Source organism: Episyrphus balteatus, chromosome 1, assembly GCF_945859705.1.
Source record: "Episyrphus balteatus chromosome 1, idEpiBalt1.1, whole genome shotgun sequence".
Taxonomy (NCBI): Eukaryota; Metazoa; Arthropoda; class Insecta; order Diptera; family Syrphidae; genus Episyrphus; species Episyrphus balteatus.
This window is the reverse complement of record NC_079134.1, coordinates 33,428,338-33,500,426: the sequence shown is the minus strand read 5'-3', so window position 1 is coordinate 33,500,426 and position 72,089 is coordinate 33,428,338. Positions and strand designations below refer to the sequence as shown.

The 72,089-nt window shown below is 28.8% G+C and overlaps 1 protein-coding gene across 1 annotated transcript; it reads right to left on the bottom strand.

Moving 5' to 3' along the window:
* Positions 1–26,271: 26,271 nt before the first annotated feature.
* Positions 26,272–64,922, bottom strand: LOC129907660 (uncharacterized). The gene is made up of 2 exons (XM_055983951.1): positions 63,935–64,922; positions 26,272–27,776 (listed from the first exon to the last, which is right to left on the bottom strand). The coding sequence occupies exons 1-2, from the start codon at positions 63,999–64,001 to the stop codon at positions 26,830–26,832; spliced, it is 1,014 nt and encodes a 337-aa protein (XP_055839926.1). The 5' UTR covers positions 64,002–64,922; the 3' UTR covers positions 26,272–26,829.
* Between the last annotated feature and the right edge of the window lie 7,167 nt (positions 64,923–72,089).

Here is a 72,089-nt window from a genome sequence, read left to right as displayed (position 1 = left end):
AATATAATATTCAATAAATTTTTGATTTATATTTTGTAAACCTAATTAAATTGTTGCAAATTATCACCAATGGTCTAATTAATTTAATGCCATAAGACCTCGATATAATTTTGAGTAGCCAACTTAGGTTAAATGTTTTAAAATATTATTATGAGAATTTCTTTTAATGTGTGGAATATGATGGTCTTGAAATACCACGAGGGGCATTTACCTTGACACTATGCATGCACAAGCTGATTCAATAAAAGTTAAAAATAAAAAAAGATTGGTAAAATATTAATTTAATATTTAACAGTTTTATGTTAATTTTTGATTATTAATTAACAATTCCAAGCTTGAGTGATTTAATGCGAAGAAAATTGGTGAATTATTTTTGGAATTAAAACTGTTATAGTGACAAATGTTTTTTTTTTAAGAGGATTTTTGAAAAATTTCATTGATAGGAATTATTTTAGAATTTTTTTCAAAATGTCAATTTTCCAATTTTAATAAATCTTAAAATACTTCATCCATATTTTCTTGACCTTCTAATGCAGACATAATAATTTTTAATCAATTTTGGTCTTGACTCAAACGTTTTTCTAAAAATAATTATCTTTCTATAGAAAGAATTTTGTCAACTAATAGAACACACAGAATGTAATCTATTTAATTCATTCATCAAAAACTACTACGCAACATTCAATATTTGTAGTTCACTATAAATTTTTTAGAGAGATTAAAATTCAAGGCGCAGATCTATCTTATCTTGTATATTTAACAAAAAAAAAAAAAAAATCTGCGCACGTTAGTTGTTTTATTTTTTTTTTTCTTAGGGCCAATTTTTCAACAGTCAGTTAAACAGTCAGTTAGTACTTATTCTCCTGATAGAGAAAAAATCATTTTTTCAACAGGCAGATATAGCTTATTCCTATGAATAAAACTATCTGCTTCTTTCAGAGAAGAATAAAAATTATTCTAAGGAATAATATCAATAAAAATACTGTGTGAATTGTCAAAGCTGCTTTGAAATAATTTTGACAAAGAATACAGAGGAACACAAGAAAACAAAAACAATTATAAATAAAAAAGACGTTTAGTTTTGAATATTATTGAATTTGACAATTTTTTTTTTGTTATTCTGTAGAATAAATTATTTTTGATTGAAAAATTCAATGTTGTTATCCGATTGTTTATGAGCCTAATAAATTTATTCGTCGAACAGTTAACTGACTGTTTATTAGAAGATGGAAAAATCGGCTCTTAGACAAATATTTCATGAGCATGTGTTTATTAAATCAACAACTCTACTACAACATGTCAACCTTAAACTCAAAGTGCAAGTTATAAAATTTTATTAAACAAATTCAACTTGACTGTCACACGAAACACAAGAAATTCTACAATTATTATGAGATTACATTTTTAAAAAAGAAATCTAATCTTAAATAGACAAAAAGATAAGTACAAATAGAAGAATGTTAATTTAAACTGGCTAAAATAAAATTTGCTGACTAATTTATTTTTTGTAGTATTATAGTTTCTGTATAAAGATCCTTCTTAACCCATTTCCGGCTAACGTTGCGTTTTCGCAACGTCATGTTTGAAGACTTCTGGAACATAACTGATTTTATTTTGAAATAAACTAAAAAATGATTTGGAAAGATAGTCAAATTATCTAATCGACCCGTTTTTGTAAAAAAGTTTTTTCGAGCTTTTTTGGGGCTATGAAAATTCGAGTTTTTGTAAATTTTGAGGTAAAATTTTTGAACTTTTGAAAAATATAGTCAAAATTATAAATTTTCTAAATAGTCTACAGGTAAATAAGGGTTCAAATTATATTCTAAAATAGTGCTGGAGTAATTTATTTGAGTTGCCTGCTTGTCAGGTAAGATGAAAGCACTAGGTTGCGTTTTCGCAACGCTCGCCGAAAGGGGTATCAAAATTTTTGAAATAATTTTTTTTTACATGGAGTATGAATAAATTTTATTTGAGTATTTTTATGAAGAAATGAACCAAATAAAGATACACTGGGTAATGAAAGATTGTTGAAAATAAAATAACAAAATTTTTAATAAGTTATACATTATATTTGGTAATTTTATGCTTTCAAAGAATGCGGTATTCGTCGAAGTATTTTTGATGAATCATGATATAACATTTATTGGAGGAAAAGCAGTTTGGCTAGAACACTTACAACGTCGCAATGGAGCACTTCATTGGGATTTCCTTCCCTTTGGATATCTGGTTCATTGTTTGTTTCTGATCGCAACAGGGAATCTACAACAAATATTCTAAATTCTAGTTTTGACATTGGTGTTTCCTTACCAAACTTTTTGCAAATGCCATATATTTTCAATACTTTTAGGAACGCTTCATCCAGCGCATTTGATAGTCAAATAGAATTGATCAGTTCGAATCCGATAATTTGCTTGTAGCGTTATCACATATATCAATTCCACCCATCGTTATGATGTTTTCACGAATTGAATTAGGCATTGGAATGTTGACAAGTTTTCCCTTTATTCGATCAAACCGTTTTGCCTGATTGATTGGTAGATCCATCAAATGATTTGATAAGACTGTTACAATTGTTGTTCCAGCGAACAGGTGCAATTTCATTTTCGTTATCGAATGCAAAATGAAACCATGACTTTTTCTCATTTGTTTGATTTGTTGTTTGTTTTGTTGTTCGGTCAACTCTGATTTACCACTTTTATTCTCACGAACTATGAATGTTAATACAACACAAGAGTTGGTTTTTTGCTCTGCATTGAGAATAAATAAAATTACCTGTTGGAAGGACGGTATTCTAGTTTGTGGGACTTAGAAAAATTGTTGATTGTTGGCGGGTGCTGATTTGGTTTATCGATTTTTGAAACGAATCAACTCACAAAAGTTATCACTAGATAATTGCACTACGATAAGAATTCAATGAAGTAGTCACTTTTATCATTTTTTTGACAATGTCAAACATGCTGTCATCAAAACGATGTCGCAAGTGTTTCAGACAATACGTTTTTTTCTGCAAGAAATGTAATATCTTGATTCATATCCAAAATGCATCGATGAGTACCACACAAAAAACCTTTCTTAGTAAGCATAAAATATCAAAATATACCTAATGTTTAACTTATTAGAAATTTTGTTATTTTATTTTCAACAACCTTTTATTACCCAGTATATCTTTATTTGGTTAATTTCTTCATAAAAATACTCAAATAAAATTGATTCATACTCCATGTAAAATTAAAATTATTTCAAAAATGTTGATACCCCTTTCGGCTAACGTTGCGAAAACGCAACGTGAATTTTCTGGAAAACCAAAAGCTTTCCCAAAATTTTTTTTTTCAGATTTCATCTAATTGGACCAAAAACAGATAGTGTGTAAAATTTTAAGTTTCTTAGTCAACTGGAACTGGTAGCCGCCGGAAATGAGTTAAAGTGAATTTTCATGAAGTCATTCACATTGGTACACTGTTATCAAAAGCTCCCAAAAAATATAAATATGTCACGGATTAGGTTAAGTTATCCTAAAAAAGAAACAAAATGGAATACTCTTTAATACAGGGAATACGTTTGTCATCAAATAAATCTCTTAAATCGAGGTTTAAAATAAATGATCTAAAAGTCATTTAATGAGTTTTCAACTTGGAATAAAATTGAGACACTTAGCATATAACTCTAGACTCTAGTGATTAAAATTAGTGCAAGCAACTAGTTTTAAACTTTACAAAATCATAAATTTTTAGGCTATGCTATTACAAATTTTAATAAAGTTCTCGATCGGTTGAAGCAAGTCTTAAAAAATTTATCTAAAAAAATTATTGAATCGGTAAATTAAGGTCAACCGACCAACAAAAATTGAAAATTCTTGCTTTTCTGCTACTTTATTTCAAAAAGGGTTAAAAAGGCTCCAGATGTTTTTATTTAAATTAAGGTATAAAAAAGGAATCAGTTTTTCAACAAGACCTTTATTTTGTTTTTAAATAAAATGCTTGACCATATGACACTAATAACGTTGTAGGTATATAAAAAATTCGAAAATGTAGCTACCTACGTTAGAAAAACAAATCGATCTTCAAAGGTAAAAAAAACATGAATTTTAACACAGAAAAATTGTTATCTGATTTATTTTATTAATTTGCATTTTTAGAAAAAAATAATTTAATCTTTAGAACGGTTTTGTTTTCAAAATATCTAGGTAAATGATTTTTTTATGAAAACTGAAATAAAATATATTGGTATGGTATGACATTTTATAATATAATAAACACTTAAAACAAAAATTTTAAAATAATTCAATGCCTCGTTTTAAAAAATCTGATTTTTCATTGCAATTGAAGAAGTCGTTTGGGAGAATTTAGAAAATTAAAAAAAAAAAACGTACCGTTTACTATTAATTTTTAAAGAAAAATATCTTTCATCAAATGATAGATATTCGCATTACATACAAATTATGACTGGATTTTTTTTACAAAACGGAGATGATAGTTTGTATGTAATTTTTTTTGTTCTTTATAACAAATAAAATTGTTTATTTATATTTATAAAATAATTTAGTCAGTAGAGATTTTTTCTAAAACTATTAATTACGCATTCTATAAGAAAAATAAAAAACTAAAATTAAAACAAATACCGTCGACTCCCTCTAAGTCGAAATTCCCTCTAACTCGAACAAATTCTTTAGATTCTTGGACTATTTTCAATCGCTCTTAGTCGAATTTTTACTTGCTCTATAGGACAGGTATTGGTTTCGTGTCAAAAAAAAAATTCGAGGTTAATCAAAACTAACATTTTTATGATAGAGAAGTCCAGAAAAGTAAGTTTGGTCATGAAATCCGTAGGTTTGTGCTTCGCGTCGGTGCGTCCATCTTTACAAGTATCTCCTCCAGCCTAAGTGATGAGGATTTACTTGATATTTAAAACAGATGCTTTTTCGTAATTTACAAAGTTTGTTTTTTTTTTTTCTTTCTTTTTTTGGTGGAGGTGGCGGTGGTGGTTCAAAAATGTGTTTGGAATTCTAAAATAAATACAATTTGAAACATTCCAATCCTTTAAGTTATAGTACAGGTAAAATAGTACCTACATAAAACCAAGAAATAATAAAAAAAAAATTGTTACACTCATGAAACTTGGCAAAAAGTTTGCTTTTGGCATAAAAACCAAGTACAAAAAAAGTCTATAAAAAAAGTTGGGTGGAAGGGTGTTTTTTTCGAAGAGACAGTAATGATTCGCGTAAAACGTGTAAGAACTTATCTATAAATGTTTAATTTGTCATCAAAACCAATTGCAGATTTTACTACTGTCTCTTCGAAAAAAAAACACCCTTTCACCAAAATTTTTTTTATGAAAACTCTTTATTCTTGTTTTCTATCCCAAAATCAATGTTTTTACCAAATTTCATTAGGGTGACCCATCATTTTTGTTTTCACTCAAAAAAAACACCCTAATAACCATGATATTTTTATAGACACTTTATATTCTTGTTTCTTATCTTAAAAGTAACATAATTGCTAAACTTTAATAGGGTACTACTAATATTACTCTAGTTATACACACTTTTTCAAATATACCCATATTTTTTTTATTTCTAAAAAAAAACACCCTTTCACATAAAAAAAATGTATTGACTTACATTATTCGTAATTCCCATGGGAAAGAGAACATATTTAATGAATTTCGTAAGGGTACCATTTATACCATTGATTTTATCGGACTTATCGCCGATTTTTCCCTATTTCCCAAAAAAAAAACACCCTTTAACCTAAAATATTTGTATAGACTGTTTGGGTTCTTGGTTTCTGTTATAAATGAAACATTTTTACCAATTTTCATTGGTGTAATAATTTTTTCCTAGTTTTTGTGGTACTAATTCCGAATTTCATCATTTCTTTAAAAAAAAAACACCCTTTCACTGAAGATAATTTTGTACACTTTATAGATTCTTAATTCTTATACCAACCAAAACATTTACACCAAGTTTTAAAAATTAATACAATTTAAGTCAGTTGTTATGATACCTTCCTCACACACACAGAGAAAAATATGACCCGCTAAAAACTAACAGATTGTCATATTGTTTTACCGTCCATACATTTCATAAGGAAATCTTATTAAAATCAACGTTTAATAACGTTTTTTTTAAGGAGATTTCTTATTATTTTTATAGAGAAAATCTTATTAAAATTTGACTGAAAAGTTGATTTTTTTTGCAACTTAGCACTAGAACAAAAATTGCAATCAATATTTTCATGGCAGGTTGGTTCAGGTGGTAAGGTGGGCGACTAACGATTTGAAGTCTCCAGTTCGATTCCCAGCCTGGTCATCGTTTTTTTTTTTTTTTTTTTGCAGATTTTAAAACAATAAGGAAAACCCGATTGTTTTAATAAGGTTTCCTTCTTGGATGAAAACCATAGAGAAATCTTATTGTTTTTGTTCTATTTTATGTGGTCTATTTTTCTCTGTGCACAACTTAACCTATCAAAAAAACACCCTTTCACCAAAAATAATTTTAAGAACTTTATGAATCCTTTGTCCCTGCTTTATCTTAAACCTTCATCCCGAATTTTATTAGTGTAGCATGTTTTTCACATGGGTTTCGGTTATATTTTACTTGTTTAAGTCAAAAAACAAGCACCCTTGTTTTTAATCGGCAATAACTTTTCTTAGAGCAATCGTATTGACTTTATTTTTATGTTATTGGATTCAGCATCAAAAAAATACCTTGAAAACATGTGTCATATGATGATATTCGACAAACAATTTTTTTCAGTATGTTTTTGATCTTCACCCCACCCTCTTGTCCGCGAAAAAACACCCTTCCACGCAACTTTTTTTTATAGACTTTTTTTTTACTTGGTACTTATCCCAAAAGCAAACTTTTTGCCAAGTCTCATGAGTGTAACAATTTTTTTTTTAAATCATAACTCGAATATTTAAAAAACTGCCTCTAACTCGAACTAATTATGACATCCCGTGAAATTCGACTTAAAGGGATTCGACTGTATGTTAAGTACGTACACAGTGAGCCTGAACAAGTTTAAGGTTGACCTAAAATGACGACAAAAACTAAAGATGAGGCTTTGTTCCTGAAGGCCTCAGCAATAATAATCCATTTTTACCAAAATCGGATTAGCTTCCTTTTTCGAGATACCCCCCGTAAATGTGTTTTTTTTTAGAGAAAAATGCATATCAACGCAATGCTCGAGTACGATAACTTAGTCCCGAGAATTGAAAACGGTCTTTAGTAGAGGTATTCAATATAATCGTTTTTTGTTTTGGGAGGGGGGGTCTATGTCCCCCCCCTTTAGGCGGGAGGGGCAATTTTCTAAGAAATCATACAAAAAATTATTATAAAACAATGCCAACACTTACAGTTATGAATGATACTTTTTTTAAAAGCTAGAATTGTACACTTAATTATAGTTTTCAAATCAAGTTATTTTAAACAGTTGTTTTCGAAATAATCGATTTCAAAGTCAACAATTGTGAAAAAGAAGTTTAAAAAAATACATTGAATACTATTTTTGTCAAGACTTTGGGTTTCATTACGGGATAAATTGATAAAGTAAACTACCTCAAAAAATTCCTTATCAAATACTGAAAACCATATGTTTCTATGCCCTCTAGTTTTTGAGAAAATTGAAAAATAGGAAAACTATTTTCTTTATCTTATTTTTATTTTCTTAGCTATTTTGCTCTGCCATAATCAAAAATCGAAAGCTAAAAAGTACTGTGCTTAAACTACTTCGATTCCATGAATTTGTTTTATTTCCATTTATTATTGGATCTTAAAAATAAAATTTACCAGTGTGGTACCAGAACGCTATTAGTGAGCCTGATAAAGAAAGTAGTTTTCCTATTTTTCAATTTTCTCAAAAACTAGAGGGCATAGAAACATATGGTTTTCAGTATTTGATAAGGAATTTTTTGAGGTAGTTTACTTTATCAATTTATCCCGTAATGAAACCCAAAGTCTTGACAAAAATAGTATTCAATGTATTTTTTTAAACTTCTTTTTCACAATTGTTGACTTTGAAATCGATTATTTCGAAAACAACTGTTTAAAATAACTTGATTTGAAAACTATAATTAAGTGTACAATTCTAGCTTTTAAAAAAAGTATCATTCATAACTGTAAGTGTTGGCATTGTTTTATAATAATTTTTTGTATGATTTCTTAGAAAATTGCCCCTCCCGCCTAAAGGGGGGGGACATAGACCCCCCCTCCCAAAACAAAAAACGATTATATTGAATACCTCTACTAAAGACCGTTTTCAATTCTCGGGACTAAGTTATCGTACTCGAGCATTGCGTTGATATGCATTTTTCTCTAAAAAAAAACACATTTACGGGGGGTATCTCGAAAAAGGAAGCTAATCCGATTTTGGTAAAAATGGATTATTATTGCTGAGGCCTTCAGGAACAAAGCCTCATCTTTAGTTTTTGTCGTCATTTTAGGTCAACCTTAAACTTGTTCAGGCTCACTGTGCGTATAGACACAATCATGTGCCAAATATTTTTTTCTACTACTTTTAAATCTTAAAGATAGGGAAATAAACTATCTCAATTTTTTACTCATTTCATAAAAAAATTAATCGATACTAAGCTGTGAATAAAAAGTCTACAAAATAATTGTAATCAATTTATCGCTTAGGAAATATCAATCCAATTTTAATTGGATACTTGAAAATTAAATAGAACAAATCAAGTACTTTGTAGTTAAAGTTTTGTTTTTTTTTTTACTATACCACCCAGTGTTTTATCAGGTAATAAGAGTTTTATATGAATATTTATTAAGATAATAAGAACAAATTATCCACCAAATTTAAATAGAATCTTGTTCAATATAATTGTCTAAATGACTTGTCGCACAGAACAATTTTACTATCAATAAATAAGAGCAATTCAAATATTTTTAGAAAACTATTTCTATATTTTTTTTAAAACTTGTTTTAAAATATGGAAGTTTTAATAAAACTGATACATTTTAATATGAAAATGAGCCCATGTGGTTAATAAATTGAATATAAAATTATTCTTTCATAAATGTATAATTGTTTCCAGTAAAAAAAATGCAGAATTTGTTACAAAATTCTTTACTAAGCTGACACTAAGGAGATTTAACTAAAGGTTTTATTAGAATTAATAATAATTTTCATATCAATTAACTTTGATTATCTTTACAAATTGTTGAACTTGAATAATTTTTGTTTGCTCTAAACTGGTATAATCGGTAATTGTCTAAAAAAAATGAAAAAAAAAAAATCATGTGTGCAATTCACACGTGGTAGAAGTGAAACCTTAAAAAATCATTTTTCTTGCAAAAAAAAAATAAAAAAAATCTACATATTTTTATTCTATCACCTTCAAATCCATGTTTTTTTTATGACAACCTAGATAAATTTTATATAATCTGAAAGCTTATTGTCTTAGCTCAAAATATATCTATCTAGTCTATGAGACATCTACAAAAAGAGCTAGAATTTTTGGAACTCGATCAATTTCCATCAAAAAAAGCGAAAAAACACGTATTTTTATCTTCTCACACTATTAAATCCATTTTTTCCCTTACAACCTATACAAATTTTTACACCGTCTGAAAGCTTATTGTCTTAGCTCAAAATATATATATCGATCAGGTGTATGAGACATCTACAAAAAGAGCTAGAATTTTTTAAACTCGATGAAATTTCATCCAAAAAGCAAAAAAAACATTTATTTTTATGTTCTCATGCTATTAAATCAATTTTTTTGTTAGACAACCCATAAAAAATTTTATACCATGTTCAAGCTTATTGTTTCACCTTGTATAATGATGCATAAATCTTATTTCAAAGATGTCTACAAGAGAAGTTAGAATTTTTTAAAGTCAACCATGTCGAATTTCCAGACTGATATTACGGTACTTCCTACACTGGTAGCTGGTCATCGCCAACAGATCTCCACAGGTGTTTTGAGGTATTTTTAATTTTTTTTCAATTTAAGATTGTGTTACTTTTAGAGCACGTAACGGTATGTGTGATATATCAAATAAAAGGTTATGTTATCAGCATGCGTATTAAAGTTTAACCAAATTTGTATGTGCACTAGATCAAAATATATAACGTGTGTTGGAAAAGAACATCTTTTTAAAGTTATCTCCGAATTTTGAATATGAAATTAATTGAAATTTTGTACAATTATAATTTATTTAATTACCTATCTACAGTACAAATTTCATTTATCTATCTATTAAAACAAAAAAAGTTATAACAAGTTGAAATCGTGTCGCGTTTTCGTTTCATCTTGTTTCAAATCACTACGATACTAAAGAAGTTTTCACTTCAATAAAATTGTTCAAAAATTAGTACACAATCATAAAAAAACATAGATTTGATGTTTTTTTTACCCAAATTATGCTACAGACGTGTTCTAAAATATCATTACATTATACCATCTGACAATTTGGACCAATTAATCGTATTCTCCAACTGTCACTTATCATGATAAGCCATCGAATACAAAAACTTTATTTGTGTATCATCTGTTTAATAACCTCTTTTAGCTTGAAGAATGAATAAAAGATACAATAATTATACCAATTTTTTGTTTACTTATTCGTTAATTGGTATAAAGACTCATATTTCATTTATTTTCTGCATAAAGAATGAAATTTTATAAAAAAAATTCATTTGTCATCCTTCATGATTTATGCCACTTACACTCAGTATTCCACCTAACCTTGAACTAATAAACAATTAAAGACACCTACTCGCTTAAGTTCATTGATAAGACTTGAAGTTTACATGCACCCAAGTACAAAATAGTATTCACTTTATTAAGAACTTACGTACTTTCAACTTCACACCTAACAACTCATAGATAGAATCAATTTTCTATTGGGTAAGTAATTTTATCATTTAATCAATTAAAGCAGTTTCGATTGTTTTTTTTTTTTCAGTTTATTTTTTTTTTTTTTTTAATAATATTTCTGATATTTACAAACGACCCTCCGCTTGTCTATAGATAACTTTTGTGTTTTTTGTGATTTTTATTTTGAGTCATTATATCAACACCTGTTGTGTTGTGACTTGTGAGTGCAAATGCCCTCTTATCTTGAACCAAAAAAAAAACAATATTATTAAATTGAAGCAAATAACGACACGAAAATAAACAAAAAAAAAAGAATATTTTAATAAATTACCAAGTACATTGGCATAAAATAAGTCCAAGTGCAATAAAAGTGAAACTTTTCTTATCATTACTTATCGGGCAAATTATTTTTTTATCAGATTTCAGATTATTACAAGAAACGATGAATATTTTTTGCAGTACCGAAAATGCGCACCTGTTTTTGTTATGTATAGAATGTGATAGTACTTTGGTTTCGTGTATTAATCACATTGACACTATAATGATTTATGGAAATCACTTAGGGCTACTTGCAATGCATCTATATAGGTAGGTTTTCTGTCAATTTATACGTTTGTTAAAAAAAAGAGGTTATCTGTAAAGCCGGTTTACGGACGATGATTTTACGTGATAACGTCGTAAGAAAACAGGTTGTATGCTTTTAAAATGAGCCATTTGAAGGGTTTATTTCAAACAAACATAATTTACAAGAAAAAGCTAAAAAAATACCTCAGCACAAAATTCCAAAGTGAAACAGTCAAATTGAAAAAACACTTCGATTTAAAAAGCTTAATTACTCGAATACGGCTCGTCTGACGAAAATTTTCAATTGGATCTTTTTTGTAGGAAATTTAATTTTATATAAGAAAAAATGAACAGAATTGTTTTTTACTTTGATTGTCTAGCAGTTCTGTTGTAAAACATCATATCATGTATAAAAATAAAAAACACCGATGATAGACCTCTTAAAATTTTTTTTAACGGCTCAAATTTTCACAAACGATGAAAATCGGTTAAAAACGGCCAAAAATCCTGTTTTTTTAAAACTTATTTTTCTCCGTATTCAGTCAAAACTCTCTTAACGATTCCAATTTTTTGCTCATGTATGCGCATTTATCAGCCCTACATGTCTCATATAACTTGAGATTTTTTGAACGCTCCAAAAAAAGCTAATAATCAAAAACTACCCAAAAATACCCCTAAAAAAGTAGGTATTTTTCAAAAATTCATATTTCGAAACGCAGAGTGTTGGAAAACAATCCGTATGAGACGCCTAATTTTTTTTTCCTTCATATTTTACCTGGCATCTTTAGAATTGTCAAAAAAAAAAATTCCCCTACCCATAATCAACATTTTGTCATACCCACAACACCTGATCAACGTTCAAACAAAACGTTATAGCGGAGTTCCAGAATTTTTTAGAATTTTTTCTTAAAATCCTTAAATCAGTCTCTTCTATCTATAACAAAAAAAATCAACTCTCTACGACCACGCGTTTAGATTTTAGCCCAAATTTCATCTTTCCGTTTTACCCCTGTTTACCCTATTAAATGACGGAATTTTTAAAAATCCTTCATTTGGATTAGGTTTTAGATTATTATCTTTCAAATAAGCTTTAGGAGATTTTTGTATCTCTAATAGTTTATTTTTAATTTTTAATTGAAATTTTTTGCCGCACTGCGAAAGTGCGAGAGTGTAACGCTAGAAAATGGCGTCACTTTTTTGTGGTGGCTGCCATGGTTCATCGATTTATAAGACGTTATCACGTCAAAATATAACAAAAGTAACCCTACGTTAGCGATGAAACTTTAATTTAAAAAAGCGTTTTTTTTAACTTACTTAACAAAACATAATCATCCAAGAAAACAGTTAAATCAAAGGAGTTTTCTTTGGTTTCAGGGTGAAGACCAAAGATAGTCATACAGGTACATTAATACATCTAAACAAAAAATAAAAGATTAGGTATGTACAGTTTGTTGTTTTATATACATTTTAACTACTTTTTTTATAGGCTTAGTTGTAAAATGACAATTAAATAAAATCTTTTCTAATCTAAATCTAATCTAAATCTATATAGTAGGTATTTTAATTGAATTTTATTTAAAAAAACTTAATTTCACAAATTTAATTATATAAATTTTTTATAAAATTTTATTGATATTTGCGACGCGTTTTGGAGTGTTGTTCCACCATGCACCGGGCAGAATACTTTTTCCCAGACAAATTCTCTAGCAACTTTGGCACTGCACCTTAATTTACAGGTAATGTATATTAGGTTGAATCATATTTTTGAAAGTTTGAATTTTTGTATGGAAAACGTATGGGGTTTCGGTCCTTGAACCGTAAATTTAAAAAACCGGTTAAACTATTTATTATAAAAAATTAAAACTTGACATACTTTAACTTTATGGTAGGAGCCCTAAATTTTTACAAATTCTTAGCTCTTACAGTTTTTGAGATTCTGATTGGCGAAAAAACTTTTGGGTTTAGGGTGTATCTGAACAAATATTAATACACATTATTTTACTTTTGATTTTAAAAAGCTAAGAAAGAAAAATCTGATGTCGATCTTTCAAGATTTGTCCTGATGGTGGTTTTAGTGGTTAAGAGTCAAACACTACTTGGTGTTCAGTACTGCCAAGTGTCTTTTGAAGATTTCCTCCTGTCAAAAAAAAAAAAAATGTTTTTACTTTAAAATTTTAAAAGTCCGTTTTCACTAGAGCCCAAAATGAGATAATACAAATTTTATGCGGGTTGGGCTCAAAATCCCGAAAACCCAAAAATCCAAATTTTTCATTTAAGGTACATACATATATAATTTTTAATATCGATTTTGTAAAAAAATCTTAGGTACCTATAAAATTATGAAGTAAACACATTTAAAAAACAATGACTGTTCAATTCCACCAATATCTTTTTGAACTCCATATAAAATTCTTATTGTGCTTTCAGAAGTGTTGTGTTGTAATTGAGTTAAGTGCGGAAAAAATCATTGAACCAAAATCAAAACAATTGTGAGTTTTAATATTTAAATTAAAGAAGTGTGTTTGGTTTTCGGCATCCTGGATTTTCGGGGTTCTGGGTTTTCTGGAATTTGGATTTTCGGGATTCTGGGTATTCTGGATTCAAAATTTTGGGATTATGTCCATTTCCCATTTTATGCATGTTTCAATTCAGTTGGTATATCCATCGTTATGAATCTACCTATAACATGAACGACAGGCCTCTACATTTTAATAAAGAAATATCTACAAAATTCAAATGGCCTCAAATAAAAATAAAATAATATACAAATATCGCACATACGCCACAGTGACCCTTTAAGTAATATTTGTAATATTGTCTAAATACACAATTTTCTGTCGTTTTCCTAAAAATTGTCTTAATATATCCCGATCTCAGACAGCAACTCAAACAAGTGGAGCTTCAAACTTATTTGGAGTTTCTCTATAAATTGTTCTTAAGAAAAATAATTTTTAAACTATTTTATCAATGGTGCCTACCATTTAAACTACAAGTTTTGAAACATTTTACAAAATAAAAAAAATAAAGAGATGCCATTCTTAAGAATCTATTCTGTAATAGGGCTGTAAAAGTAACGACAAAATGAGTACCCGTATGTATACGTGTCTTTTGATACTAGTACCCGCATCAATAATATCGTTACTCGTTACTTTCGTATGTTTCGTATTTTTCGTATATTTCGCATGTTTCGTATGTTTCGTTACTTTCGCATGCTTCGTAGTTTCGTACATTTCGTATATTTCATGTATTTGATACGTTTCGTATGTTTGGTTTTTTTAAGTATATTTCGTACGTTGGTAATGGGGTAAAAAATTGAAAAAAAAAAACAAACAAAAAACAAAAAGTATTTAAAATTAGTAGCGGCGTTCTCATGTAATAAGAGTTTGAAGGTGGCTATTGAATTTTTTTCGATTTTTTTTTTTAATCAAACATGGAAACTTTTTTGAATTTTTTCCTAATTTTTCGACAAAACATTGGTAAATTAATGTTTATATTGTTTCAGTAATCTTATCACAATTTTTTAAAGACCTTTTTTTGAAAAGTACATCTTGCAGATCTCGGAATATTAACACTTTCATACAACTATGTCGAACAATTTTTCATTTATTTTTTCTTCGAGAGTGATATTCAAACCTCGTTTTCTCTGCTTTTTTTTGTGTTGAAAATTTTGCACTGAAAATAAACAAATTTTTTGAAAAACCAACCATTAACACCAACGCCATAAACACATTGATTGCGCATGGGCATATTTTGGCCAGATTAAGTAAATACCAAAACGTCTCTCTTGATATTTCTATATATAAATTATAGATAACACAACGATTTATTGATCCTTGGCAATAATGTTTTTATCGAGACAAAAGTGAACTTCAGATAATTATCTGGAGTTAGCATTATATGACTACGGTAACGATACCGATACGAGATGCGAAATGCGACAAATTGTGTGAATCACTTTGTTTCGTATCTCATAAATCGGATTTATTATTGAAATTGGAATCGCGTCGTTACTCGTATGTTTCGTATCTCGTATGCTTCGTATATTTCGTTACTTCAGTGACCAGTAACGAAACATACGAGTAACGATACTGTTTAGAAAGTAACGTTTCGTTACTCGTTACTGAAGTGAATACCCGCATTTTAGTAACGAATACATACGATTTGCTACAGCTCTATTCTGTAACATATGAAATTTTTTTTTTTAAGTCATCGACCATTTCCGAAAATTGATTTTTGAAAAATCGCACTTCTTTATAAGAAATATCGTTGAAATCAGTTGTTAAGTCATTTAGAAGAAAGTCAGAAATCAACAAAGCGTTTCTATGACAGATACTGTGAATAATGATTATAAAAATATTTTTGTTCTTAAAAAAAAGGAGGATTTTATTTGGCGAAGCCTTGTGATTTTTAAGTTTTTGAACTATTTTTTTTCTTATTTTTCGAAATTTTCAAAAAAATCAATATTTTTTTTCGATTTCGTTCTTTAAAACTAAACCATCAGTAGATTAAATTTTTATTTTATTTAAATTGAATTGAAGATTAAATCTGCTTGAATATGCAAAGAAAATAATTTACAAATGCCGACAAATCCCTACCTACATTCCATTGAACAATACAAAAGTAAAAAAGTAAAAATCAAAATTCTACACAATATTCAATTAAAATGTAAATTCAATCAACTCGTCCGTCGTCGGTCGTCACAGGTCCCCCCCCCCCCCCCCCCCCCCAAATGACACTGATCACTGAACCTTGAACACAAATAACACTATACAACCGCTGTCAGTCATTGCACCCTAGCCTATAGTAGACACGAGGCATAAACAAATAATTGCATCAAATTAAACATTTACGCGAATATACACAATACACACATTTATTAGAGAGTGAATTAAAAATAGACGTCAGTCATCTAATTACCATCATAATAATTTCTCACTCAGTTTTTCAGTTGTTCTAAAAATGTTGAATAGGTAGGTACTAAATTATATTATTGACAGGGTAGTTATTATAGGTATAATCGGTGTATAGTCTGGTTTGCATTATTTTTTTGTTATACGAGTACAAGTTCATTGTTGATGTTGATAGGGCTGATGACATACCCAGCTGAGATTTCATTGATTGTTTTTTTTTTTTTGGTTTCATAATGAAAGATGTTACGCATAAACAACAAACATGATCTGATTTATACTCGTATAAAAATAAATTAAAAATAACTACATTTATAACAATCCTGTTGAACTGCTGCTGGCTGCCATTGGTCATAAACTTTTGAGCTTTAACCTGTGATAGGGAATAAATTATTGTTGAGGTTTTTTTGTTGTCTGACTGTGTGTGGGGTCTGGGGTGGCATCAGCTTATTTCATATAATATGATGATAGTTCAAGAGGTTTTGTTGAATCTATATATTGTAGAAGGAATTTTACTGGATGTGTTTTTGTTTACAAAATTAAATCATCATAGCAGGCTCTGGGCTCATGGAAAGACTAAACAACAATTTATTATTTCTAAGATATTTTAATAATCAATTTTGTTAGTAACAACTTTAAAAGTTTAAAAGCAAAAAATTCAGATAATTAATGAAATAACGAAAAGAAGTATATATTTCCAACCAAATGTTTTTTTTCCTTTTGTTATATTCCGAAGCTGATATCTTTTGACCATTTTGACGATTTTTTTTTTATTTCCTCCAAATGCATCGAATGAGACATCAAAAGAAAGGTCTCTTTAAGTTCTATTTGTAACTGAAAACTAAAAGTTTCTTCGAGGTCTGGTTCCTGAGATATGTATGTAATAGACAATTTAATAGAGTTTTTTTTTACTTTTAGTCCAAAATGCGTTTTGCCCAGGTACAACAGTATGTAATAGAAATAAAAAATTAATAAATAAAATGATGAAGAAAAATTTAAGGGATGATTTTTGCTTATGTTCTAAGAAAAAAGTTATTGTACAACAGCACTCTATCTTCAAAGTTTTGACGATAATTTATAAAAACCTTTACTTTGGTATTTTTGGCCTTTACTCATTTTAATTATAATTTCTCTCTTAATAATAAGAGTGGAAATTTGGTAAAATTCTTTATTTTTATTTATTTTTAGAATAAATGTTATTTCTTGTAAATTTTAATATATTTTTTGGTTGAAGTAGAGTAACTAAAGCTCAAAAAATGGCAATTTCTAAAGGAAAAAAAAAACTATATGGGAGTGAAGGAAAATCTTCCATTGTTTAGGCTTTAGGCGATAAATGCAATTTTCTCACAAATTGACTTCAAACACAAAAAAAAAAAATATTTGAACACAACGGCATACTTTTTTAAAAAGCTAAAAGCTTATTCATATTTGTAAAATTAAAATTAAGTATATTGAAGAAAGGGTTTTTGAAAAAATGGTAATTATACTCCGTTTTTTGGGAAAAAAAAATTTTTTTTAAATTTTAACATGTCCTTTTTAAAACTATTCCGTAATATAAAATAAATTTATTTTTCAAATTTTTTTTGCTACATTTGTTATGATTTGAAATTATACAACGAAAAGTCAATATGTATTACATTTTATGAAAAAAAAAAAAAATAAATAAAAAGCATTTAATTTTCAAAGAATTTTTTTTTTTTTAAGTTCAACATTTAAATATAAATTTATTTTTTCTTCATTCAATATCCCTTATTGTTGAAAGTTAAATAGCAAAAGTTTAAAGTTCTTATTTGCCAAAGTCTTTGAGAAAATCAATTATGGAATTTAATGGAAAAATTCAGTTTTTATCAAAAAAATCCAATGAAATTGAAGTAATTTTTATATTTTTTTTTTTTTCAAAACTTCAATAAAAATTACCTTTTCCTTTTCGGAATTCATCTGATAATATCTATTTTTTTTTTTTTTTAATTTCATATTTTACTACGAAAAAATTTGAAAAAAAGTCAGCGTTATTTTTCCAAAATTCAGAGTTGAGGACCATTGATTCAAATTTTACAGATAGAACTGAGATTCTTGCTTTTTAAAAACGTGTATTCAACATCGGCAATTTTTAAACTATAGACTTTAGAGTATTTTTAATTACCCATGTTTAAAAAAAAGATCATCAAAATCAGAGCCGTTCGGCTTACCTAATAAAATTTGCTTTGGTTACTCCACTATTGGCCAGGTATTAATTTTTAAAGCTGTTCATTTTTTCTTTCTCATGATAATTTTTTACTTTGATCCCAATTTTCTTTGAAAAATGTGTGATGAACAAAGTGTTTTATTTATTAATTTATTTTTATGAAGAAAGAAATAATAAACTAAAAAAGCATACACAAGCTAAGCAGAAAATTCATACATTTTATTATTTATGATTAACATGAAAAATTCTCTAAAAACTGCTTTTTTCCTTTAGTCTTAAAAAGCTTATAGATGAAATTTTTTTTTTTTTTCAATGTAATTTTTTTGTTGATTATACCCTTTCTACTGAAGATGATTCGGAAGACTTTTTTTATTAAATTTTGGAGTTTAGAGTTTTTTTTTTCAAAAATGCGAAAAAGGACTCTGTTGATCCATTTTTCATGTTGAAAATTTGGCAAATTTCATGCCAATAAAAACTTTATGTAATATTTTTGATTTGTAATATTTTGGATCTTATGAAAAATCAAAAACAATCATTTTCTTATAAAATGTTGTCAACTTGTGTGTCATCAAACAAAAAATGTCACGGTTCCACTCCAACCAAAACTTTGTAAGACTTTCAAATGCAGATATTTTATAATGTTTGTGCAATGTACACATATCTAATTTTACAACATTTAACGAAATATTAAACCAAATCTTGGACTATAATGAACTTCAACGCAACTAACTAGACTATTTAAAAGCTAGGAACTCTTTTATTATTATTATTATTATTTTTTTTTTCTCTTGAAGTACAAACCTGAATTCAGGTTGAACGGGGGTGTTAAAATAACTTACCTATATAACATTTCTAGAAATAAAATGAGATGAGTGAAACTGGTTCAATTTCTGCAAAGATAAAAATATCTCGTTTTTTTTTCAACGAGACGACTATAAATAAATTTTATTAGATTTCAGATAAAAAGTCATATTAAATTGGTATTTTATGGAATATTTTTTTTTATGTAATTTTATTGCACAATAGAAAAAAAAAACTTAATAAGCAATCCTTTCATATAATTCTACATTAATTAATGACATAATAATATGTGTAACAACTTAATAGTTTACGTAAGGGTACTACAAGCAAACTACATATTAACATATGCCTTTATTCAAAACAAAAAGGTATTTATTAAATATTGAAATTGAAAAGTTTTACCATTGCTATTGGTTTATTAGGTTTTTTCACTTATTACTTTTGTTGATTTGCAAGATATAAGCGTTACATAAACGCATTTTTTATTTCATTAAATTTTCACCAATCAACTTATCGTTTGAGGCTATGTAAAAGTCGAAAGCGTTACACACAAAAAAAAACTGACTTTTCAGATCAAAAATTAACTACCTATAAGGTTTGAAAATTTTTGTTTTTAGTAACAATTGCGTTACTTCGCTACAAATTTCAGTTTAACTAATCAAACTCAAACCGATAAGCTCTCTAATATGCGGCAAATTGAGACTGTAGTACTAACGTAAATCTCCCATGAAATAAACTCATTAAAATTAATTTCAACAAAATATTCTTTTTATTTTGTTACCGTTACCAATGTTTATCTTAAAAAATTTCGAGTTTACTAAGAATGGATTGAAAAAAAACCGAAACATAATTCAAATTAGGTTTAAAGACATTTGCAAGTAGTCTCAGAAGCCCTTATATTATCAATAATGCTAACAAAACTTGGGACGAAAAGTAACGCAGTGGAATGAAGCGTGCATGTTACACATCACAATAAGAAAAATTTAATTAATTCATATGGAGTTTGAAAATATAATAACTTACATATATAACAACTTAGAAATAGGTCTTAAAGAACTGCGTTACCAATATAACAACTGAGTTATTCCCTTTAAGTAACGCAGTGGAGAAGTAGATAACGTGGTTGTAAATTATCTAATTAATCAAATTCTAAATTTCTTATAGCCAATCATAATTTATTTTAAGAGTAACTCCAAATCTAACTAAATCAGGTACACCGTTTACTCAATTAAAGTAACGCATAGTTATTAATATTTGATTCTTTTACTGGAATTATTTATTTAAATATTGTGTGAAATTAATTTATTTCAACTACAATGTTTTAAATTATGACACTGATATTCTGGGATAGAAAAAAAATTATATGAAAAACAAATGCGTTACTATAAGATAGACCACAATGTTACAGTGTTACAATAAACGAAAAAGGTTTTACTGTTAAAATCAAATTTACTTCCAGTCATACAAAATGCAATTATAAATAATTTCTGATGAAATAATTTTAACAACTTATGGAATTCAAAAAATCTCATGGGATCAATGGATTTCTTGGAATGATAAATCAGAGGCGTTGAGATTATTCAATTAATTCCTTTTTAAAATTTCTTGATTATTTTCGAACATAATCCTCCAATATCATCTGAATTAAATTACATTTAATATATTTTTTTTTTAATTTCAAATCCATTGTTGTTGTTTTTCGAACTTCCTGAAGCAAAACAAAACAGAATATTTTTGAAAAATTTGTCTTGGCCATTAGCATTATGGCCGCACCCGCCCGCCATTGTTATTTATTCTCAATTACAATAAGAATACAACAAAAAAAATATTATGTCTGCCCTTGTACAACACACACAGGTGGTGAATTTGTTTCAAACTCGTATCGATAAAAAATGTTATTTTAAAAAATATGTAAAACTATAATAAAAAATATAAAAAAAAAACATCAAATAAAGAATAAAAATACGCTAATTAGCGTTCAAAGAGCTTCCACGAAATCAATCGACAATATTGCATCAGGCTTATTATCAATGGAAGAAGAGATAGTGCTGGCAGCCGGGGGCTTAACGACTTGAATTCTCCCAACTGGGAATTTTCTTTTAGTTGCAACTGTTGCTCTAGATATTTTAATTTTTTTTTAATGTAGGTTTGACTTTTACTTAATACAAAAAAAAAAAAAAATTATGATTAATTATTATTTTTATTACGCTGCTTTGAAATTAATCTCGAATAAATGAAAAAAAAAAACAAAAATCAAATCTATAAGATGCAGATGTTAAAATAAACAAATTTGCTCCTTGAAAAAACAGCGTCGTCGTTATTATATTTTTAGATTCAATACGAATATTTAATGAAAAAAAGTATGTTTACTTTGTAATCAATGCCTAACATTTAAAAATGCATGTTTTTATAACGCATGCAGTCATGCACCTATGAATACATAAAGCAAATTGATTTTTTTTCCACTCAATTAATTTGGTGACAAATATCATGCTGTGCGACTTATAAGTCGACATAATTATTTAAACGATATATTTTGTCTGCTTTTTTTTATTAATTTTAATTTTTTTTAATTAATGCAAAGTCAAATTGAAACAAGAGTGACGAGGTAATTTTCTTAATAGGTTGAGTTCAAATACGATTTATTATGGCTAAGGCCAAGAGTTTAACATAATTAATAAAAGATTAATTGTGAAGAAAAGCTTTATTGAAATACAATTTACTAATATAGCCTTAAATACTTTTGTTGTTGTTATTGAAAGAGCCTTCAGCAAAAGGTGACGGGAAATACTGCCAAATGTTAAATGAGGCTTGAGATTTTCCGTCTGTAACCCATCATTGGCAAAAGAGCTTTGGTTAAACAAAGGTTGTGTTCCTGCATTTGTGTAACCTACTTACTATAGCAACGAACGCTTTAGGCCCGGTGCAAATACCCGATTAAATACTAGACTTTAATTTGTATAAGGAGCTACACAGCCTAGACGGATGGGCCGATCTACTTTAAACTTGGTATATATCAGTTTTTAGATTCTTTACGGAGAGATTTTGGGAATTTATTTTTTTTTTGGACCAAAAATAGCGGTACCTGGCATATACCAATTTTGGGAGAGTTTAATTTTCTCAAAAACGGCTCCTACGATTTTTATAAAAAAACAAAATCAAGTATTAGGTCTACCTTTTCATGAAAAAAGTTTTTTTTTTTCAAAAATCGTACCTCCCATAGAACCGTTTTTTTTTTTTTAATCTGTTTTCTCCCAAACGATTTGCTTATTTTCAACAAATTTTTTTTTAACAAAAGCACTTTTATAATTTTCATATAAATTAAAAAATTAAAAGAAAGAAATAATTTTTAGGTTTTTAAAAAAATTTTGAAAATTTTTTTTTCTGGGTTTTTCGAATTTTGAATTTGAAATATTTTGAACGATAAAAGAAAGAAAAAAAAAACTCTAGGAGCACAACCCACGTCGCACCATGGGAAAATTTGTATGGGAGTAGAGTAGAATAGATTTGGATGACATTTTCAGGAATGACAGCTTAAGTCGTAAGAAATCATTATTATTCATTTGCACCCACTGCCACGCCCTTTTAAAAATATTGTCAGAGTAATAAAGGATCCAGATATTGTTCACAGAAAATCTAAAAACTGCTATTTACAATTTATTTGTTTGTGTTATTGGAACCACCTTACCGGTTTTAATTACATTAAATGGAAACGAATAACTCATTATACTGTTCTCTAGGTCTACGTCCACGCAAAATGAAAAACCCGAATTATAGTTAAAAAATACTAAAAAAAACCACTTCTATCACATTTTATACAATTTAAAATATATTTTTCAAGAGTTTATTCTGTTAGGAGAGCGAATTACTCACTTAAATGACTCTGATTCTTCTTAGTAAAGGCAGGGCGAAGGATTCAGATGATCTGTATTTTTCAATAATAATGTCAATTTTAATCTATTCTGTGAAATTTCATGAGCTTTCTGCTTAGATCTTCGTATTAAATGCTAAAAACTGCCATTATTATAAAACATTTAAGCTACATACCTATGTATAACGAAAATTCATTTTTCTGAAGCAAGGTCAGAAAATCAAATGTAATTTTATTGAAGTAGATTTATAAAAAAAAAAGTGTTGCGAATTAATTTTACTTTCTCCATTTGTCTTTTCGGATAAGGATCTCTAGCTTGCAGCAAAAAAAAAATAAAAATCTGACAAAAAGCAGATTTTCTACTTTTCAATCAATCTCGAAAACTAGAACCCATAGAAACATATGGTTTTCAGTGTTTGGTAAGGAATCAATTAAGGCAGTTTTCTTCATCATTCAATCTTGTATTCGAATCCCCAGTTTTGACAAAAATAGTATTGGATGTGTTTTTTTTAATTTTTTTTTTTTTCAAAATTTTGACATTGAAATCGATTATTTAAAAAACAATTAACTTAATGAACTCAATTGAAAAGCTCGAATTAAGCGTAATATTCTGGCTTTTAAAAAAGGTATCATTTATAACTGTAAGTGTTACCATTGATTTTTAATATTTTTTTTTTTTTGTTATCTTAACCCTCTACTGCATGAATTAATATTAGCCTACGAAAAAATTAAAAAATGCTTTACATGGGTTCTTTGGGTTGTTTCAAAACGGTTTACATTTAAAAAATTTGTTTAAATTAATTTGTTTAAAAAATTTGTTTATAAGCCAAATTTGGCTTCGTATGCATTAAGGGGTAAGAAATTTTACTAATTTTATTTATTCAGATTATGTAAAGAATAAAATTTAAAAAATCAAAAGATAAATATTCATCATTTAAAAACAAAATAAAGTAAAATAAATACATTGCATTACAAAAGGTTAAGAATTAATTCAAATTTGGCTCATTTTAAGCCATGGAACCGAGAAAAGCAATTTGTTTTTTCCGTTATATATATTTTTTTCTGGTTCACATTCTTTCCACTGTCAAAGTAAGTCTTGCTCCAACATTTTCACCCACTCCCAGATCTTAAAAAAACTAAAAAGTAATAAAATGATTGAAAAATATTATAGGTAAGCCTCCCTCCACCTAAATTTTTTGTGGTTACGCCCCTGGAAATGGGGTTAACGTAAAAAAAATGTCTCTAAAAGTGAAGGGGCTCCATTTCTGAAGCTTCCAAGCAAAAAAAATGTAAAGGAACAAAATTTTCCAACAAAAAAATTTAACAAATTGTGTAGATTTAAAACCCCTTAATGCATACGAAGCCAAATATGGCTTCCGTACTTTTTGCCCTCCCAAGACCACGCCAATAATTTTTTTTCAATAAAAATTGGTTCATAGCATACATAATAAGACAATCGATCAAAAATAAATTTTTAATTCCACTTTTCTTACCAAACAAACGCAGTATTAACACTTAAAGTATGAATATATTCTACACTTTCGATTTCAATGCACACGACTGATCGACTCACCTGTGATCATAAAATACACCTTTATTTTGTGTCGGACACACGAAAAAACTATCTCTATGGGTTCTCAGAAACACAAAGAAGAGGATTGTATTTAATCTTTACCATTTTTTTGTGACAGAGAAGAGAAAAGTGCATAAAAACAGACAAAACCATATTTGGCTTCGTATGCAGTAGAGGGTTAAGTAATTTTTAAGAAAATGATTTTTGCGATCAAATGAAGTTTTCAATTGCCAATCAAAAACGCAGTGGCACCTGGTGGCACCCTAATTTGGCCTCTATCGAAAGGTAATTTTATAAGGAAAATGTTTTTAATAGTCTCTAACTGTAGGCAAGTGTAGCTAAAATAATATATACAAAAATATGAAAAATTCAAGTCATTTTTTTCTTTTTTCTTTAAATAATTATATAAAATAATTAACATCTTTAAAATTAATAATTTCTTCGATTTACAATAGACAAATGATGGCATCTTTACGGAAAAATAAAAGTGTATGAGTCGGCTCAAGCAAAAAAAAAATTACACAACTTTAATTTCAGGGTATTTTCACTTCGTGTTTTATACTTTCAACAACTTGTCCCTTTACAAAGCTCTAAAAAGTAAACTACAAGTCCGATTTTAGTAATGTATTCTGATTTTGATTCAGATTTTATTCTAGAATATAGAAATACTATTGAAAATGTTCTCCGAGGTACTTAAAGTTTTGGACTTTTTTCCGCAAAATCCCCAGTGTGCGTCGTGTTGTTAGAAAACAGTACCTGCCGTAAACAACCGCAACTTAATTTAAAGTTCCTGTTATGAAGATACATTCCCATTTAACTCAAATTGTAAGCTTTTTCTATAGTTTGTGCTGAAAAGTGTCTTCAATTTTTTTTTTTTTTATTCCAAATAAAAAACCAAGTTGATTTAATTTAATTTAGTAAATACAGCGATAATAATAAAATCACCGCTATATTAATTTATTTTGTATGATTTTAATGCGTTTGCTTCTTTTCTTAAAAACTATTGTTTCACATATAAATTAATTAATTATTATTATGTATACATATAATATATATATATATTTTGTATGGCACTTTTTTCAAAAAAAAAAAAAAAAACTAAACATTATTATTAAGATTTTTTAAATTATATATATAATTTACAGAAAATAGTTTGAGATTTTTTGTATTCATTTTTAAACTGAATTGGTTTTTATTTAAGCCTTTTTTTAATTTATAATTTTACATGATTTTATTTAAAATTCTCCTGAAATTAAATAATTAGAAATTGAATTTGTGCTTTTTTTTTCTTATTTAAATCATATTTATTGTCAATAAAAGTGTTTTTTTTATAGCAAATATATAAATATTTTTAATTTTATGTTTTTAATTTTAATTGTAATTTCTTTTAATTTTAATTATTGTTTTATTGTCATTTAACATTTTGAATGGTAGCTTTGCTGCATTTGTTTTGTAGTTTGTTTTTCTTTACTTTTTATATTCTTTGTACTATAAAAATTGTGACTTTATTTTTAAATTTAAATTTTTAATTGAATTTTTTGTTTTTTTTTTTCTTTAATAAATAGACTTATCGGGTGGGCTATGATTTTTTTTTTCTTTTTGTTTGTTGAAATTGATGTTAATAATTTTTTTTAATGAATACAAGCGTAGGATTTTTAATTTTTTAAAAATTTTTAAATTTACTTGCAATTTTTGTAGAGCTTTTCAAAAGTCGAATATTGCGATGCAAGTAACATATAAAATTTAGTTTTTATTTTTATTTTAAGTTTTTAAGAAACATTTCAAGATAATTAAAGCTTAAACAATTTTTCAAGATCACTTCAAAAATTAAGAGAAAATTGAGATTTTTGATCAGATTTGAGATTCAGATTGTTTCCTCTCGATGTGATTTTGAAAAAATTGATTTTTGTTGTTTTTTTTTCTCATAAAAGTCTTATAGCCTTGTTTTTTTTTGAGATCTTTTGAATGAAACCTTTCAACTACGCTTTTTTTATAATTTTTTCAGCAAAAAAAAATCCACACAGAAATCTTTAAAAAAAATCTCCATGTTCAAATAGGCGGGTGATGATGCGTATAACAATTTTGTGGAGACTTATTCATCTTTCTTTTTGCGAATTTTACCCTCTGTCTGAATTGTTGCCGTCACTTGCTCCATACACGATGCAATCGAAGGTTCACTTTGATCTTCACTATAATCTTCACCAGCCATTCGACTTAGTGTCAAAATATACGAACAGGCAACCCTCAAAACTGACAATTTGGAGAGTTTTTGACTATTCGAATATGAAGGAACTGCTTTGCGGAGAGTTTCATAAGCTGCTGAAATAGTATGAACACGAGTTCTTTCTCGGGCATTTGCTTCGATTCGCCTCTCTCGAGTCATGTTCTTGTAATTCCTTTGCTGAGGTCGACCTTCATGGTTAAAACTTCCTCCACTTATACTGCCACTTGATGACGCCACTGAAGGTGTGATGTTATGACTATGAAGTTCTTTATGTTGAAAGAGGTCATCTTGAGCACGAAAATCGTCTTCTTCCGATGACGAGGGTTTCTTCAACACCAACGCTAAAGGTTCATCTTGAATATCATCATCTTGCTGAATTGGCAATCGATGGAGAGTTGTCACACCCGGATGTCGTATTAAGACCTCAGCTGGATTTGGCATCAATTCGTGAGGCAGTTGTTGGCTGGAATCCCATGAGGTACGATGATGATGGTGATTTCTATTTGTTGATGTGTTGAGTGTTGTAGTTGGTGTTGTTGGTGTTGTTGGTTCATAGGAAGCAGCATTCAAAGAATATCGAATGCGTTTCTTTAGAGGTCCAGTTTCTTCACGATCACATATCACTTTTGAGGGTTCTGTACTTTTTCGTTTATTTCGAATCAGTGTAATGGGTGTGACTTTAACTTCCACCGAATCTTCAGAGGCATCTGTTGGACTACTTGGATCGAGTCTTGAATGATCCATGGAGAGATCATCGCCACCTTCTGATCCTCCTGAACAAAAACCAGCATCACGATCATTGGATTGTTGTGATCCTGAAAATAAAAGAAGAAAAAATATTTATTAGTATTTTGCAAAAAAAGTGTTATAAAAAAATCATGAAATTTAAAATTTTGTTGCACAACATTAAAAACTGATGAGATGTGACAAAAAATTTGCAAGATGCATAATAAAGTTAAATAATCTACAAAAAAATAAAGACGAGTTATTCCACTTTAAATTTCGCCCACATAAATAGCTGATACAAAAAAATAAAATTGCCATCAACAGACATTCACTTTATTACCAACTACCTGATTTTTATGAATAATTTTGTCTGTCTGTGTTCGTAGTTCAGATAAATGATGATCCACTATTGAAGATCGTAAAATTTTATTCTCAAGATCATGGATATCTCTATACAGGTTGTGGGATAAAATTTATGCAAGCATTTTTTTTTTGTTTAAATTTTAAAAGTGTCATTTAGAGTTTTTGACATTTATAAGAGTTTTATGATGAATTTCTTTAATAGATTGATGATACTTTCTCCCAGTTAAAATTGCTGTGATAAAAAAAAGTTGGTAATTGGGGCTTTGAAAAGGCCAAAAAATCGGGTAATTAAGTATTTTGTTTGCATAGAAAACCAGATTTTAAGACGAAAGGTTCATTAAATGGGTCATAATCACTATACACTAATTTTTTGAAAATAAATGAAATGGGACACTCAAAATTTTTGATAGACAAGTTTTTTTTTTATAAAAATGGTAAAAATTAATTAGGTACTAAGCCAAAATTTTGAAAATAAAATTGAACAAAAGAAAAAAGTTTAAAAACAATTGTTAATATTGACCTAAGGCTCATTTAATTTTACATAAAATAACGTAACGTAACGCCACGTAAGGAAACGTAACATTATGTAACGTAAGAAAAATGATACAAAATTTCCAAAAGTACGAAAAATTGCTAAAACTTTATTTTTTTTTATCAGACAAAAAGAACGGACAAAGTTTACGAATAGTTTTACGGATAGTAAGATCTTGGTAGCAAATACGGTACCATTTACGTGATATGCATCCAAGAATTCCTTCCACTGACATTTTGTGTTCGCCATATTGAATTCATCACATATCTTAAAACCTACAGACAAGCAAGGCGTTTTCTATGATACCTCATTTTTCAAATAACAATAAGTAGTTTAGAAGTTATAATGGAACAGATGAACATGTTTACCTGTCAAACATAAATAACTCTTTGTCGAGTGAAAAAACAATTCTACAGTAAAGAACATAAGGAAAAACATGACCAAGTTGAGAGTTAAGAATTTTAATAAACTTACCCCCATTTTTTCTATACCTACCAACTACATTAACTTATTAACCTTTCAACAAGACCATTTATCTTGATGCAAAAAAAAAAAAAAAAACGAACAACAATAGAAAACATTTAAGCAAATTAATTTACCCGCATTATGCATCAAAGTCTAGTCTAGTCTTATAAATTCAACAACTTATAAATCACCTGTAATAACATCGCTAACACCCATATGTTGTATACTTGTAAAGTCTGAACTGGACAATAGTACTTAATAAAATTTTCCATATTTTTTTCATCATGTTCACAAAACAGTTGAAATTATAACTTAATCGAATACAAACAATATGATTGTTATGATCTTGATAAAAATGAAAAAACATATAACAACAGTAAAGCCCCCATGTCAATCTTTGTCAGCACCCTGAAGGCCAACATATTATTATTCTAGGAGAAAAAAAAATGACAATATAATCACTAACCACAACTCCACCCATTATAATAAAAAAAAAATATATAAAAAAGTGGAAAACATTTTTCCGCCTTCCATCAATTTATTTATTGTTAAAGTACCTACTTCGGGACATACTTCCAAGTACTAACTATATTAATGTGCTAACAAGGTGTTTATGTTTTTGATTGATTCTTAAATATTCCGAAACAACAACAAAAAGGAAAAAACAATCAAAGAAAATCATAAAACAGTCAAACTGGATAACCTGCATTCTTCTTAAGTTTTTTTTTTCTGTTTTTTTTTTTTTTTTTTAAACTCAGTTTGATTAACCACTTCCTGAGAATTGTTTTATGTTGACATTCGTTTTCATATTATTGTGTCTTGTTTGGCGTTGGTGTTGTGGTAAAATTTCTGTCATTTACACCTGATAAATGCCGAGCAATTAATGTCGCTACATGAAGCGAGTTATAATTTGATATCCAACTTGGCGCCACATAAATTTTTTGTGTCTCTCCCATTCACTCTCTGCATGCACAGACAAATTATTTTTATGCGAGGAATTGAGTTATGTTTCCTTTTTATCCATTGTCACTCTGTTTTTGGATTTAAATTAAAAAAAAAAAAAAAATAACGTCTTTTTGAACAAATATGGCGGCATACATCCGCTAAATTGATAGTTTCTACTAAAACTAATCTATGTTTCCAATTAAAAAAAAGTAATTTGTTTAAACAATAGTTTAACTAATTAGTTTTTTTTGTTAACAAATTAAAAAAAATGCTAATTTTTGGTTTTTGAAAAAAACCCACCCACGATCAAAAGATTTCATCAGGAAACCCTCAACTTGGCTAAGTTTAATTTGTATCATCGCGTATCATGACTGTGACAAAATTTTAATGACGATTGACTTTGTGGTATTTTTTTTTAATGAAAAAAATAACATATAACAGTATCTAGCTGTAGGTATGCGATTATAGTGATGAATTTGCATATCTGGAAGTTTTAATTTGTTTTGCTTTGATAGACGAAAATTGATTTGTATTTTCGATTAGGCAAATAAAAATAAATTTTTTTAAAAAAAAAAAAAAAAAAAAAAAAAAAAACAAACAAAAGAAATTAATTTATAACTTGAGACATTTGAAAGTCATTTGTGTGGTTTTGAATAACTAAACTGGTGGCGCCTCTTTAGCCAACACGTAAGGTATAGTTTTCTTTGTTGTTTTTTTTTTTTTTTTTTTTTAAATTTAATAAATTCGACTCGTTTTGGTTATTTTTTGTCTTTGATTAAGATTAGGATCGAAAATTAGATTTAGTATTTTGGTTAAGTGAAACAAAAAATAATAATAATTAGTTACAGTAGTTAACTTATTAAATTTATGTAGATTTGTACTACGATAACTTTTTGTAGAAAATAAATTTTCCATTCGATTGAATTAATTTTTTAAGATAATATTTAAATATTATAGAAAAAATCAATTCGTAAATTTTGACCTGGAATAAATTTTATTTTATTTCTAATAACTTCAAAAGATAAAGAAAAATCAAAATAAAAAATTTTATTGTTAATTTGGCTAACGTTGTTATTTAAAAAAAAAAAAAAAATTTTTGACTCGTTTTATTTTACACAAAATAACGTAACGTAACGTAAAATAAAGTAAGTGATAAAATTTTCTAATATTCTTAAACTTTGGAAATTTGTTCAAAATTGTTTGTCGGGGTGAACTACGGACATATTTAATCCTAACAGAATACTGTCATTTTAAATTAATAGGATTTAGAAGATTTTCTTCGATTTTTTTTTTTTGAAGTCACTTAAATCATTCAAGAGTTATTCAAGAGTGAAATAAAATTATTGAAAAGATTTAGAATTGATTTAATATTTTGTAAATATGTTTTCATTAAGATTAATCATTCTCTTTTTGAATAATAATTTTTTTTGAAAAAATAAAAAAAAAATACCTACATCAAATTATTTAAGCTAAATTTTCAACTTCAAATTTTTAAGTTATTTCACACACAAATCCTCGTTTTTTAATTTTCTATATTTTACAATTTTTTTTTTTTTTTGTCTAATCATTCTGAAAAAGTGACTCTATTTATTGATTTCATTATTTCGTTTTATTTATGAACACATGTCATTCTGGTTTTATGTCATTCATACAAAGTATTAATTGAGTGCCAAATATGGGTCAGATAACAACAATCAACTATCCCTTTAGAGACCAACAACAACAACAAAAAATATAAAATCACCTTTAATTGTATATAGCAAGTAGATATAACCCACCTCAATTTACCAAAATGTATCTACTAGAGAAACCCCGCATTTGTACCCTATAATAATATATGTATTCCATCAAAAAAAAAAAAAACACCACTAAAAGGTCTCCCTCTCGGGCGATAATTGTCCACTCGAAACAGCAAGACTATTATCACACATTTCCGTCAAACCCCTTTTTATTCCCGCACATACATAATTTAATAGTAGATAAATACACGAGATATATCTACGCCAAAAGTGCACCCAAACGTGTGTATAAAGGTGTATAAACTACCCACCACAATTCGTGGCGCTGTCATCGTTCGTTCGCTTGCTCCTTCAATTAACTATCACTTTACCCAACCGCGAAACCACCAATTATATTTATTTTTTTTTTTTTTAGTAACACACTTTTTTTTTTGGTCTGTCGCACAAGACCGCACCTTTATGTATCTAGATACACTCTCATACATATCTCTGATGACGATCATAGATCAAAGGTAAGAGATATAAACAATCGAAAAGTGGGTATCATTATGATATGTTGTTTATATGGTTTTGTGTTGTCACCACAACAGGTGGTAAAAAAAATAACACAATTTTAATGGCTAAAAAGAACACAACCAAATAAGGTCATCTGGCAACACTATATGATTAAATTAAATTGAAAATTGAGAAGGTGTTGTTTTGTGAGATCCTTTTTAAGAACAAAGAAATCCACTCTCATCCATTTGATTAGAAATAATTGATTTTAAACGACAAATAGCTTGTTGTGTAGCTTTTAGAAGAAGAATGATAAAAATAAACATGTTTAAAAGTAAAAAACGAAAAATGCTTATGATTGATTAAGTAATTTCTATGCAAATTGATGTCTCTTGAATTCATATTTGAAAGATAGGTACTCAATTATGCATGTTTAGATACTCTTATGGAATTAATGATTTTTGTATTTGGTTTCTAGAGTTTAAGTATTGGTTTTGAAAAAAAAAAAATATTTTTTCATTGAAAAAGATATATTTTTTTTTTTTTTCATTAAAAATTGTTTTCCATTTAACCATTTTTTTTTTTTATTAAAAAAACATTTTTCAAAAAAAAATTTTCTTTTCTTAGTGAAAAAACAAAAAATCAATAAAAAATGTTCTTATTTAAAAAAAAGTCTATGGCAAAAAAATTTTTCTATAAAAAAATGTTTTTGAGTTAAAAAATTCTTTTATTTTAGTAATTTTTTTTTTATTAAAAAGCTTTTTCAATAAAAAAAAAAATACAGAAAACCTCAGAATAATATAAATAATAATATTAATAATATTTTTTTTTCATAATTTGTTTTACATTAAACAAATTTTTTTTTAATAGAAAAAATTTTTTCAATAAAAATAATTCTTTTACAATTTTTTTATTCATTAAATTTTTTTCTCAGTTTAAAAACAAAAATTAAAAAAAAAAATATCTTTTTCTCATTAAAAAAAAAAATTTTCTTATTGAAAAAAGTCTATGATAAAAAATTTTTCTTATAAAAAATGCTTTTGAGTTAAAAGATTCATTTTTTTATAAATTTTTTTTTCATTAATTTTTTTTTCTCAGAAATTCAAAATAAAATAATTTTTTTTTCAATTTAAAACAAAATTCCAATAAAAAAATTTCATATTTAAAAAAAAGCCTATGATAAAAAAAATTTTCTATAAAAAATGTTTTTAAGTTAAAAAATTCTTTTTTTACCAATTTTTTTTTATAAAAAAAGCTTTTTCTTAACAAAAAAAAAAAATACAGAAAACCTAAGAATATTTTTTTTCCCGTAAAATTAGAGGTTTTGGTTATATTGATTTCACTAAGCACCCCTTAGAACAGATTTTATTTATGGTTTTGAGTTATTATTATTGATACAAAATATTTTAAGTGCTAATTTAATAGTTTTTTGATTAATTCAATTAAAATACTAAATGATTTCCCTATCAATTTAATTTTAAAGACCAGTTCAGTAGTTTTTTTTTTACGACGAATTATTATTGACGATCCAATCCATTAGAAATAGTGGCGCCATTGAGGTCGTATTAAATTGTTTCGTTTTTTTTTTCTGTCAACCATTTTCATGGTTGGGTTAGCAAAAATTTTCCTTTCATTTGAAAAAAAAAAAAAAAAACGGGGACGGGAAGTTATTTATTTCTAATCACACACATTGTACACCTCTAGGACAAAAATAATAAAAAATAAATGGTTAACGCGAATAAACAAGGTGCAGGTGAAATGTTAATTAAATAATTGGATGGACATACAAACACATGTAAGGGGGTATTACAATGACTATCAGGAAGTTAATTTATTATGCAAAAAAAAGGAACTTGAGGGAAAGTGTGAGGTCATCAAGTGTGCTAGCCGCATGAAAATGAGAAAAAAAAAATTATTATCATTTAAAGGGAAGTTTGAAATAGGGTCAAAAGTGTTTAAAAAAATGGTATTTTAACAATTATTTTAATAAAAGGTTTGACACCTAATAAAATCAAGACTTATGAAAGAAAATATGGCATTTAGCTTCCGAAAGAACACAAGGAATCAAGCTAACGATTTTAACGCACCTGAAGTGTAAATATTTTGGCACATTTCTCTCCAAATCTACACTTTTCAACGTTGAGTGCAAGAAAAATCCATATAAACCACTAATAACAGCATTTCCATCACCTCCTCTAACTATCTAATTAATTGGAAATAATCGCACAAGCCGGCATTTCGCTAATTACAGTTTGTGCTGGTGTACGGTAATTTGCCACTATTACTATAGCCATATGGATAGTCTCACATCGTGCCAGATAGTCACAGCAACCAGTGTAGGTAACTCAATCTATATAAATTAGTCACCTCTTACCTACCTACAGCTAACTATAATATCTTACTTAACAAATTTCCCGTAATAGATTGCATATAATACCTACTTGCAATTTTTGCAGCAGCAAAACGCCGCGACACGAGACGTGATAAAAAAAATTAGTTTTTTTTTTTTTTTTTTGGCCCACTAAATAGTCAGCTGCCCTGGCGACTTCCTTTAAGCCAACAACCTCTTTTTCTCTCTTTAGACTATTAGAGCCGATTTGTAGACTCGTTGATGGTTATTACCTGTTGTGTATATATGCAAATGACAAATCACCTGTAGAAATCTTTTTCGTTCACTAATATGGTTTTGGTGTTAGAAAGTGTTACGCGAGTTTGCTTGCCATCAACTTCGTCACTGTCGTTATCGTAGTCGTCGCCATGGCCTTACTTAATAGGACGACACCACGACGACGACACAATACGAGATAGTACAAAAAAAAAAAGATGTGATGTGAATTTTTGATGCCGGTGGATGTGTATCTTTTTGACACTCTCTTAGCCATCTGAGATAATTGTATCTTTTGTCCAAATTTTGTGTGTTACCTGTAACACCTGTGTAGCATTTAAATCTTCCTCCCTGTCTCGATCTGTCTTTGAACAAATGAGACTAAAAAATGTGTGACTTTTTTCTTCCCCTTCTCGTTTTTTTTTTCTTAATTTATCTCTCGTTAAGTTGTCAGTTCATTTATTCCAATTTTTTTTTATCCATCTTTTATTGAAGCAAAAAAAAGTAGCCCATATCAAGGGATTTTATGTCATGTACCAAAGTGTGTGGGTACAACTACTGCATCAAAAATGAGATCAACCAGAAAACGAAAAAAAAAAAAAAAAGATTACAAGTAGTGCAGCAAGGTATCGAGAAAAACATGCATCCCCAATATACGCGAGACAACACAAAACTCGATCGAGACCAAAAGCCGAACATGATGATGATGATGATGATAAAAACCCTTGGGATTTTGTATCCTAAAGATGAACAAAAAATACAAAATTTAAAAAGAAACAAAAGCCAACAACCAAAAATGGTTAAGAAAAAAAAGGGACAAAAAAAAAAAAACAGGGAAACAAAAATCAATGTCCACTCTACCAGAGAGTAGACTTTCCTTTTATAGGCCACGTTAAAGTATAACCTGTGTGTGATGTGGATGCAACAACAATCTCTAAAAAAAAAGAAGATACCTTCCGCCGACACACCATCCCAGCATCAGAGCTAACCATCCAACCAAAAAGCCAGGCAGTCAAAAGGAACATTAAACAAAAACAAAAAAAAAACTTCGAATGCCAGAAGTCCAAGAAGAAGCCACTATATTCCTACACTTTACTCCTGGACCTATGGAAAAGACACAGCAGCATACACACAAGAGGATCATCAAAGGAGTCCGATTCAATGAGTTGGGTCATTTTTTTTTTTTTTTTTTTTTTGACATGTTCTTTTGGTTTTTTTTTTAACCGAGACCAGTTCAAGTCTAAAAATGCGAAGAAATATAGAAACAAAAAAATAAATAAAAAAGGGAAATATACGCGATATTCTCCCCACACAAAAAAAAAAAAAAATAAACAAGGATACACACAGTTTTTCATTTTTACAGTCAATGGGTTTTCTTTTCCCTCAGTTAAATTTTATTTTATTTTTTTGTATTTTTGTTCCACTGTGGAATTCCTTGAAATCTAAATATTTTTTTTTTTTTATAAACATACATTTTTGTCTACCGATCTAGTACAATTTTTAAAGTTATAATATTGATGAGAACCAAGCTTGAATTCAGAAAAAAATATTAATGCTCTTTAAATGGCTAAACTTCAACTATAAATGCATTTCTCTTGAGCGTTGGGCGCCATTTTTAACTTCATGTAAATTTGTTCTTATTGATTATCTCTGGAACTATCAACCTTAGACTAAAATTTACAAAACATAAATTGTTGTAAATTTAATTTTCTACAACTTTTATTATTGCTATTTTTTCTCTAGGATCGATATTTTTCAACTTAATCATGATAAAAGGATAAGAGCATAAATTTGTATGGTAATTATATTCAGCAGATTTTCTTTAAACATTTTGTAAAAACAAAAATTCCTCTCATTTCTCAAAACCACATGGTGAATGTATTTCAAAAATGTTGTTTAATTTCTAAAAATGTCAACCATAACAAAAATGTACAGAAAAAACAAAAAAATCCTGTTCATGCCAAAAATATGAATCAAGTATCTGGTCTCTCATAACATCCTAAATTTAGCCAATCCTTTTAATGCATATTCATAAAAAAAAAAATAACAACAACCTGTGCGGGACATTTTCATCATAAATTATATGAATATTCATGAATATTCATTTTTTTTTTTCAACATTCAACAAAACAATATTGAACATTACCAGAGTTGAAGTATCCTACAACTGCAGAGATTTTTTTAATTAACATCATATTGAATTGTGTTAGTGTGTGGTTGAAGTTCCATATTAGTTTATATGGAACTTTTAACCATTTTTAAAAAATGAGTCTTATTTTATTCCAATTCATATAAATTGTCATCTTTATAAAATGACAAAAGGGAGAAAAAAAAAATAAAGAAAAAATTCCTAAAAATACTTTAACGTTTATTCCATTACCACCCATCAAGGTATTATTAACATGCCAGACGGAGCATTTAATGTTTTATTACCATAAATTCAAAGTACATACACGCATACCAACGTATACATAATAAAAAAAAAATAAAAAGCGTAAAAATGTATTAATTTATGCATACCGCAAGTAACGCATAGCATTTATTATGCACCATATATGCGAATGTGTACAAATTGATGAGAGCATCATTGAAAGTGAAGGGAAAAGAGAGAATAGGGATACCTTGAAAAATCAATCCTTTTTGACCAAAAGCCAATTAAAATAATTAATTAATTTCATTAATACAAAAATCATCATCATCATCAATTCTAAAAAGACGCATACTCTGAAAGTTACAAGTCTTGAAGATGATGTTACAAATTATAAGAAAATGAAAAAAAAAAAAAAAACTGATGACAACTAGTTTAGACTTTTGAGTGAAATGCAGTCAAGTTGCTTTATTTCTGGACAGAAATGATGACATTACTAGACTATGTTACAACACATACTCGGCTTATAGACTCGTTACAGGAGTGACTTGATATGGAAAAAAAACATCTGTTAATCGATTTTTATTTCTTGGAATGTACTATTTTTTTTTTATTTATTAGAGTTCTATCTACGATTTATCAAGAAAGATATACGTTTTAAAAATCAAGTTCAGCTATGATTGTAATTAGAATAGTTTATGGTGTCTATTTTTTTTCCAAGTTTTTATGCGCTTTGAAGATTACTTTAGAATGTACAAAAAATTTGCATTCAATTCATATCGTTCTGGATATTTTTTTTTTTTAATGAGAAAAATCAATAAAGTTTGTAAACAAGTTGTCCAATAGTGTTAAAATAGATAACAAGTGATTGAAGTTATTTGATTGGGTGATTTTTTATATTTCTTAATTAATTAGTAATGAAGTGTAATGATTTGAGTCATTTGATTTATGAATTATAAAATTTTCTATGAAAAAAAAACTTGTTTTCTAAGTAACTTTTAAGATAAGAATTATTATAACACTTTAAGGTTAAACAAATGTTATTAAATTCTAAAAAAAAAAGTACATTATTTTATATTTGTGTTCATAGATGGCACTGTATTCAATTTAATGTAAAAAAATAAAAGTCTATAACCAGCTTTCAACGATACTTCATTTGTCAAATTACGATAAGTAGTTTAAAAGTTATAATGAAACAAATGAAAATATTTACAAACACTCAAGCATACATACATAAATACACATATAGTGGTCAAATATAATCGTTCTTTTAAGTTTAAGATATTTGGGTAAAAAAGAATAAGCATCCTAGCATAAATAACTAATTCATGAGCGTTGGGCGCCATTTTAAGTTTTATGCAATTTATTTTTATTGATTATCTCTGGAACTATCTACTTTAGAGTGAAAATTGCCAGACAACAATTGTTTGAAATTTGATTTTCTATATTTTTGATAAAGAATGTTTTTATCTTCAATGCATATTTTTTAATTTGTTCATGTTTAAAAGAAAATGTAAGTAACGTGATGGGTGCGTTACCCTTGTTTTTAATCAATTTTTGTTTATGTTTAACAAAAAATCATTGATTTTCTTATAAATCGTTTTCTTATTTATCAATTTGGAGCAATATAAAGCAATATAATCGAAATGTCAGTACCATGATGAATGCAGTTTGGTGCGTTACCATTGTTTTTAGTCAATTTTTGTTTATGTACAAGAAAGCATTCATTTTTTTGTAAATCGTTTACTTATTTATCAGTTTGGAGCTAAATTAAGCTACATAATGGAAATGTCATTCAATGCAATTTGGTGCGTTATTATTGTTTTTACTAAATTTTGATGCGTTACTATTGTTTTTAATCAATTTTTGTTTATTTTTTAACATAAAATCATTCATTTCTTGTAAATCGTTTTCTAATTCATCAATTTGGAGCAAGATTAAGCTGTATAATCGAAATTTCAGTACCGTGACATGTGCAATTTGATGCGTTACCGTCATTTTTATTCTTTTTTTTTTTTAATTTTTAACACAATTTTCTTGTGAATCGTTTTCTAATTCATCAGGTAAGAGCAAAATTAAGTTATATAATAGAAATGTCAGTACCGTTTTGCGTTAGATTTGATGCGTTACATCATTAAAATGATATTCCCATTTAGAGAATTTCTCTTGTTTAAAAATCAAATTACAAAATATTTTGCTGTAAACAAAAATAGTTTTTTTGTATGTAATTTTATTTATTTGAATGAATATTATTATTGCTCACTCCCGTGTCACAATTTACTTCTAAGTTTTATTACTATCGTCATACAAACAGTTTTGTTTACTTATCCTACATGCGAAAACAATTGCGATTTATTTGTGTCAATTACAGACTCCGACTCCGCACCTAAAATGTATTTTTGTATTTTTTTCGTTTGTTTTTTATTTCAAAAGAGTAAACATCTGTACACACTCTCATCACAAAATTTTAATCTCAAAGCAATAATTTTTCCATATATTATAATGGTGTGACATACCCCTATTAAATACCACCTTCACTCACCTATATCTCACTACCCCCCAACCAACTCCCGTGCGGCTTTCATTAGAAAAAAAAAAAAAAGACAACAGTGAACCAGTATAGCGCATGTTATCCATGCGAATGATTTTTTATAATACAAATCGTAAACAATATGAACAGGTGTTTAGTATTTTCATAATGTCACCTTTATTGTATTGTTTTGTTACGTATTTTCTCCGCAGTGCAGCGTTAGTTGTTGTCTTCAACACATTTGCCGACGACGCCATCATATCTGATCGTCACATCATCAAATATTATTAAACATGGTATTCTAATCAGACAAACAAACGTTAGACACTTGATTGAACTCGTGGTGGCCTCTGTTTTTTCTCTCGGTATTTTTTTTTTTTTTTTTTTTGTTAGGAATTCAAAAAATAAAAAAAAATATTTATCACATCTGTACTAGGTAGAAAATAAACTTGGGGATTTTTTGTTCTGTGTTTGAATTGAGATCTAATATTTGGAGCGCGTGTGGTTAAACCATCTGGGCACACGTTAAACTTTGTGTGTGAATTTTTTTTTTTTTTTTGTTCTAAACATTTTTTTTTTTTTTTTTTCATAATTCCAATGACAATGACTGACTGACTGACACAACAACTGTATCTACGACAGACAAATATAGAATTATAGAGAATAATATGAAGCTTGACAAGGCGTTAGTAATTACTTTATTTTCAGCATGAAAGCAAGGTACACGTTTAGAAAATTAAACAAAAATTTATTTGTATTGTTTTGCGATGCATATAAATCTTTCTTATTTTATTTGGATAAATAATATAATTTCAAGAGTATTGTTAGTACAAATGACTTTGGAGAATTCTTGATTTTTTTTTTTGTATTCAGGGTTATTAAGAATTCTTATCTATGGGCTACAAAAATACATATCTAAATCAGTTGATGTGTTTATCCGAGACATTATTTTCATCAAAAAATATCAAATAGACAAAGAATATGTGAAAATAAGTATAAAATGTATTCGGATAAAGATATTTCTTTTATCCGTGACATTATATTAGATTGAAAGTAACGAAAAATCAAAGATTTCATAGAAATGTTTACTTTCATGATCCAAAATGTCTTCGGATAAAAATTAACTTTTTATCCGAGAACATATTTATGTAAATTTGGTTCGGATTAGAGTAAATCTTCATCCATTTAACAGTTAAGAGACGCAATTCAGCCTCGGATAAAAGATTCTAGCCTTAAAAACATAACATAACATGGATAACTAAGGATAAAAGTCTTTTTGATGTAACATATTGTTTGAACTCTTATATATGAATATTTTATGAGTTCTTCATCCATTTTCATTTGATATTAAACCGGATAAGCGGAAAAATTTTCTATATGAATGTTTTAAAGCTTTTGAGGCTTTCATAAAATCGTTTGGAATATAGAAACAGCTCTGGATAACTAAAAACAAGAGAGTTTTTAATCAAACTAAGCAATTTAAGTGATTTATTTGAATATTGTATGTATTTTTTATTTCTTTTCTTTCGGATAACCTTTTTAATGCAATATTTTCAAGTTTTAAGCGTAGTAAACATTTATACAATAAATTTAAAGTCAAAAACCAGTCCGGATAATCACGGATAACAGTATTTCCTATTTAACTAGACGTTTTGAGTCATACTTGCAAGTATTTCATGAGTTCTTCATCAAATTTAACTTGATATTCTCCCGGATAACTGTCTTTCGAGTCGTCTCAGACATATTTATGAAAATGTATGCTAAAAAAAAACTACAAAAATAAAATCATCTTCCTAATTGCAGCATAATTTAAAATCACCCGCAGCTATACAATCATCTAATATTCGCATAAAGATAAATGCTTAAAAATTTATTTAAAAATGTGCGAAGAAATTTGATCTCTTCTACCAAGCAATCATCATCATTCTCCACCATAAACCAAAAAAAAAAAAAACATACAACATTCACACTTCGCATATACTCGTATATATCCACCAAAACAAGAGTGTGACGTTGCGCGCAAATTGGCACAAGTAATAGTTGTTAATTATCATCACTTCTATTGACAGATAGTTTGACGATCATTCGACTCGACAATATGTTATATTGAGACGCCGGCCGCCACCACAGCGCCGCCACACGATGTGGCATTTCAAAATAAATACAAAAAAATAAAATACTAAACTCTGGGGCAAGTGCCAGACAATGATTATAGATACAATCCCTGATGATGATGATGATGTACGTCGGTCGGTCGTTTGGTCGTGTACCTCTACTACGTGCACTTAGATTTTTGCGATAGAGTGCGAATAACAACGCGAGTGAGGATGAGGAGCTTCCCGCCCGCCAGCTTCATCAGCCTCCTCTTGGGTTATATATCTTTACCTCATGCGCGAAGCAACAAACGTTAATTATGTGTGGCGCTATGCAGGCAGGCTTGAAACCAGCCAAACAAGCGGGAGGGCCGAGGGTATAGAGCGGTGGTGTGGTATGACGGTGGTGGCAGCAATCAACCTGGCTTGGAACAGACACAAAACATTCATTCACTTGTCATGTGTGATGGTGGCATAGGAGCACCTCTAACCACCATGATGGTTGGTCTTGGTCTTGCTCTTGGTCTCTCTCTGGGGCTCCTCTTCTGCTGCTTCATCGACATTTTTAACGTCTTCGATGGCAGTGAGCAGAGGCGGCGGGCGGGAAGCGGCGCAGGTATGTAGATATATATCTCGACTCCACAAGAGGTGATTGATGATGATGGTGCGATGAAGAAGCAAAACGTTGTTCAACACACACCAAAGTGGATAGGATACCTGATGGAGGATGGTGTGGCTGTAAACTTGGGTACCTCTTTCTTCTCCCTTTCTCTGTGACAGGAAGACACGGTTGATTTGCGTGTAGAAAAAAACATATCTACTTTAGGCACCAATTTGTATCTAAATACAGACAAAACGCGTGTATATGCATATTTTGTTCAAGTTGGCAATTTTTTCAAATGAATTTCATTACTTTCTCGTTGATGTTAAAAAAAATATGCTGGCTGAATTGTGCGCACACGCGGGACACGAACAAACAGAGACACATTATATAGACAGACAGACAGACACACGACATTTGTTGCATAAATCGCATTTTGCATTACGAATGTTAATGTGACACTCTGTCACCCACAAAGAGGTAACTAGTCGTCATCATCATCATCACCATCAAAACATAATAGTCAGCAATTCAGCAACACCACCGCACCATTACCATTGATTGTATATGGTTTAAACGTTAAGCGTTAAGCTATTCACATATTCACGAATGCAATCACCATAAATGAGTTTTGAAGTCAACCTACCTACCAACCATAACTATGTGTCTTGTCTATCTGTATTTGAGCTGCGCTTCACTCGAAGGTGTATCTTATTGCCGCTTGATTGATTTGCGTCAATTATGAGCATTTTATTTATTCACAATTGCTCATAGTCATAGTCAGAGTCACTATCATCATAAGGCTTCAGGACGACTTTAAGGTTTTTTTTTTTAATGTTTTCATCGTCATCATCATTGTCACAATCACAATTACCATCACCATATCCGATGTTTGGTGGCGCCAAAAGAATTAAACTGTCATTTTATTGTGTTTTTTTTTTTGTATTAAACTTAGCATTCTACACGAGTAAATGTCTAAATGGTATGGCATGGAATGGAATGGAATGCAGCTGTCATTTTAATAGCCACGGCTATTAAATGATAATAAATGTCTTTAAAGGAGGTGTTTAATGGCTGAATATTTGAATTGGTGATTAAAAATTATTAAAAAAGAGGAAACAAAAATAAATATAAATCACCCAAGAAGCAGAAAATAAAAAAATGAATTATTTGATTTTGTTTTATTTTTCATATTGTTCCTAGCATTTTTTATTTTTTATTTTTTTAATGAAATTTTTTTTTTTTATGTTCTCATATTTTTTTTTTCTTGAAGCTAATTTTCTGTCAGACGTCTTTATTAAATCCAATCAAGAGTTGGTTATTAAACCTAAAAAGAAACCGCAGTCTCAGAGACATCTCATGAATGATATTTTATAGACATTTTTTTTTTTTGTGGTTGTGAAGTGACTTGACGAGTGAGACAAAAACCTATGAGATGAAAGATAGATTTTTATTTTATTATTTTTTTTATTGGACTTTGGAGTGATACATTTGATTGCTGAATAAAAAAAAAAAAATTATGACTTTGTTTAACTAAATAATTGACAATTTATGTGGAATTGATTTAATTCAATTATGAGAAATGTCCAATGTCCATTAATATATCAAAATTTATGTCATAACGAATCAATCAGGAAAAAATAATAATGTTTTTGACTGGAATATAATGATAAAGTGCATCTGGCAATGATTTCATACTTTTGGGAAAGTATTTAAGTTTTTTTTTTCTAGGAATTTAAGGATTTTTAAAAAGTTTCATATTGAATTTGTAGATTGCAGCAGATTTTGGTACTGGTTTAAGCTTCTTTCTATTAGAATATATCTTCGGATAAAGTAAAACCTTTATCCGAAAAGATATTTATATGTTAACCTAATGTAGACATAAGAATATGGATATATCCATAAAAATTCCTTCGGATAAACAGTATTTTTCTATCCGCGACCATATTTATAAAAAATGAAACGCAGATAAAAAGAAAAAGCTATTATCAACTTCTGTTAGAGCAAAAATGTCCTCGGATAAAAGATAACTTTTATCCGAAGTGATATTTTCGAGTACATATAATGCAGACATAAGAAACTGTTGATATACAAAAAATTATTGGAAAAAAATGAGTTTGGATAAAAAGTTTTGTTTTATCCGAGAACAAATAAACTAGTAAGTAGAACACAAATATACAAAATTTTGACTAATCATCTTTTGTTTGAGTAAAAACGTCTTTAACTACTTTAAAATGCCTTCGGATTAAAGGTATCTTCTATGCAAAACCATATTAATACTAAGCTCTTAAAATTCTCACCCACCCTACTTGTATTTTTTTTTTAGTCTTATCTAATATAAAATATATTTTTTCTTAATCAAACCACAAATTACCCGTCAAACTTGGACACTACTCAAAAATCTCCTCAGCTAAAAAAAAACATAAAACGCCAAATAACAAATTTCACAACACAACATTATACAAGGATTTTATTGCTCGTTTAAACTCAAAAAAAATATATATTTAAGTTTATTGATGCCAACCATGTCCAACATCACCCCCAAAAACCTAACCCCACCCCAAAAAAAAAAAAAAAAAAACAGATACTTATCAATGAAAAGAATAAAATATTTTCTACCCCCTTTACTACCGCACAACAAAATACCATCTAACCTACCCTTGGTAATTAAATTCGTCGTCGCAATTCAGTATTCATCGCTGTTGGTGGTACATATTTTTGTTGAATTCACTCCCCCGCAGCAGCCCTCATCCTGGTGCAATCAATTAAAATCCCATAAAACCAAATAACAGCACGAATAAAATCAACCCCACTCCACCACCCCATTTCCTATGATCCCCCCAAACATAGCCACCCAAAAACAATAAGGCAAAGTAGATACCTACATTCTCGAGACACAGACAAGAGAGACAAATTTGTGTTTTTTTTGTCTTCTTGTTTTGTTGTTTTTCCTTCAAGAGACACAACGGACGACAATAATAATTATTTAGAACAAACCAACTATAGATCTCGTTTCGAGTAAGAACTATGGCGCCTCAATTCAATTTTCTATTTCCGACAAAAAAAAAACAATGTTTTTCAGATCGAAGGGAAGGGAAAGGTTGTTTTTTGGGGACAGAGGAAAATAACCCCCTTTCTGCACTCTTTCAGATCACCCATATACGAATTTTGTAAAACAGACAGCGCCAAGTAAAAGTTTTGTATATCAAGAAAAATGTTTAGATACATAAACAACCCCCAACCCCCTCCCAATTTGTATCTGAAAATGCATCTTTTCTTATCTCTATCTCAGTCTTTCATGGTAAAAATAATAAATAGCATTTAAATTGATGCCAATAAACAAACAAATAGGTCAGCCAACAGGGTTAAGATAGTAATTTGACTGTCAACAGAATGAAACAAGTAAATGTAAAAAAATGAGAGCCAGAGGCTACGTGTTAGAAAAAAACAAAATTTGGCATCTTAAGCAACAATTTCAAAAAAAAAAAAAAGATAAAAAAATATATCTCATTCTCAAATAAAAAATAACTCAATGAAATTTGTAAAATCTCGTACAATTGGGGGAGGAGTTTTTTTTTTTCTTTGATAGACAGAAGAGTACAAAGTTCATTTAAACTATAAGTACAAAGTTCACTTTTTCATTCATTTGATTTTGCTGAATTTAGTTTTTTTTTTATTGAAAATATTTAAAAAATGTTAAAAATTTGTTCTTGATAAGTTTAGTTGTGGTATTTTGTGCCTCATTGGTAAAATTTTTTGACACATGCGACAACATTTAATTTTGCACAATGTTATTTTAAGGTTATAAATATTACATCTAACTGGTTATGTAAATATGTGTAAATTACTTATTACTTGAAATTTGTATCTCCGGATAAAAAGTCACTTTTATCCGAAACCATTTTAACCTAAAAATAAGTTGAAATAATTTATGATATGAGCGAAAATACTTTTGGATAAAAAGTAATATTTATAACTGCAACAAAAAAGTACAGATTCACTTAAATTAACACTTTACAGGTTAAAATGCCTTCGGATAAAAAGTTTCCCGTTATCCGAGGCCATATTAAGAAGTATATGTAATGTAGATATAAAGAGAAAGTTGAAATATTGAATAATATAAGCAAACATGCCTTCGGATAGAACAAAACCTTTTATCCGAGAGAGTAACTGTCACAAAAACGTAAAGAAAAACTAGAAATAATCTATTTTCTGTGTAGAAATGTCTTCGGATAATGAATTACTTATTATCCGAAGCCATATTTTAAAGTTCAAATGATGCAAGCATAAAAAATACCTTGAAAAGTCCATCCTTATGAAGTAAAATGCGTTCGGAAAAAAGATGTCACTTATCCAAAAACATATTATGATACTAAAGATTAATTTATTCCCAAAAAATATTAATCCTTTTCCAAATCTTAAGTATTTTAATATTCTTTATACAATTGATTGTAGTTTAGGATTTTCTGTGATTGTTTTTTTTTTAAATAAATGAAAAATATAAGGCAAACTGATAAGATGTTGCGTCATCCATGAATGGTAAATGAAATACCAATTTTACGATGAAAAAGAATAATTATTTTAGTATTTTTTTTTTTTTTTTATTTCAATTTTTTAAAGATAACCTTTTGAAAGTAATGATATGATAATGACATATGGTCAAGGGATTTCCGTATATATTTTTGATTTTTTTTTAACGACTTGGAAAATTCTATTCAAAGAACAAAAAAAATGTTTCCATATGGAATTTTTATTTTTTTATTTGGTTATCATCAAACACTAAATGTCTGGTTAGTTTTGAAGACAATTCTTTTGGATGATGATAAGTGATGATTTTATTGGTGATGACACGTGAACGAGATATTTTGAATAATTATATTCTTTTTGAATGACAAAGATTGATAAGAAAACTGTCAAATTATTTCAAATATTCCATAAATCAATAAAGTCATGGTTTAAAATACCATTTTTTTTTTTATCAATTCAGCAGTATTTAAAAAGACATTATTTTCAAAAAAAAAAGTAAGCTTTGTTCTTCTCCGTTCTTTAATTTAAACCTTCACGAAGTTTTAATAAAACCAGATAAGTTGTGTAGACTATACGTTCCCGCAAACCGACATAAATTTTGTTTTTTTATTTGTATTAAGAATTCTTCCTGTAGCAGGTACCCACAAAACGACGTCATTTTGTATTTAATTAAACAAAGTACTACTTATGTACCTGCCTTAAATAGAATGCAAAAACACAAGTGAAAAATCATAAATCTATGCATTAACATAGATCAAATTAAATGACACGGAGGCCATCATACTGACTGTGTTTCCATAATTCTACTTCCGCTTGAATTTAAATTTTGTTTACTATTATTTCACTGAAACGGTTTTTTTTTAAGGCACGTACCAAATATATTAATAACTAATTTTTAACAATATTCAATTACTTGTACAAGATATTAATTTATTCTTTGAATGTTAAGTAATATTTCTTGATACATGAGTCATATTAAATTTTTTAAAGGTATCACATAGTGTAATAAAAATCAAGATTTAATTATGTCTGAAATTCGTAGGCACAAATACGTAGTAAATTGACAAGACTAAATGAATGATATTGCTTACAATATTTGAAAAAAGAAAACCGAGCTGAATTGATTTTAATATTGCTGAATTTGATTATATTGTGCTGAATATTATTTTAAATTATTTAAACTTCAATCATTATTTTCCTGTGTACTCGAAAAAGTATAATTTTTGTATTTATTTTTGTTTTTTGCTGAATGTCTGTTAGAGTTTATTCAGCATCAGATAAGGTATTTGGAATCCATTTATTCATTGAATTTTTTTTTCCAAATTGACGGTGAAGTTTTGTATTAAATTTTTCATTTAAGCTGAGTTGAGGTAAATGTTGCTGACTTAATTGATTTTAACATGGAATGATGTAGAATTTTTTTTTACGTTAGGTAAATTAAATTGAGTTTATGTCCATTCCCTTGAACTTCGGGGAATGTTGCTCCAACAAACGGCGCTGATTTTCATTTGAATTTAATTCAATAGATAGCTGGAATTTATTAAAGATAACTGAATTAAGGCTGAAGATAACCCTTCAAAATAGATAGAGATTCATTACTTTTTTCTTGTGCATTGTTATACAGTTAATTTATAATTGCAAGAAAAAAAATCGAAACCAGGGATAAATTTTGCTGAATAGTGCTAGTTTTTTAAATTATCTAAAAAAACAATAAATCACATTTCATTCAATATTCTAAAATTCATTCTGAAAACTCATAAAACCTTTGCTGAATTCGAACCAACTTAGCTGAATAAAGCTGAATTTAAACAGAAACATAAGAAAAAAGCTGTGTTTATCGGTTAACTGAAACCATTGTCTGCTGAATATATCATACATGAAAAAAAAAGGTCGAGATAGGGTCTTTCAAGCCAATCTTTGAGTTTTATATAATTTTATTTTGTCTTTAGTGGAATAAATATGAATTCGACTTATCGAAAGCTAAACTTAATTGAATTAATATGAGTTCATTTGAATTGACTTCTGCTGAATTGAGCTGAACATAGGAAAAAACGTGAAAACTGGTGTTGTTTATAGTAAAATTGTGAACTAGGTAGTTAAGCAGCATTTCCTTACAAAGCAACATAATTATTTACACTTTGCCTTTATCTCCAATGTTCACCAAAAATTTCGCACTTGATTTGATTTGCACAATAAAAAAACCATTTCAGCAAAAAAATCACCTTCCGGACACACACAAAAAGTCTTTGCCTTTTTATTTTTCAGTTAACTACCTATAGGTTGTTATCAACAAAAAAAAATTTCTCAATCAGCTTAAAATCCTAAACGACCGATGACTTGTAAAACCTTTGAAAGGATAAAAAAACAAAAAACAAAAAAAAAACTCTTGATAATCCCACACAAATCCCTTATCTGTCGAAAAAATCATTTCACATATCTCATTCTCAAGTCAAAATCTAAAAAAAGAACCAACTTAAAAAAAAAAGAAAAAATCTACTCCAACCACTCTAAGAATTGTACTAAACAAAATCACAACCACTCTTCACATAGTTTCTCAGTCCATAAAAATAAAACTCTCCCAAAGTGGTGCGGCGGGTAGGGTATAGATTTTGAATCCCCCCAGAAATCCCTATAAAACCAGATATGAAATTAAAACAACAACAAAAAACCACCACCATCACCAAGAGGGTAAGTGAGGAAATCATCCGCACAATAAAAAAAAAGAAATCTGAAAAAAAAAAAATATTAAAAGAAGCAGAGGCCACATGAACCCATTATCGTGGGCCAATATGTTCCCGATGTCAAGCACGTCGGGCATGCTGAAGATATGTACCAAAAGATAAACGCATCCCATAAGCTCTTTGGATATGTGTGTTGTGTATGTGTGTTGTGTTCAGATAGATGGAAATAATTCCAGAAACCATTCTCCATCTGGTGGAGTGGCCGAAGCACAGATTTTTACTCCGTGCCGCACATTAAAAATAAAAGACCAATAAAACTGAACAGCATCTCCAAAAAAAAAAAAAAAAAAAACTGTATAACCAAGAACCATGAAATCAATAAAACTGGCGACCAAAAAGGATGTTCTTTTTATGTCGTCGTCGTCGGATAGTCATCGTTGTTGTTGTTTGCTCCTTTTCCGCCAAGCAAAAGGCGATAAGGAAGATCTATTCGGTCCACACACTGTTTTTCTGTTTTTTTTTTTTTTTTTGGGGGTGTGCGTGTATATCTTCACTCTTCTTCTTTTTTTCATCTTATTTTTTTTTTTTTCTTATGCGACTCTGGGGTATGTAAATCCCATTTTTAACCAAGTGGCAATTCCTCAGCTGGTTTTTGGATTTATATGTATATTTTGCGAACTTCGTCGCGTCTTGTAGTCGTTTGCGGATCCCCAATCCCAACCAAACAACATCCCACACAGGGCCAGTGTTTCATCATCCAGGACAAAAGCAAGCAAGCAAGCAAACAAACAGCAAACTGTGTGGTTCTTAGCGCGCCACACGATATCTCTTGAGTACATCTCTATTCCCCCAAATCCCACTCAGATGAAACCGAAAACACAGCATCACACAATCACACACAGAGTGAGAGAGGTTAACAAAAAAAAAAAAGGAAATAAAACTTTACCATGGCAGAAAAAAAAACAATAAAGGACTCTCTCCTTCTTTTTCCACAATAAACATAAAACTTCCATCCATTGACTTTTATATGGAACAGATGGCGCCAAACCAATACTCCCCAATTGCTAAGCCAGCCAGCCGCAGCAGCAGCAGCCACTCTCACTGTGTTCGCTGGTGATGTTACAATCCTCTTGCTGGCTGGCCTCGCTGTTCGAGGAGATGATGATGATGATGCTGGATAGTTGGCCATCGTGGCTGGTTCTCTGTGAATGCCAATACGACACCGATTCACGCAAAAATTGTACCCCGCCTTCCAGTCCCCCGCTATTTCATATCTTATTCGAGAGTAATTCTGCCTGCGTGTCTCTTCGATATTCTCCCCAGAGATATTCATTCTACCTATATATAATATACAAATATAAAACGAACTTCTGCATCATCGACAAGATGACTCTGCATCTTTGTGTTGTTATTTTTGTGTGATGTGCGCTCAGTGTGTGCTGAATTGGATTGTGTGGTACTCCCCATGGTGAAGACGATTATTCAGGGGTTTTTCGATGTGTCTTTAATGACAATTATTGGGTTCTTTGAAAAAATAATTGAATATAACAAATTGAAGAATAGAATTAAGTAATAGAATTTTTGCTGAATAGTGCTGAATAACTCAAATATTAAGAAAAACAATAAAAACTGATATAATTTTCTGATATTCATTCAGAAAACCTTTGCTGAATTGTATTTAACCTAGCTGAATTGAGCTTAATTTTTATAAAACAGAAGAATATATTTGTGTTCTTCAATTAAGCATCCCATATTGAGCGCTGAATATGGATTATTTGAAAAGGGACTTCTTCAGTTAATTTAACTAATTCTTCTGCTTAAAAATGCTAAATTACTTTATTATCTTCAAAAACTAGAAAAATCTAATTAGTTATTCTGATATTTATTAGAGAACCTTTGCTGAAATAAAATGAATTTTTGTAGAAACAGAAGAAAACATTTGTGCTCTTCAATTAAGTTTCTTATATTGTGTGCTGAATATGGATTACTTGAATAAAGAACCTTTTCAAGATCTAAAACAATATTTTTTATTCAAAAAGTATCTGGATTGCCTAGTTATTCTACAAAAAAGAAAAAAAATTCATAATAATCTGATATTTATTTCGAAAAACTTTGCTGAATTCAATGTAACTCCGCTGAATAAAATTGAATTTCCACTAAACCACAAAAGAACAGTTTTGTGTTTCAAATAATTGTAAGATGTTATGTGCTGAATATCGCTTACTTGAAAAAGGACCATTTCAAAAGATTGAAAAAATTATAGATTTATAAAATTTTGCTGAGTTAATCAAAAAATAAAGCTGAATTCACTGCTAATATTATGAATTGAATAACATTTTGCTGAATTAAGATTTGTAAACCTTGCTGAATTCGATAAAACTATATTCAGCAAGACTATACAACACATTGGGGCTCTTTAAACCTATATTTTTTTAGCTTCTAGTGTATATTCGTTTATCCACTGTGTGTCTGAGTCCCAATTGGCAATCCATAACTTTTCAGAAGCAGAGCAGAAGCAGCAAAGAGTCAGTCGGCCGTTTGGGGTCGTCATTGTCTTCGTCATCAGCAAGCAAACAAGTATCAGGAAGGCAGGCAAGAGGCAACTGCGAATTTCATTGCAAAACAGAACAACTGGAGCCAGTTAGTAGACCAAACTAAATATGGGTTGAGGAGGGGGGTTAGACTCAAGAGGCGTTATACTATATGGGAGAGAAAGGTTAGTTGAAAATTCTTTACAAGGCTAAAGGAGGACAGAAGGGTGTCCTTTATATATTTTTTTTTCATTGCAATTGTCGTCGTTTGCTGTTGTCGTCGTCGCCATTTTCACATATTTCGCATGAGTCTCTATACGAGATGTTAAGTTAGTTCTAGTTTTGTTGGGTTTTATGGATATGTCGTCGCCACCGCTACCAAGTGTGTGTGTGTGTATCCGAGATAATATCTTTATGTTGCCCATCCTTTTTACAGAAACAACAGCCGGACCATCACCACAGACCGAGCACTAGCACCAGAATTATTGCAAACCTATAAAGCTAAAATGTCATTCCCATGATGCTAGGCCACCACTCTATATGATTGGTTATCTTTACCCTGGCACACACGCAGCAGTCTTTCCATTATTGGCAGCAGCAGCAGCATCATCTGGTTACGAGTACGGGTCTCGGTTTCGGTTCAACTATGGAACTCTGTTTGGCTTTTGATGAGCTGTTAAATGACAGAGCTATTGCTTCTATGCCAGGCGTGTTGTTGTCGTTCCTTGTCTATCTTTCTATATAAAGAATGACAACTATAGGCTTTAAGGGAAACTTCTATCCTTTATAACTACTCTGCCTGATGCCTACGGTAGTCAATTTTAATTGACATCTGTTTAAACAATAAACTATCTATAAAAGTATCTCTCACTCTTTTCATCTTGTTTTGCTAAACAAAACGAAGCTCCATAGAGTGCGCACTCATCTCAAGCCCCCATCAGTTGGGCCCAGTCCCAGTTTACTTTATTAAAACTCAGCACAAGTTAGACGTACACCTTTTTCAAGTCTTACAATGATATAGTGATCTCCAGCACAGTGTGGCGCTTTTATGTAACTCGCAGTCTCTATATCTCTGTATAGCTATAACCATTAGCCCAGACTTTGAAGCTTGCTCTATACCTTAGTTAGGACCGATGCCGCCGCCATCCACCGGCCAGCCAAGCCATGTCGATGGCGCTGCGGCGCTACTTTTTAGATGACGATCATAATGATTGTTTGTGCGCTGCTGTTTGCTGTCGTCTATACCTACAATGTGCTCCATACTGGTTCTATGTGTGTGCTACTGTTGGCGCATTTAATTGTCAACCATTTGTTGGATCTTGATTGTCATATAGTTTATAAACGCGCGTACGTACATAGTAAAAATTCAATTGAGGTATACCGACTGTGTTGTATGTGTGTATAGATTACTTGAGATATTACAACAAAATAAAATATTAAAAACAACATGTGTATCTATCTTTTGTGCTCACTTAAGAGTAAAGGCGCCACAGTATTTAAGGAATCAGTTGATGAATGTTTATAGAAATATAGTTTGTTACAATATTTTACAATTGGAAGACGATCTACATTTTATTAGAATATAGATCACCAGATATGGCAAACAATAGTAATAATAAATTATTATTATTGCAAGTTCATTGGAAACATTAATCTTATTTGACTTGTTCGTCATCGTCAGGCACAATCGTCAGAATGGTGATTTACATTATATAGGTTATCCCACTTCAAATTTTACTAAATGGAGCTGAATTACTTAAATATCAAGAAAAAGAATTAAAATTTGATTCAGTTCTCCGATATTCATTCAGAAAATCCTTGCTGAATTATATTTAACCTAGCTGAATTCATCAGATTTTTTATAAAAACACAATACAAAACTTACGTTTTCCAATTAAGCTTGGAATATTATGTGCTGAATACTGATTACTTGAAAAAGGACGCCTTGAAAGAACTAAAATAAATATTTTTTTTTTTTCTAAAAGTGTTGATGACTGAATTAATTTAATCAACGACAAAAATCTCATAAAACGTTGTGATATTTATTCAGAAATACTTTGCTGAATTCAATTAAACTTCGCTGAATTGAGCTGAATCTTAAGAAAACAACAAGATTTTATTACTGAATATGGCCATTCACAGGAGTGGAACTCACCATATAAAAACAAGAATATTTATTAAATTTGATAAAAACATTCCATATTCCGAACTTCTATTCAATATGAACAGAAATTTGTGTTAAACTTTGCTGAATTCAATTTAAACTAGCTGAATTGAGCTGAATTTGAGCTGAATTAAAAAAAAATAAATAAATAATAAACAAACAAGCAAACGGAAGTGTTTTTGAATTAATCACTGCTATTATTTGGGGATATAAACAAGCTTTTAGTAGAAAAACATGAATTTTATTTCACATATCCCATATTTTATTGCAAAAAAATTAGTTTCCTTATTAAAATGCAAAAAAAAAAATCAAAAAAGATAAGGAAGCAGATTTTCCTTGGAAATAAAATTTTCTAATAATCATAAATGACTAATCCATTCAATTTTAATTACACTTGCCAATGAAGGAGATTCCACCTCCTTAAAACTGTTGAAAATCTCAAAATAATATCTAATAATATTCATGTTGAATTCACAAATTAATGGAAATCACACTTCGAACTTTCCTAATACTGTCAGATTGAAATAATGTGTGAAGAGAATTTTCTTCGAATTAATCGTTCTCTAATAAAAACTTTGAAAAAAAAGAAAAATTTTATTGAAAATCCCCTCTATAAAAACTTCAAAGACTACTAAAACGAGTATTTCTGATATTTATAATGAAAAAAAAAAAATGTTCCCCATTTTACACGCCCGCAGATGAAAAGTAACTAACTAGATATAGACAAATAGATATGTGTATGTTTGGTGTAGTCGAATTGCGTTTATGCACATTTGGTAGATGTTTTTCCAATATTTTTATTTTTGCTTGAGTTTTTCCTCATTTTGTTTTTTTTTATTTTTAAAATTTTTTGTTTATTTGCGCACACACCCTCTTATTCCATTGAAAAATCTCAATGTTGTTTTTGTTTTTCAGCTACTGAATTCAGCAGCTGGCACAGATGATGCTGTTTTAGAGAGATGGATGGGATGAGCAATGAGGTGGGGGTGATGTTGGGTGGGTGGTTATTTTGTAAACAGGAGAAAACAATCTTTCTATAAAGAAAATATTTAAAAGGGGGGTTGAATGTTTTAATGAGCGACAGCTACTTTTACTCTATATCTTCTCAACCTCCCTCCTTGCCCACAGCCCATCTCAGTCACCTGCACCATCGTCATCGCCACCACCACCACCAAATTTTATTAAATGAAATAGAAATTTAAAATAGAAAGAAAAAAAAAAAAATGTTTATGCCTTTGCAGACATCTGTTACACCGCAGACATTTTTTTTCTTGTTACTTTGCTTTGCTATGATGTTAAGAGTTTTGTTTCTTTTCTTTAAATTTAACAAAGCGGAAATATCAGGAGGTGTAGGTGATACTTTGTTGTGGGTTTTTTTTGGATTTTTTTATTTATTGTTTGGAAGAGGGTGTTTTTTGAGACAGTGGGGTTGAAAGTGTTTACCTCTAAATTTGTATGTGATAAATAAATATTTTATTTTAAAAAAAGAAATACAAATCAAAATGAATGGTATAACAGATTTAAATGGTATAAAGGGTCAATAGTAAGGAAAATAAATTCTTACGAGAGTTAAGCTTAATTTTATGCTTACAAAGAGTTAAGGAAATGATATTATAACATTTTTTTTCTTTAATATTGTGACTGGTATAAAAAAAAGTCTAATAGATATAAGAACTCATATTTGGAAAATTTCAAGTATTTTTCATTTAAACTATGAATTAGAGGCAATAATGCTTGAATTAGGCTAATTTATACCAATTACCCTGTCCCTCTTTCTTAATTTTGTTTACTGTTAGACAATAGTTTACTATATTAATTCCACTGGTATAAAAACCTATTCTAGGCCATTATTCTTAAAAATAAATCATTTTTTGTAGTTTAAGTATGCTACTGTATTTCCTTTTTAGAATACTACTTTTTGTTAATTCTTTCCTGTGTTTAACTGATTACACCTGAATGGTATAAAAAACTTTAAAGTGAATACTAATTATTTTCAATAGTGATTTATATTGTGTTCTAGAGTAAATTAAATTTCAAGAAATTGCTTAATACTACATTGGTAATGGTATAATAGACAAATATACTTAATTGGTATAATTTTGTTTATGCACGAAAGAAAATGGTCTATATTTTTCTTTTGAGAATGATTACCAGTAAATGTGTCAAACTCCTTCTTTTTAATTTAAAGCTAAGTAGTTAGTTCAGTACAACTGGTATAAAAACAAAAACTACTAGAAAAGCCTTTATTCCCGAAAATATAACAATTTCTTAATGTGTTTTAATAGTTTCCACAAGAAAAGCTAAATTATCAATTCAACATTTCTTTAAATTCTGTGTTTCCAATTTGGTATAAACTGGTCTAAAACTCAAAGAAATAAACTCAATGAAATTTTTAGCAGTTTTTATGGATAAGATGTAACGATTTCATTAAGTCAACCTCATTTATATAGCCAACACTATTTTTCAAAACATTTTCGGATTGGTATAAACTGGTCTAAAACAAATATAAACGAAATTTGTACAAATTTGAAACATAAAGAAAATTACTTTTCAATCTCAGTGTCATGATTTTTCTCACACCACTTGACTCCCCTCCAACCATCACACAGCATAGATACTTTTCCGCTGATTAATTTAGCTGAACAGTATTTTTTTCTACTTGAAGAGAGACTAGCTGCTATGTATGATGTTTCACAATGAATTTTTGTCATGTGTTTCGCAGTATGTTTCTTTTTTGTCATCGTTATTGTTGTTACTTTTTTTTTTTTCTTCTTTTCTTTGTAATAATTTATTTCGTCTCATTAACCAGACGTGACTGTCAATCTGGGGAAAAAGAAATGATGGAAAATCCCTTTTGCAAAATATCTGGCTAAGGGTGAGAAAAAACCAAGGCAAACCCAACCTTTACACAACAACAAGCAAAGTCATTTTAATAGATTACGATTAAATAGAAAGCAGGAGTGAGCAAGCAGCAAGCATATTATCATCATCAACAACAACATTTATCCATGTGGATGGCAGCATGTGGCAGCAAAGTAGAACAGAGAAACAACCTGCATTCTTTTTTGGGTTTATAACTTGACACACACATGTCGGACATGCCAGCAAGATTACACGGTTCATTCGGAAAAGGCATTTTATAACTAGAAGTTACATTACTTTTTCATCCCTTAAACTTCTTCCGTCTTTGTTGTATTTGGTTTTTTTTCCTAATAATTTCCCTTCGTCCTTTTTTCTGTGTTTCCTTATCTTTTTATTTTCTACTCTCAATTATTGTCAGTTCATTGGTTTTGTGCTTAGAAAAATGATAACAATCTAAATTGCATTGGCATGATGTTGCAAATGGCTTTTAGTCATAAGTTTTGATAAATAAAATAGATACAAGGACAATACAAGTATTATATTGATTTTATTTCATTTCGATCTATCAAAAAGAATTCATAAGTTTCACGTTGGGCGCCATTTTCTTTTAAGTAATTCTTTGGTTAAGACACCCAAAATCAAGAATTGAGTAACCAATTATTTCGAAATAACTTATAAGCACCTGTGACAAATTCTCAAACAATGCAATAATATAATATTAACCTGGTGTACATGAGATACTTTTTCAAAATACTTATATGGCGCTATGGTAATTGATATTATTATACAAAAAAAAAAGTTCAACAACCATCAGTTAACCAATATCCCAGTTTTATTTTATTAGCTTCCCAACAATTAAATATTTGTTTGGCGAAATAAAATTTAAAACAAAAAAAACTGCAATCAGACCCCCACATGTGGTTTCGTTAATAAGTTCAAAAGTTTACAATTGACCCACAAGTCATTGTGTGTGAAACCATTAAATCAGTTCACACTCCATCAGCACAATTTTTTTTGATTTCACATACAAAACATGAAAAAAAAGTACGAAGTTAATTACGAGTTCCTTCGATTAAATTTCGCTTACCAATAAAAGCGATTCGATTCGTATTCGATTTTGTTGAACGCCATCCATCATTCAAACGATGAGTTTTTGTTTTTAATAGCTTAACTGAACTATTCGACCCGGTGGCGATTTGGTGGTGCTGTGAAGTAATTCCATATGCGCATATATTACAAACATTTTTGGACACTTTTATGTTTACAAAATTGTTGTTGGAACTGTCATAATTTTGTGACACTTGCCAGTGGCAGATTTTGAGTTTATTAAGGAGTTTTTTTGGGCTATTTGTTTAATATTATTACTTTTGCTTTCTAGAGGATTGTTAAGGGGACTATGGGATTTGTAAAAAAAAAACTCTGCAGTGTTTGAGGATTATTTTCAAAAAGTAAAAAATTATAAGAAAAAAAAATTAAAATAAATTGAAATTTGGTTCAACAAACAAATTTTTCGAAAACTATAGTTTTGCTTTAAATTTTGTGCAAAAATTCAGAATTTTGAAGACTCAATATTGATACTTAATGAATTTTGCAAAGAACGATCACAATTTTTTTTTTTTTTTTGAAAATTTGGTACAAAAAATTTTGACTTAATGCAAAACAAAATATGAACAAAAATTAAGCATATTTCAAAAATGAAATTATAAATTTTCCAAATCAAGAAATTTTACAAACAAAATTTTGTCCTAAATTTGTCTGAGTACGAAATTTTCGAAATTTTTATCAAAGGGATTTGTTTGATGTTTTGTACAGAATTTTTAATCTAAATCTCTTCACCTTTAAACTTTAACATTGAATTCATTAAGTTCTTAAAATTTTTTAAGCATTTAAATTTTTATATTTTTATACAGTTTTTTTATAAAAATATTTTCATTATGTTCCTTAAAACTCTAGCTCAGAATTTTTAATACAAAATTAAGAATTTAGACTTTAAAATTTATGTACACATTCAAATTTTTAAAAATACCTTTCAGATTGTGTATGTACTAGTTTTGGAGTTCAAAAGTATAAGATTTAAGAAATTCAATACGATCAAAATTTTGTAATAGTGAATTTTGAATATTTGGTACAGTTGAAACAGTTTCTTAAAATATATAATAAAAAAACATAACACAGAAACATAAAACTAAACATTTTTGACTCACATATTTTCGATTCGAAATTTTGACTAAACTATTAATTTTTCTATACAAACATTTTGTTCAAAAATTTGATATACAAAAATTATGACTCACAGAATTTTTGTTTCTAAAGTCCAATCCATTTACCATTAATACAAATTTTGAATTTTTTGCTCAAATTTTGAAATTCTAAATTTTGAAGAACTAAAGTATTTTATGCTGACGAACTTTTACCCCAAAAGGCCTTAGGTCAGAATTTCATTTTCAAAAAAAAAAATTAAAAAATTAAAAATCTTAAAGATTACGAGCAAGAACCTACAACACCATTGTGCATTAAATTTAATTTTTTTTTTCTCAAAACCACACAGCTGGTGCTCTCCATTGAAGTATTGACCAATTATTGAAATTAAACTTTTTTAAAAGTTCGTCTCAATTTTGTTTTGGTTCTATTGGAGGTTTTTGTGTTTATTTTATTTTACTTTTCTTTTTTTGTGTGGTTATCAAAAGTTTAAAATGTGCTGCATAGCATATATACCTAATAACAACACAAGCAGAAATAAATAAATAAAAAAAAAAAACAGGTGTGTCAATAAATTACGAAACATGATCCTAATTTTTGTGTTTTTTGATTATTTTGGTATCCGTTCGGTCGATATATAGGTTATAGGTTCGGCTGGTCAGCCATAGTCTATGGGGAATCAAATTAAAATAATTTACTTTTTGTTTTTATTGTTTTTTTGGATTTTTTTTATATTTTGTTTAATATTGAACAGGTAGACAATTTGTGGAAAAAGCACACTCAGTTGTGCGTATGAAATCTTTGTCAGATTGATTTTCATTCAGTATTTAGGTTTGTTGATTTTTTTTAGTTCAACAAGTAGACGGTAAATTGGATTTGATATGAAATGGGAAGTTTTTTTTTATTGTGAGAAATCATTGAAAGGATAACCTTTTGACTGAAAAATTATGGTAATTTAAAAAGATTACCAAGAAAATATCTACAAATTGGATTTGATATCAAATGTCTTAATTTCTTTACAGACTTTTTATAGTTCCCGACAATTCCTTGAATTTGAAATTTGACTTTCAGTCCGAATAAATTTTGTGTCTAAAGAGGTCCTTGGTTCTAAAGCCCACAAAAATAGGAAATACAAATTTTTACGAGCCCTCGTGAGAATTTCAAAAACTATCTGGGTCTTAAAAATCCAAACTTTTATGATTTCATTATTTAATAATCATTCATTCCTCCATTATTCCTTTGAGAATTAAATTTAATTGTGCACATATTTAATTAATTTGTTTTCAAGGTTTATTTTATTTGTTTTTAATTAGCAAACTATTTGATTTTTGTGTCTTTGATTTTTTTTTTTAATGTTAATTTTGAACTATAAAATTTTGAACAAAAAAAAAAAACAAAATCAAAATCAAAACATTAAAAATTTTAAACCTAAAAATATAATTATTATTATTTCTTTTTTTGCCAATAGGTAGATAGGTAGCTAGTTGTTAAACTTCACCAGAAAGAAGCAATAAAACAAAAGTTCTTGGAATTTTTTTTTTTTATTTTCATCTAAAACAACCATATGGCGGTAATATTTCAATATTTCAAATGAATTTAATAGGTTTTTAAGAATACATTTGTTTTGTTGTTTTTTCTTATTTTTTTTTTTATGTGCTTTTTTGTAAACTATGAAAAAATATTGTTAATTAAATTGATTGAATTTTTTTAAGCTTCGAATAAAAAAAAAAATGATTAAATTAGATTTAGGTCAGAATGTGTTATTATTTGTTTCAGCTGTTTACTGAAAAATTGCTAATTTCAATGGAATTTTTAGTTAAGAGTCATTTTTAGAAATGAACCATAGTATTAATAGGATAGTATTAGCTGATAAACAAAACAAATCAGTAACAGCAGCTGTTGATTGCTATAGTCAGTTTATTTGTTGGTTGGTTGATGTTTTGGTCAAAGTTAGTGAATTTTCAGTAGTGGTAATAGTTTTTCAAGCTTGATTCGAAATTTTTAAATACAAATTTTGCTTCTTTTAGTAATTATACTAAAGTATTATGTCTACAAAAACCTACCAGTATCGATTATTTCGGTCAAAAGTGGCAAAAAGAAGTAGACTCAGAAAATAACTGGTAGCGATTTTCGAACCTATGTACCGATTTGTCAACCATACTGTGTATATTTAAAATTAGTTTATTTTCTAAAGAATAAGGGCATAAATTCTCTTGAGAACTTATTCACTTAGAAAGTCTAAATTTATTATGCAAGAACTATTATTTTCTTACCACCTCAGTATAGCAGAATTAATTTTAATATAATTGCAATTAAGTAATATTTTGATTGAATGGTATGAATGTATTACGATTTAGAATTTGCATTTAATGATTGAGCTCTTTGACTTACAAATAATTTCCAATTAAATATTACGAACTGTGCAAACTGTGATATCCAATATCAATATTTTAACTTGTATTTATGGTATAATTTGAATAAAATATGGATTAAAGATAAAAATACAATTATAACCAGTTTAATAATACATTTATGTATATTTATATTTCTAGCAGTAGCAGTAATAGTTTATTTTTTTTTTGTTATTACATGAGCTTTTGAAAATGATTAAAATTAAATTATAGATGATGATGATAAATAAATTAAATTGAAAAATCAATGATCACGGAATTTAAATGAGGTTGTTAGAAATATGGATTTTAGAAAAATTTAAATAAAAATTGATTTTTACAAGAAGTTTCCAAAATTTTCGTATAATTGTGTTTGGTAAAAAAAAGCAGACTTAGTGCCAAATTATCCACACTCCATTTAATTTAAAATTGCTATCAAAAATGAAAAATCGACTTTTTAAATTTAATACAGTGTGTATAAATTTGGCTTAATAATGATTATGTTAGACCTTAAGAAGTGAATCTGAGTATATACACCCAACTCCAGTCAATCAGTCTTGAAGACGTGAAAGTGTTTTCCCAGTTTCAAGCAAATTATCCATATAATCATAATGGTTCGAGCAAATTTAACGTTGTACGGGTTTTATGTTAAGGGACTTTTCAGGGCGCTTTTGACTTGCCGTCGGCAAAATAATGCTCTTCTAAATAAAACTTTTTTCCTTTTTTATTATTTTATAGCGTTCGCATGTGTTAGTTGAAAGATTTCAGTGATTCGAGTCAGAATTCGCAATGAGAAATGCATTAACAAGCTAAATTTTTGAGACAATTTTATACAAACATGTCAAAAACTCTGGTTTCGAACAAAAACTCTGGTTTCGAAATTTTTTTTTGGAACTTTGAACAATTTATTGCTCCCAGTTCAGTATTTTGTATAAAAATTCTTTAAATAATTAAACTAAGGATTTGTTCCGTTAATAAAAAATAAATTAGCATTTTTTGATATACCAACTAAGTTCGAACATAACCTGAAAATATTCGAAACAACGACAATTGCAATAACTAAAATCTACAAAGTTCCATCACCAATATTCAAGGCAATATCAAAGATATAATCAATCAGTTACTTCCAATATAGCTTAGAAATACTTCGTAGTAAATATTAACCTAGGCATAATAAATCTTACTTTTACCATAGGAGAAATAATGCCACAGAAATAATTTCCACGAAAAGTAACAAAAGACATAGAAAAAGTAGAAGAAATCCTTTCCTGAATAACGAGCAATTTTTCTCAAAAATTTTGCCTCAATGGATTTATTTGAAAAACTTTTAAGAACGGTTCTGAGAAATTTTCTTAAAGCATCAAAAAGCTGTTTTTAATTGTAGTTTTCAAGGAAATTCTGCTTAAAAAAGAGCTACTAAAAACTTCTTTATAATAGTAAAGAGTACATAATTGCTTTGATAATATCTCCTTCATTTGAATTTTTTTTAGCAGTTAAGTGATACATATCCTCAACGACCGTTAATTTTTGTTCCCATTCCTAAACGGTTTTGAAAGAAATAACCTCGTTACTCGAACTACAGCATTCGTTCGTTAACGTTTTGACTATTGCTCTCTCTCTCTCTGTTTAATCAGAAGAAAATGATAGAGACACAAAGCGTCAATACGTTAACGTACGTCCCAGACGTCCCGTTACCGACTTCCAAAAAGGAGGAGGTATTCAATTCGTCTGTTTTTTTTTTTTTTTTTTGTTTTTACCTCATAACTTTGGAGTGATTGAACCAATTTTGATAATTCTTTTTGTATTGGAAAGCTGGTGCCTGGCTATAGAAACTATGAGAAAAACCACGACTTGATCCATGAAAGTCGGTTTTGTTTTTTTCATAAAAATAATCTTAACTGCAGTCAAAAATTTTACCGACTTTAGTATTTTAGTATTTATTTTTTTAAGAGCTACTTAAGCCTTTGACGATAAAACTGTTAAACAGTTTCACAAAGAAATTGTATCCAAACATAATGTACTCTTTCCCCTTTCATATTCAAGTAATTTTTTTTAAGTCTCTCCAGTATTTTCATATTTTTCTTACCCTTCAAAAAACCCCAAAAAATTTGCAACAAAATTGTCTAAAAAATCAAAATTTTAAAACTCCAAACTCACCTTTCATCATGATAGCTGTTAATTCCGATGCATTAAGTTGCAAACACATGTTGTCTGTGTTGGCCATTTAGTCCTTTTTAGCAAAAATTTTTGCCGGTTTCCTTGGTGATCGGTATAGGTATTTACAAAATTATTATTTTGTTTTTTAATCCGCAATTCGAGGAAAAACAGTCAAACAGTAAAAAATTGTTTTCAAAAAATCTTCTTTCAGATTTTTCGATATAATCCCATAAAAAATTAATCCACAAATTGTCAGCAGTTGTGTGTTATAAAAAAGATACAATATCTTTTATTCCGATTTTTTGTATATTATTTATCAATTCACTTCAGATTCAATTCAAATCACTGTTAACAGTATTCAAACTTTTTATAGATTTTTTGTTTGAAATATTATTTATTTCACTTGGTTATAATCATTATTTATTTATTTAATTTATTTAAATAAATAATTATTTAATTTTTAATTTTTCCACTTAAACATATAACACATTTATTTGTAAACAATTTTGTTTGCTTTTTTTTTTTTTAATTCAGTAAAAATTCGCGTTTGTTTATTTATAATTTTGTTGTGTTTGATAGATAGTATACACCTGTTCCATTAGATATAGGCATTTAATAATAAATTTTCAATCTATCAGATACTTTTTTTCAAAAATTTCGTGTATCGGTCAATTTAATATAAACAGAGGGAAACCCACGTTAATATACACTCTCTTATAAAAGAAGAAGGCGATAAAATAAAACAAAACAAATTATACACTTTAAAAAAAAGTGCTATAAAATTTATATTTTTCAGAGCTTACGTCCGTCATCTAACAAAGTCGCAATGTGACTGAATATAGTGGGAATTGTTCCACGATATACGGTGCAAAAGTATCTTCTACACACAGCACAGCAGCACATCTATCGTATCTTTTCATATGATTTTCCTCCTGAACAACCGACAACGTTGAATTGAAGTTGAGCGCCAGGCCAGCCCCTAAACACACCGAATCAGCGTGAATTCGAATTGTTGTCTGATATATTTTTCTTTTGTGTCTTGCTGATATATTCAACCTGTTCAAGGCAAAAGGGCGCTTCGTCTCATCATCATTATTCGGGGTGAAAACAAAAACAAAACACAAAAACACACATATATTAGTTTGAATGGAATTTATATCAGTTTGATTCAAACATGTTTGGTATGATGAGATTGATGAATGGATGTGGATGGGAGTTTTCTCGCATGAGAGTTACTATTAATTTTAGCTTATGGAATGACTAGATGGATAGTAATGCGACTTGTAGATATAGATTATATTATGGGATTTGTATTTTTATTTTGTTTTTGTGTTTGTATCTGAGAATTTTGATGTTGTTGTTGTTTTTTTGTTGGTTGTTGGTGGAATGGTGTGGCGCTCAGTTGTGATTATGGTGACAATGACGATGAACAACGACGCCTGCTGATGTTGGTTGTTGTTAGAGGTATTGCATATCGCGGCAGGAAAATGTGAGACGGCGCACTTTGCATTTCATAGTGAGATACCTATTCTACAATACAACATGAAATAACACGAGAATGCATAATGTTTCGTTTTATGATTTGAAATGAAAGAGTCATTTATGCATTAGGCGGTGTTGCCAATTTTTTGTTTTTTTATAGAAGACTTTCGTACCTGTAGATGGTAGATAGGTACCCAACTAACAATTTTGCTTCTATAAAGCTTTATAGAAGCAAAAGAAGCATGTATAGAGCCTTACAGAAGCAAAATTGTTAGTCGGGTAGGTATTCGTAGCAAAATTGGAGTTGAGATATTAATCAAACAGAGTTGCAAAGATGACACAAAATGGTCACGTAATTTTGAAAAGGACATATTAATAATGGTTGAGAAGTGGCATCATTCTGATTGTATGGGCTTAACAACCTAGCATGGATGGTTTTCAAAATATTTGGATTTGAATATGGGAAATATCAAATTAGCCAAATGCATTACATAGGTACACTGTGCAACAATAAAAAAATACTCCGTAGATAAACCTATCACCTTTCACAATGATTAGAAAATTATTCGTACAAATTCATTACCTCCCGAAATTGAGGAATCGTCAAGATAATAGCGTCCAACTAAAACAATTTTTTTGAACTATCACAGCACCGTTTCCTTGATTTCTGACTTTTCCTAATAATACAGTAAAATAAGGAGAAAAAAGGGGTAAATCTCGGAATGAATGTTAGTGGAAATTTTTTTTGCTCAATATCTTCCTTTTGCCATTCTATAACATATCTCAAAAGTCTAGAAAAATCTCATGTCCGCTTGTCGCGATTTCAAGGTCATATCGCGAAATGGAGATTTTCAAAATTAGCAAAAATAGGCTATGGTAGTATATACACATATGATACATGATTTCAAGGTATTTTTTAATGCTGATTCCAAAAAATCTAAAATCAAGACAATCTGACGTCTCTGGAAAAAGTTATACCTGTTTTTCATCTGTCAACTCATATTATTATAACAGTTGCAAACTTACTGCCGAAAAACCCTTAAAAGTTATGGTAGATGAACCAAATTTTGCATGAAGATTTTAGAATCCATCATTATTAAAAATCCAAACAATCCCTTACAAAAAATATATATACCTACGATATAATGGTATTTTTTGATGGAGGGGCAAATTTTAGGATATGCACTAAAGAAGATTCTTGTTCATCTTAGGAATAAGTGCAAATAGGCTAATTTTTTCATTTTAATCTTTGTTTGGATATTCTTTAACTACCCTCAAAAATCTAAAAACATCTAATGTCCGCAAGTCCTAATTTTCTTGGTTTGAAAATAAGGTGCAGATTTTAAAAAATTAATAAGAAAAGTTTAAATTTTTATATGTATACCAACATAAGCGACATGATTTAAAGGTATTTTTTAACACTTATTCCAACAAAACTCACAAACAAGTCAACCTGACCATCCCTGAAAAGTAATGCACCTTATTCATGTTGATCTGACACAAATATCTGAAGTGTAGTTTTCCAATTTTTTAAAATCTGCACCTTATTTTCAAACCAAGAAAATTAGGACTTGCGGACATGAGATTTTTTTAGATTTTTGAGGGTAGCTAAAGAATATCCAAACAAAAATTAAAATGAAAAAATTAGCCTATTTGCACTTATTCCTAAGATGAACAAGAATCTTCTTTAGTGCATATCCTAAAATTTGCCCCTCCATCAAAAAATACCATTATTTCGTAGGTATATATATTTTTTGTAATGGATTGTTTTGATTTTTAATAATGATGGATTCTAAAATCTTCATGCAAAATTTGGTTCATCTACCATAACTTTTAAGGGTTTTTCGGCAGTAAGTTTGCAACTGTTATAATAATTAAGTTGACAGATGAAAAACAGGTATAACTTTTTCCAGAGACGTCAGATTGTCTTGATTTTAGATTTTTTGGAATCAGCATTAAAAAATACCTTGAAATCATGTATCATATGTGTATATACTACCATAGCCTATTTTTGCTAATTTTGAAAATCTCCATTTCGCGATATGACCTTGAAATCGCGACAAGCGGACATGAGATTTTTCTAGACTTTTGAGATATGTTATAGAATGGCAAAATTAAGATATTGAGCAAAAAAAATTTCTACTAACATTCATTCCGAGGTTAAACCCTTATTTAACTGGATTATAAATGATTCTTCGGATTTCAAAGACAAATTTTATACAGAAGCATATGAATGAGTAACTTTATTAAAATTTTCAAAAAAATATTTTTGAATTTTTTTAATTGTCAATTTTTTAAAAAACGTGCCTATGAATTTTTTCTGAAAATTTGTTTAAGAGTCTCGAATAATTATTTTTGGAGAAAGGCATTTCAATTTTTGACTTGTAAAATACATAGGTAATACTGGACAAGTTAAAGATTCGAAAAAAAAGTCGAACTCGAGATAAAAATCATGAATTACGATGAGAATGCCAAAAAAGTAGGTCCGGCAATTCTGTCTCTCTGTATATACCTTGAGCTGCAGTCTAAAAAATCGATTTTCTTACAACTTGCTAGTTTTGGATGATTTCCTAAATTAAATTTTTTTATAACCAAAACTAACGGTATCTGTCATATAACCGAAATAGACATTTTTTTCTACAAATAAGACCCATTTTTTTTTAAATAAAAAAATATTTTTTGAACCTTTATTAACGGCACCTGCCATAGAATGCTTTTTTGGTTTCTGAATATCTCATACACGAATAACCCGATTTCAATGAAAATTTTTATACAAAAGTGTTTAAATAATCGTAATATAAAAATTTTTAAAAAACACATTTTCAAATTTTTTTTTTAAATCAAGTTTTTGAAAACAGATCATTGAAATATGTCGAAATTTCATTTTTAAGTGCAATTTAATTATTATTTCTTCAAAATGTCATACCAACTTTTTTTTTGAAAAATGTTAAAGAATGTTTCTAAATTTTTTTTTTTTAACGTGTCTAACAATTTTCAAGTATTTTTTTCTAAAAATTCCTTTTCATACAAGAAATAAGAAGGCAAACTTTGTTTTTGTGATCAAAATCATTAATTAAAAAAAAAAAAAAAAAAAAACAGATTTTATACATTTTTTACATTATTGGTGAAATTCCTTTATTAAATTATATTATGATTTCCTCTGATTTTTTTTTTATAGAAAGCCTTAAGATTAAATCTAATTTTACCATAAGAGGAAGTACGTGCGACCCAGTCGTTCATTTTATTTTTTTTTTTTAATTTTCAAAATTAAAAAAAAAATTAAAAAAAAAAAAACAGTTCTAACTATTTTGGTTGTTTCCTTATTTTAAGATTTTTCTGCACCATCTTAATTTTAAAATTTCAGCCAAATAAAAGGTGTATTGAGAATTTCAAAACGCAAAATAAAAAATTTGAGCTTTTATTAAAAATATAAACATCTTCATTTTCAAAAAAAAATCTTATGAATATCTAACTATTTTTGCTAAAAAAAAAAAAATTTTGTTTTTGAATTTTTTCCAAGTAATAGTTATATTTATTTTAATTATCTACAGCTTTTAATTAACTTGATAAGAGCGTAAACAGAAAAATTTGGCATAAATTGTTAAAATTACCTTTTTTTTAAGTCCGAACCTGTTTTCTTCTCTCACCCACTTCTAGCTATATATTGCAATCTAATCGATTTGTCCCCCTTATTTCCATTTATCATTACTTCTAAATTTTCTAATCATAATTATTTTGTTTTTTAAAATTTTTATGTGGAATGGTCTTAATACTAAATGTCGAGTAGAATATTTTAATAGTTTAATAGCAGTTTTCACACAAATTTACGACCGGGTCAGGTCGCACGTACTTGTTCTTGTGGTAAGAATTACTTATAATATTAAGGTTTCATATAAGAATATTTTTTTATTTAATTTAAAAATTAAGAATAATATAATTATTTCTCTTTATATTCCCAAGTTAATTTTGGTTTTGACTTCAAAATGAAGTATAACATTTGATTTCTTGTATAACAGAACATTTTTTAAAATAAAAATTCCAAAATTAAAAAAAAAAATTATGTTTTTATACATAAAATTTTCAAACATAATAAAAAAATAGTTGTTAAGCTGTTTCTTAGAAATAATCAATCACTACATAAACAAAATTCAATTTCGTCAATCTGTTTGAAAAAGTTTTCAATTTCATCAATCCGTTTAAAAAATATTGATTTTCAAAAAAAAAAAAAAAACATAAAATGAAAAAAATACAAAAACGAGATTTCTGATTTTTTTGATATATTTTAAGATAAGGGGTACTTAATGGCTTCTGTACAAACATTTTTGTTAAAATCGACTGACTCGTTTGCGAGAAAGTGAGCAATGAAGAAAACGGTTCTATGACAGGTACCGTCAATTAGTGTTAAAAAAATATATTTCTATTTTTTTAGTTTCAAATTTGGATCTCATACAAGAAATGACAATTATTGTTAATTTTGTTCCTCAAAAAATTTAAATTTTTCCTCCAGAGAAAGCGAATTGCTGGCGAGAGCCAGTCAAAATTCTAAAAAGCGCACTTTTTAACATTTTCTAGATTCTATTTTCAATTCTTGCAGGACTTTGTTAAATAGAAAAGCAGAATTTTAAAAAAACAGAAATCTTAAAGAAAGATTTTGTAAAAAGAAATTTCTAATGGATGAAAAAAGTTGTTGACAAAGTTCAAAATAAAGACAGAATTAATCGAAATTATTTACAAATGGGTAGGTGGATAGTCTTGTTTTTTATATATATATATATATTTAAAACCAGGAACCTATTTTCACATCAATGTTCCAACAAAAATTCCTTTATTCAAAACCGCTAAACAAAATCTAAAGAAAAAAAAAAACAAAAATCCAACCTCAATAACACGTGTTTGACTTGATTTGAATTGAAATTCAATTATCACCAAAAAATGTCTGTAGGTGGTGTCAAATATCAAACAAAACTAAAATCAACAATATACTTAATCTTTTGTTAAAACACCTTCGCATGCGAATCAAAAATTCGTTCATTCGCTATGAATCAATTAACATTAAACACATTAAACTAACGCTCTCATCTCATTATCAAGTCTCATTTTTAAATCAATAAAAAATCAAAACTTATTATAACTTGTGCAATAATTTATAACAAAAATATAAATAACCAAACAACACCCAAGAAAAATTCCAAAGTCCTCTAAAAATGCAAATTTTCAAAAAAAAAATAATCAAAAACTTGACATAACAAATAGAAATTGGCACAAAAATTGTCACCGCGCGCCAGCAACACTCAATTATTTATTTATTCCAATCAAATCAATCGAGATATCGATACCTACCACAATCAATTCATTATTCCGCCCCCACACACCTGTGAATGATGATGCTTCTGCAACCAGTCAATCCAGCATCTGAACTGAAGACTCATCCCTAAGTCAAGTTCGAGTTTGAGTCCGAAGACGAAGACGAAGACGACACCTGGTATTTCCAGCAATTTAATAAATTTACTGTCTGGTCTTTTGTTTATGGGTTGGTCTGGGAGCTGGTATTTGCGCCACCTGAGACTCATCTCGAACCCGGATAGAGAAGATAGACTCGTCAGACAAGCCACGGCTGGCTAGTCAAAGTATAATTCCAACGTCTATTTCGTCCACGTATACCGTCTTCTTAGTCGTAGTCGTAGTCACGGTCAAATGTATTAAACCGAGATAAAGATCTGCAATAAATAAACATTAAAGTTTGCAGCTTGTAGGAGTTCCATCTCACACCTTAAGCACCGCTGGCGCTGGGCAATAGTCAAGCTCATGGGCGACCAACGACCGACCATCAACAGGGCTCCCTATGACCATGATAACCACTTGGACGTCGTCTCTGTCGTCGTCATCATCCGATGGATGGATGGACGGATGGATGGATAAACCGATAGTGGATCTGGTAAAATTTCTAGCTCATCCACCCACCCACTCTCATATCACATCTCACAGAGCGACACCAGACCGAAGCACACACAAACAACTTTACATTTCATTCTGGCCAAACTGGTTCCGTTAATGATGATGAATCAATGATTCCGTTGACTAGACAAATATCCTGCTTCAACATCCACCACAGTTATAGGTATAGGTTTGGTCATAGGCGGATCCAGGGGGGCACGGGGGCACGTGCCCCCCCCAGAACTTAAAGTTCATACTTAAAGGAAATCAAACTATAAGAGTTTTAAAAATATATGAATAATAACAGAAAGAACTTAAGTGAAACTCTTGTCTATTTCTGGCTGAAAATGCGAATTTTGTTGATTGTTGCATTCCTTTCCCATGAATAGCTCCACCTCACAAATAAATAAACGGCTATTTGTTGGGTACACACGAATTTTTTTTTTTTTCGATTTAAAAAAAAGTGAATTTTCAAAGTGATTTTGGTGAAAAATTTTGATATGGACATCGAATGACATTGAATGATATAAAAAAAATAATTGTATATGCAACTCTACTTTTTCATACAGAGGGGTCAAAAAATTTGCACTTTTTTCGTTGTTTTTTTTTTTAACATTAGTGTTTTTAAAATAGCGGAACACGTCACAAAATTGCATAAACTATATATTATAGAACTGCTGGATATGTTTGCCCAAGTTTGCAACCCGAAAATAAAGACCCCTTGAAAAAAAAACTCCTC

Excerpts from the sequence above, each read along its gene's own strand:
- LOC129907660 (XM_055983951.1), bottom strand. The coding sequence starts at position 64,001 with ATGGCCAACACAGACAACATGTGTTTGCAACTTAATGCATCGGAATTA. Across the intron at positions 27,777-63,934 it reads AACAGCTATCATGATGAAAG|GATCACAACAATCCAATGAT; the intron begins GTGAGTTTGGAG and ends TTTTATTTTCAG.